The following is a 72,089-nucleotide window of genomic DNA, read 5'->3' as shown; positions in this document are numbered from 1 at the left end:
ATCTTCTCAGTAGCATTCCTATTTTAAGGGTAACCACATATATCATACATTGCCTTCCCTTATGAAAAAAATTAACTACATACTGTTCACAATACAAAAGATTTGTACTATACTGTAGCTGAATTGTTCTTTTAATTACTATATGAAGCGATTGGCTTTGACAGCAGAAGTAACCTTGTAGTAAAAGGCAAATAAACTGAATTCCATACTAAATACCTTACCTTTTATTCATTCTACTGTAACCTGCAGTCATGCTTTTTAAATTAAATAAATGATTTGTGATTTACATTGAATGAACAGTCAGGTTCAATATGATATATATACACACCTCCTCATGGTTTTTACTTCTGTTTTCATTATTATTGTTTTACTGCATTATAACATATTTTTTCTGTTTATATGAAATTCAGCTTTGAAAAGACATAATTCCACTGAGTTATAAATATTTAAGAAACTACTTGTTGAAGAGTCCATCAGAAAACAGCAGAGTAGCTGGTCTAATCTAACTGAAACATGTTTTTTGAAGTCTTTTTGGAAATTAGTATTTTTCCTCCTAAAGTCTTTTTGGTTGTTATTGTTTCCTTTTTGGTTTTTGTTTTAGACTACATATATTTAAAAAACAAAACCAAACCCCATGTGTTTGGTATTTTTCTTTTTCTTTTTTTTTTCAGAATGAGTCTATTGTAGCCTAAAATTAAAAATAAGCAATGTAGAAAAATATCAGGTGTCTTTAAACTCCAGAGTCTCAACAAATTGCAATGCTGTTTTGCCTTTTTCTCCTTTCATTTGTCTGCTGAGGAGGCAAGAATTCACTGTAATTGTCTGTTTTTATGTGGATGGCCTCATTCACAAGACACCAAAGTTACTGCTTCTCAGGTTGGTTTTGATTTGTTTGTATAACATGCACAATTAAAAAAAGCAATGGTTTGAAATTGAAAACGTCTGACTTGAAGTAAACTTTTAAGCTAAGCCAATGCTTTTGTATTGTAATACTATTTACACTGAATATATTTTTATATACTCAATATATTTTTATAGTTTTTTACAGTTTGCTTGAGAATGTACCATATCTAGTGAGAAAACATCTTCAGGCATTGGCAAGGGAAGACATCCCATCAAACTTCAAATGGATTTTAAACTTTTTTGTCTTCTTTTTCATCTTTGAATATCCAAGGTAAGATTCAGATCACCTAAGTTAGGAAAAACAATACCTAAGTATTGAGGTTCCATAACCATCAGTGCAAATACACTCTATTAAGTCAATGGGTTTCCTATAGAGTTAACGAGAGAGGTAGAAACTGCTGAATAATGGCTTATAAATTCTCTACACCATCAGACAGCTGTCTAGAGTTCCCTACAGGGAACTCTAGATACAAGGTAAAATTCTGAGCTTCTCTACAGGTCAAGTGCTGATTTGGGCTGTACATCTAACATTAGTCTGAAATTTGTATGGAGATCCATGCATAACTGAACTGGGCTCCTGAGATGACAATGTTCAGTTTAGGAGCTCTGAGACAGGGTATCTGCTGAGGAAGTGAGAAATGTGTCTTGCCCTAGCCCAAGGGAATATAATGCAACAACTCCCACATCCCGAAGAGGAGGTCTCAGTCACATCTCCTGATGAGGTACATGATACTCTATCTGTGCAAAAAAAGTTGTGCGTATATCAAAGATATAAAGGGGCTAAAAGGAAAATAGGCAGAAAGATTAAGGCACTTAGTGTGAGGGAGAAGGATCTTGGACAAATTATTGTTCTGATTGCCGAAAATAAAAAGAAATTCACTATGGTATTTTTGTCCCTGAGCCTATGTTTACTATAGTGTAGATAAACATCTTCAATTGCCTTGCCCTCAGTAAAAATAAAACCTGCTCATGCCTTGCAGGGTAATGTTTTAATTGTCTAACTACAAACGAATTAAGGGTTCCACTCCATAGATATCTTCAGTGTTTTATGCGATGAGGTCTAATGGAAAACAATGAACACTACTAAACCTTCTTTTTCCTTTTTAATTCTATTTGTTTTGATACTCAGAAATCAATTATCATTGAAGAATATTGACATCGGGTTTTTGAGAGTTAACATTTAAATAAGTGTATTTTGCTTGTCCATTTTGAGAAGAAGGAAGAATCAAGACAAAGTTAGACTCAAATGAGTTCAAACCCTTGATTTTGTGCCTCCAGAAACTGTATACGGAGGAGGAAAAAATAGAAAAGGAAAAAAAAATACAAAACAAAAAATCCCCAAGGATGTTGAGCAATTGCTGTTGTGAAGGCTAACCACAGGTTCTGCTTCCAGTGGTTTGCATGGAAGGGTACCCCACAACCAGATGCACAGTGTTTTCTGATGAAGACTGAACAGAATGTTATTGTCAACTCTTCATCACTGCATTCCCCAGGGTATTTTATCCTTCTGTAGTTAAAAGCTGAGTCAAAATATTGCCAAATTCTGACACTGTGTGAAATTCATCTCTTTCTGCACAATTAATTGAGCTGTGGAGTTGGAATGGCACTTCTTTAGCAGTTTTTATTTAGGAATAAAAGAAAGGGAAGCAATTCAAAATCATACAGAAGTAGGGTGAGGTATGATGAATGTAAGTGAAACACAAAAGCTGAATAGTAAGTTGGTTCCTGACATTTCTAAAATTATACTTTCAAAAATCAGTAGAATGGATTAAAAAATCCTTTTTAAGATTTGAACAATTCCTATATCTAGAGTCAACATCACTGTATCACACAGATAAGTATTCTGCAACACTATTTTTCCAGTGATTAAAATATGAAAAAGAAAATATGAAATTTCAGAATGGTGGCATCCCAGACTAGTTTCAGCAGAATTGCCATTCATATTCCTGTCCATACCTTTAGAGGGATATCTATTGTTCTTTCTGTCAGCTATGATATGAAATGTTTACTGTTGCTAGATTTACAGAAATTTCCTTTGAGGTCCAGAAATTCATTCAATAAGCAATGTAAAATCCAGCTCCATTGGTTCTGATGAAAGGGAAAGAGCTCAGGAATATAGCCTATACATAAAGAGTATATATTAAATATCTAACACAAAACAAAACCAAAGTAAATAACTCCTTCAGTTTCCTCTTGTCCAGCCAAGAGAATGAGAAGAAGTCATTTGATCCCTAAAACTGTTATATTTGTATCATAACCCTGTAGTATCCTTGGATGCCTTTCTACAATGGTCTGATTTTTTTGCTGTTGTTTTACATCTAACTATATATTGCTTGCTTACATGATATTCCTCCTTCCTCACCTTTTGAGCAAGATATCTAGCATGCTCCAGGTTAATCAGGGTATGGGGATCCAGTTTTAACTAGAATTATATGAACACAAGAATTTTGACTGAGAAAATAATACATATGAATATCTACTGAGTTGCAGTTTAAGAGCTGCAAGGTGTCACCTCCCAGAGCTGAATATGATTAAAACACCTGGGAAATTGCAGGTGCTGTTCTCTGCCATTAGGGAGAAGTAAGTTGTAGCAGGCTGATTTTGTCCCTTTGAATTTTCTCTCAGGCAATCTTTCTGAGGGAGAATTTAATGTATAGACTGAGTTCTAAAGATTATGTCTGAAAGATCCAACCTGGATTTATCCGTTACACGGAAAGAAGTCTTTAGACCTGCTAGGGGAGCCAATGTTGCCTGGTATTGTGGGGGAATGAAAGCAGCTGGTTAACCTTAGTAAGCTTTTGGCCTGCCATTTCAATCTGTGTGAATGAGGCTTGAAGGATATCATTTGCATGTCATTGCCCATGAATAGGCACCAAAGTGTTAAATTTTTCTTCTTCCTTAATAATCAGATTGCTACTATTACTTTTTTTGTGTTGCAATTTGTTAGATAAAAAGTAGAAAATACAACAAACAGTTTATCTGTAGTTTTGTGTGTGTGTGCTTTTTAAAGTATTTGATGGTTGGAGAAAAAAATGAAACACTATTAAACCATGACTTTGGTGCAATATGGCCTATTTCCTGGGAATAATTGATAGAAATATAGTAAAGTGTTAGTGGTAAATTGGAAGTGGCATGCACAGTATGTGTTTAGAATGTTTATATAGTCTCCAATTGATTCTCAGGGAGCTCAGACTAATTGGAAATAAGGTTTATGTGCGGCGAAGCAGTGAAGCAGTGATATGGTGATACTGCAGAAGTGATTCTTGCCTCTGGCAATATTTTTATATATATCTGCAGAGCTCAGGCATACTTTATAATTCTGAGTTACTTAAATAATAGAAATAAGTCATTTTGTAAATGTATCTGGGTTTAAAGTATTGCCAATACTCAGGTCTCCTATCAGAGAGAGAAGGAAGGATTAACACTCTGCCCTTTCTCCCCTTCAGTGCTATTGGAAGGAACTGTAAAACTGGCGTTCACAAGCCATGGTAATGGTAGTTGGGATGTGGATGCAGGGATTTTGAATACTGGCCATCCATCCCCCTCTTTGTCAGGAACAGGAAGTGATCAACAGATAACAGCTTGTTGTGCATGGGTAAACATGTTCAGAATTGTTCAACCTAATAATAACCTCAAGGTGTTATTCAATAGCTTCCGACCAGTAAAACTGTCCTGGCTTGCAAATTGACTTTAGTGGAAAAGACTGCAGCTGTGATGGCCAGAACTAGGGATACTAAGACCTTTGTTAGGGATGTTAGGACCACGGATGTTAGTACTGGTAGGAAACCTATACCTCAATAGCAGTATTTACTTCAGGATTGAAATATTAAGCATAGAGTTATGAAAGGCACCTGGAAGAATTTTTTTAATAAAAGAAGATTTCAAAAAGCTACATTTCTTCTTGTTAATTTTCTTTTTTAGCACTCCGGTTCTCTTCTCTTCTCTTCTCTTCTCTTCTCTTCTCTTCTCTTCTCTTCTCTTCTCTTCTCTTCTCTTCTCTTCTCTTCTCTTCTCTTCTCTTCTCTTCTCTTCTCTTCTCTTCTCTTCTCTTCTCTTCTCTTCTCTTCTCATTTTTGCTATGGATATACACCTTTTCCTCATGCTGTGCACTCATTTTTCATCCCTGACTCCTCATTCTAATGCATGTACATGCATTATAGCTTCACTTATAGAAGTCTGATAGGAATAGATCTCAACTCAATCTCTTTTTTTAAATCCTCACATTTAGCACTGCTTCCTGTCTCTTATCCAGAAAGAAATTTCTCTTCCTGTGTACCTGAAATCAAGGCTGTTTATTTCTTCAGGTATATGTGTGTAGGTACATAGACAGTTCGATAGCTAGGTCTGTCTTGCTTTCTAACCAGTCTTTTCTAACTCTCATCCACGGAAGATAGTTTGGTGTTTCCAAGACAGTTCTTCTCAACTGTAGCTGAAAGAACAGCATAATTTTCTTTTCCATTGCTAACTAAGTGGAACAGTGAAAAAAGGAGGCAAAAATTTTTCTGCCTTCATAAGTTCATTTCCAAGACTTGGAAAATTTCCTCCTCTCCGCTTCCTTTCTCTTTATTTCTTGCAAAGTTAGAAATAAGCAGACAGACTCTCATGATTTCAGGTGAGGAAGACGAGAAAACAATATAGCAATGAGGCATCTAGTCCCATGGGTTCTATTTAGCTAAGCATCCTTTGGCTGCACTGGAAAGGGAGCAACACAAGGAAATGAGAAGAGGAAAAGAAACAAAAAGACCAGCAATCTGGTCTATACTATTTCTAAAATAAATGTATTAAAACTATTTTTTTTCTGCAGAAAAGAAACATAGATATTCCAACATTAAGTTCTCTGATGTTTTAAATGAACAGTTTGAGAAACTGGGTAGCCTTTCTTCAAGTGTCTTGTGTTTTGATGTTACTTGTTTCTTAAGTGAGAAAGTAGCAGCGACATGTTGCTTTTAAGCAACATTGCAAATGCAGTTTCTATTTTTAACAGAAAAGCATCTTTGCATCTCTGACAATCTCTGAGTGGGTATATATCAGACAATATATACTTAATTCTAATTTTAGAGGCTTTTTTTCTATAGCATCTCCTACGTCAGTATTTAAACTATCTTGAGAGTATGGGTATTAAAATAATACTATCATTCCCAGATATTATATCCTATCTAATTTTATATACATTATAAATCTCATAACTATTACTGTTATGTCAGCAAAACCCCCACAACCATGTGTTTTGATCTGCCATTTTAAAGATTCCAAGCCCTGTTCTGAGTAGCTGTGACCTTCTAAGTAATGCAAACCACAAAATCCTACTAACACTGGCTTTATTGCAGGTCACATGAGCCAAGTCTTTCCTTGATGGATGCTTAAAAATGAATAAACAACAAGCACTAGGGTCCAAATGCCACACAGGTAAAAAGCCTGTGAAAATATCTTCCCCCCTATCCCTCCCCAGGGTTGCCCTAAAACTAAAGCAGTTTTACTACAGTGGGGTTTGTATTAATATTTTAAGCTTCAGTTCATATGAGCTGGCATCCTTGGAGTTTTACTTCAAGACTTCAGGTGAAACAAACCACAAAACTCTAAGCCAAATCACCAAGTTTTGCCTGATTAGAGATCAACCCCTGTGAAACCACAGTCTTTCCATCCAAAACCATTTATTAGCCTGGATCATTTAAAACTCAGCCCAGGTTTGTTGAAAGGTTTGTGAACCTTGGGAAAAAAGAAAATCTTCTTGTAAGTCTGTGTTTAATCAAAAGATTTTTGTGACAAAATTCCAAATAAGAAAGGTCTCACCTATGAATGAGTTTAACAAAAAAGTTGTTGAGCTCTACAGATGCTCTCCACATGAATTTACTCTTCCCATTCCTGTGTTCTAGGCTTGGTAGTTGTAAGAAAATACTAGCAAAGACAGTCTGTATGAGCCAAGATATTAATAAAATTAATATCATCATGATTATAGTAACAGACCTGACAATGGTGATGTGAACACAAAATGGACCTGTGAGATGCAACCCCTTCCACAAACAGTATAACAGCTTGTTCAGGCTAAAAAGTAGCCTTGGAAGAGTGTCACTCCAAATTAAAATGGACAAATTTGCAGCTCAGTTCAGATCTAGAAAGCTCTCTTGGTATCTAAGTCCCTTTGAGATAAGAGAACTGGAAAAATATTTACTTGAGAAAATTGTGGGTGTCTTTTAGTACATGTTAGAACTTCAGTAAGAAGAATTCAAAGCACTTTAAAGAACAGTTTCACACTTTTGGACACCAGTTAGAGACACCAGAACTGAGCTAGAGAAGCCCAAAACTGAATTCTTGCTCTCTTGTTTTGCCTGTGATGCTAAACAGTGTTTGTGAGTGTTCGGAAGCACCTTTGCTTTGCTACAAAGTGCATATGGGTCATTGTAACACATCTGCTAAAAGTCTCAGCTAAGGGAAAATACTACACTTATTTCTAACAGCTGTTTTTATTTACTTACTTGTGGTTTAATCTGTGCCTGCTGGAAGAACTTATTGTTCATTGGGCAGATCATTTGCTGGAAATGAAAAGGAGCACCAAAGCATTGGTTTTACTGTATCTAGGAAACTTACCATTTAACCTTCTCTGTCACTGTAATAAAGATAATTTTACTAAAATAATGCTTTACATGTCAAAGCAGAAGAATATTGCATTTCTGATTGGTTGGTTTCACAACTCCTTTGCAGACTCTATTAAAGCAGGAGAAAAGTGATTCCTTCCATACTTCTAGGTCTAGGATTCCCAAAGAAGAAAAAAAACCCACAAAACAACAACAACAAAAAACCCCCAAAAACCAGCAAAAGTTACAATCTGTTTTTTAGACTTATACATGCATACCATTTGATGCTGTCATTATTTAAATAAAGCACTTGATGTCTAGTACAGAGATGAAACAAAAGCTAACCCCATCACACTGATCTTTTCAAGTTTTTCTGATTCTAACAAAAGGTTAAGCTATCTCAGCCGGGCTCTGCATTTAGTATTTTGATACAAATTAAGTTCTTGGTCCCTGTTATGGGTTTATAACTCAGCTGTGAATGCAAACTGTGAAATCCATTGCTGAATTGGGGGGATCGGGGGAAGGATTGTAATAATATTCATCCTTTAGGGAGAAACACCTGAAAAAAACCTTGAAAAGTTTTTGATGGCTCTGATCTATTATTTGTGTTTTGAAATACAGCTTTGCAGAGGTAAGGCATACAAACTTGTTTTATATGACAGAAATAGAGATTCTCCCTTTCCCTTGCTGTATCTAGAGGTCTTTCAGTAAATGAAAGGAAAGTCACCTACTTTTGTATCTAACTGCTGCAATTCAAAATGAATGATTTTTTTTTCCTCAAACAGGTTATTGATTTGATGAGAAATACAAGTTTGAATCAGTAAAGTATTAGCTTTTGCTGAATGTGGAGAATTGTTCTAAGCAGGAAATGCTCACTTTATAATTAAAAATGTTTAATAAAATGAAACAAATACTTCTGTCACTCAAAAATAATGTTGTGTAGGAGGAGAGGCGGTCTTGAAATGAAAAACAGTTAGTCTGACAATACTGATTGTAACGTGGTGCTTAAACTACCAACAACAAAAATACAGAGTAAATTGCTGTCTGAAGGTACCTATTTCTCTTTATGTTCCATAAAGAGAATCTAGGTGACTTAGGGAAGACAACTAACTCTTAGATGGCTCAAAGTGACAGGATAAATACCTGCTTGGCTGTCTAGGCTGTTGCTGAGAATGTGTTGGACCTGTTTCTTTAAATATTCATTAATTCTCAAAATGGCTTCCTGTGGGAGATATTAATTTACTTCTTTCTGGATGTATACAATTAATGTGGAAAAGTGTTTGGTGAAAGGTTTTTTCCAGAGTATACTCTGACCAAAACCAGAAAAGTAAATTTCTTTATCTAGAAAGCTGGATATAAAAGGGGAAGGAGGGCAGTTTGTGTACAGGCCACCCAAGAATCCAAAGTGTCACCTGGCTCTCCAGCCACTGCCTACTTGCCTCTTATGCAATGAGTCTTGCTGTTTAACTGCTGTGCTCTGGTTTCCAAAGAAAGTTATCACTGGCCGTGGACCACACCAAAGGACTTTTAAGCCCAGTAGTAAATTTTGAAAAGGTAGACGAAGTTAAAGTCAGCTAAGCAAAAAGTAAATGCCTAGGTAACCTAAACTAGGTATGCCACTAGCTCTCCAACTGATGTATGTATGTGGAAATGGTAGATGAACTCTAAGAGAGAGAAACAGACAGACAGACAGATAGATTTCCTTATCCACCATATCTGCCATGCAAATATAATAAATTGATAAGCCTTCTCTCAGAAGTCCTAGAGGATGATGTGATCTGAAAGAGTTCATTAGGGCTTCCCCAAGGAAACTAATGATTAAGAATGGTTCTAGTGAAATAAGGAAGATTGGAAATAGATTTCTGAGGAATCTGAGATAGTTGTCAACATGATTTTTCAGTTGTGAAATGCAAAAGAAACTAAGAAAAAAGTTCTGCTAACAGTCTATTTCCATAATGGTATTGATAGAATGACTTCCTTTTTATGCACACAGTGACCTGTGAGAAGTAGCCTTGCTTTCTACTCCCCAATGATTATAGCTGCACAATGTAAATATCTGATCACAAGCAGCAAGTTATTTTATACTAACGCTTTATAAATTGTCTCATGTAATTAATACTCAGAAAGCTCGTTACCTGTTTGATATAATTTTCTGCAGTGATTCTGATATCAAATCTGTAGTGAACTGTAAACAAAGCATAACATCAGTGATTTTGCTTTTTTATGCAAGTTGTGTATTTTTCTACTTCCTGATGTTCTAAGCTGGGAAGAGGATTGCATTCTGCAACAATGTAGAGGTAATTTTATCACATAATTGACTGCTGACTTCTCTATTAACCTGATAAAAATGCTGCCATGCTGAAATGCCGTTCAAATGAACCTTTGCAGATTTGATTTTTCTATGAGACACCCACATTTTCTACCTGTTCTACTATATCCAACTACTTGTTAAAAGTATAACAAGCTTAACCCTGGGTAACCTTTAGGTGGTACAGGCTTAAATAAAACTAATCTCAAAGCTGTTAGCTAGAGGAAGGGAAGTCCTAACTTCAAACCCTGATTAATTCCAAAATTAGGATAATTACAGGATGAATTAGAGTAAATGCAGCATTCCAATTCTTTCCTCCACTGCTAGGTTATGGGTTCACGCTCCTTTTTTTTTTCTTTTCTTTTTTTTTTCTTTTCTGCTTTGGGAGGCTTAGAATATGTATTCTCGACTGTATAGCAGTACAGCTTCAGGTGAAAGATGAGAGCAGAACACATTTATTTAGAAGCCTTGCATTTAAGTGTAGTTTTTGAAGTAACTGGGCAAATGCTAATGTGTAATCCAGGTGGGACTTCCTCCATGTTCTTCTTCAATAGCCATGATGTGATCTGTTCAGATTCTTGGAACAGATTTCAGGAACTGAAATTTCAGGAATGGGTTTCTAAGTGGACAAAGGCATCCTTTCACAATCTTTGAGGCTCTGTTTCAGAGACCTAAACTCGAGAGATTAAAGATGTTAATTCTAGATTTAATTCAATGACTTTGCCCTCATGATGCGTATGAGTGGGGGGTGTATGTTTGTTTTTCTGGAGACACTTAGAATATGCCTTAACCGTACAAAGACATAGTAGCTACCAGGCTGGCATGCTCTCGACCATAGAAATAGCTGAAAGGGAGATCTCAGGTCAGTTCTGAAAGCAGTACAATGCTTTGTGCATGGGTCATAAAGTCTTGCCTATTAAAAGTGTCAGTAAGGTCCTTTATATATCAAACAACACAACTCACACCCAATTGCTGTATGTTCAGGTGGAGGTGGATTAAGAATCTTTCTGTGCCACAAGTGGCTGAAATGTTCCCTTCTGCCACAACTCTTCTCATGCTCTGAATAAAGATCTTGGGAACCTAATGCATGCACCAGAGCCTAGTCTCAGATTCAGCAGTACATCAGTTAGTCATTTTAGAACCTAATTGATAGGCATCCAAGTCATAAATTGGCCTTTGGTTGTTTTCAAATGAATGGCTATTTCTAAAAAGAAAGGCAGAATCCCCTAATTAAAAATGTCTGGTTGTTTTGGATGGTAAAAAATGTGACAAAATGTACTGCAAGACTTGCATTTTTTTCTTATGAAACTTCTAAATAACTGTGAGTTCTTCAAAATGCTGGAAAACTCTTTGTTAATACTTTAAAAATTTTAAATTATGTTTCTAAAAGTTTTTAACATTGCTTAGCATGTATGTATATTTTACTGCCTAAAGTAACTACAGTTACATTTAACTAACATTTGCAAAACAAAACAGGGAACTGTACAGTCTTGTAACTGCAGCATCTTAACACAATGTGGAAGTGCATAGAGTGCCAACTAGTGCAAAAGAGGGCTACCATTCTCTTAAAATTACTGGTAAATTAGAATATTTAGAAAAAAAGTATAAGAGCACAACAAAAAAAATCCATAGAAAGTACTCTAAGGATTTTTTTTTTAAGAGAAAAAAACCACTTTTCTTGTCTGTTCTCCCATCTCTCGCCCACCTTTTGATCCCCAAAGAGAATGTTACCTTTTGGCAGGTAACCATTTAAAAACTTTAATGTCAATTGGCCTGTTTCTTTGTAATCCTTTCAATGCAATTTCCTGACAAGTGGCTACTGAACTACTACTTTTTTTGATGGAAATTTTACGAATATTGGAATTACTATTTCTACTGAAAGAAAAGAATTCTCCTAAGTCAAAATTTGCTTTTCCCCCAGGTATGAATTCTTCATTTGTTTCACTTGTATTTGAATAAAAGGTACCTTTAGTTGTGTAATAGTCTGTCACTGAAGTGAAAGGTTGAAGCTAGCAGCAGTTTTCCACATATCAGTGTATACATTTTTTTTACAAGTGTATGATCAGTAATAGAGGTAAATTCAGGCATCTTTACAGTATAAAGAGAAACTGAATGTTGCTGTCCCTTGATATTTTCTTTGATTAGTTGAGGCAGCTCCCTCAAAGAGTGCTGTCATTTCCAAATCTCATTGCTAGCTGCATAATTCTACCTTGCTAAAAATTCCACTTGACGGCAGAAGATCCAAAACTTGAGTACTGCAATGATGAACTTGCAGAGTATATTGCAATGCATTCTATGGCCATATTGCCATATTTCCTATGAATAAAGTGATTCTGTGTATGCCAGTTTACTTTGTATTGAAGAGACAATTGAATACTGTTTATAAATTCAGGGTTATTCTCAAGAAGTTTCTGAAGGTCTCAAGGCTGATGCATGGATTCAGTCAAGGACTTAAGCATTTTATTTTGAAGGTCACGGTTACTGTCTGTCAGTGGGGAAAGAGAGTATGCAGTATACACATTTGCTAGAACTTCTTCACCCCACAACACTAAATAAGGCATTTAATTTTAAATTTTTACTAGTACAGAAGGAAAAGGAATCCTCAAGATTTCTTTTTTTTTTTCTTTTTGTTAGAGGAAGACTGTTTAGTTTTTACGGATAGCTTCTACTTTTTGGAGAAATAGATTGGAAATAAATAAAAAAGGTAACATGATTAGATACTGACATAAAAATAACATAATAATGCACTTAAGTAATTTGTATTTTAATTTCTGTAGATAATTGCAAAATAAATTGCTTTAAAATATTTTTCATCATATAAATTTTTATATATTTTCCTTGTGAGATTTTACTGAACAATGAGGGCTTAATGCTTTGCACAAAGTGTATTTTTCATAGTTCATTATTAGTGAATTTCTACAATGTATTACTTTCATCTTTTCCTTTACAAATTCATTATGATCAATCAGCTGCATTATGAACTGTAAACTTTATTTATGCCTGAGAATTTACAGATAATGAAGCAGTTATTTTATTAATAGTGTCCATATGTTTGATGAAATATGCTAAAATATGTAATTAGCAGAATGATACTTTACATTTTTCCAGCTTTTTGCAAAACAAAATCATACTGCTTTTTCAAGCAGATTCATCAGAAATAAACAAACTTACAAGATGTTATGCAGTTCAGGCCCATTGTTTTGCACTGTTTTTTAAAAACCTTTCATATTTTATTCTCAGAAGTAGCCTTTTCAGTAATTAGTTACTTTTAATGTCTTCATTTTCATTTAAATGCTCAATGATCAGGATAATTAGAATTAATTTGGCATTGTCATATTATGTTAATGAGAATCCTGCCACTTACCACTAGCATCCTGCAGGCACAATGTTATCAGAGAAATATGACTCGTCCACTTTATCACTTTAACCAAAGACTTTAAATTGATATAAAACAGTAGGAACTGGCATATTCCCAATACAAATTTATGCAATTTCTGATGAAGAATTGTCTCTGAAGTACTGGTATCTTTGTGTTTCAATTCATTTTTTTGAGTCCCTTCACAATACATGTAAAGGCTGACTTTGGCCAATTAATTTTGTTCATATAAATTTGTGGGCCAGATCTATGCCTTAATTCTATTTATGTAACTGCACCCAATTCTGTTCAAGCACTATTTACTTGAACGCGTAAGGTGACCATTTTTTCCTGTATTTTTTAAGCGCTAATGGTAAAAGAAATTGAAGCATATGAGGGAAGTATCTTGGTCAAGGAAAGTGGCATTCTCTCTTTAGATCTTCAGCACAACAGTCTACCATTACATGTAACTCACTCTCGGGAACCAGGATGTACTTTTTGCCTTAAGGCAGGTGCAACAGCTGCTCTTCAGAAACACATATTGCTTCTCTGGAGGTCAGAAATCTCAGCAAAACAAAATCTCATTCATCCATTTACACTGGCTCTCCTTATTAGCAGCATAGTAATACCACAGACACTAAAGAGCTTTTACTCTGAGTTCAGCTTTTGGCTAGAACCGATTCCATAAATCACAGTGAGCTGTCTCTGATGCTTGTCCTTGCAGTTTGCATTCATTAGGGTTATCATGGTCTTATCTCTTCAACTTTTGTGATTTCTTCCTTCAGCTTTTTTCAGTGCCATTCATACTTATGGTAAGATTGGCTTTTTCCAGGAAGCAGGAGAAAAATTCACAAATGATTCAAAACCATTTCTGTCTTGGAAATCCTGAATAAAAACTCATGTGCTTGTCACAGGGTGTGCCATAAATACAATGTGTTTGGAGCACACTAGGCTTGCTGTGTGTGTGCAGACCAACTGTATCACATATGCACAGTGTACTGATGTTTCCCAGAAGCAGCAGACTCACTATGCCTATGCTGCAAAGTTAATCTGTACGTGCACAGTGAACGTGTCTGGAAATCTTGGACACCTCAGCTGGGGGCACAAACTTCTCCAGTTCCCAGACAGAGAAAATTTCTCGGCAGAAAAGGGAGGACATGTCTGAGGAAATCCAGATGTATTCTGGCTCTAGTTAAGATTGAAATGAAAACTAAAATACCCAAACCTACCAGGGTCAGTGTTTAGCTACTTTTTCCTTCTTTGGGAGGAGAGAGAAAATGCACTGTATTTAAAAAATATTACAGTAAACTCTCTTTCCCAGATTATTTCCCTTTTTCTGACAAAAATTTTCTGAGTGTTCTTACACTTCTCTGTCCCTGCTATTTCCCAGTCACACTGTTCTCTTATTCTATGCCTTTTTAGACTCTTTATCAAGTGTCTTTGTCATAGTCTTTTTGAAAATATTTCAAGTTGTTCTTTTTTACCTGTTATTTAAATGACTCATTAAAAGAATTCTATTTTACACTCCTTTGCTTAAAAATTTTGTTCATTTCTTGTTCTGTTTCTTTCAGGCAAGTGTAAGGAGGATTTTACATGACTTCAGAATTATTAGTTAATCTAGCCTATCTTTAAGGATATTGCAACAGTTGATTTGTCGTAGTCTGAACTCACTTATATATTTGAAGAAACTCTCATTAACTTCAGTGGATTTAATCTGGGTTTCTAACTGATGCTGCTACATCATGTACTCCCCTATTCTCCTCTACCCTCTCACCAACTACGTCTGGTATAGTTTAACAACAAAATCACAGATTCCATACTCATTTAAGGGAATTAAAGGAGCAAATCTGGAATTTTTAATTTATTTTTTTTAATGGAAGAGTTACAAGTAAGAATACTGAGACTTAGTGCTGTTTGACAGTTATACAAACATTCATAACCTTATGACACTCTTGACAACTGCTTGACAATTACAAGTTTATGCCATTTTTCACCTTGACCATTCAGTTTGCCGCTTTGTAGTTTGCTGAATCTATTCAAAAGCAGAAATACTTCCTGCTTCTGAAGTCTGCTTTCTGACAATCTACTGCTTTTCATTAGAGTTGTATGAACTTACTCCCAATTCATTTTTTAGAAGTAGTGAGGTTATTTGTAAAAAGGATGAGGTCATATTGATTTTGCACTTGATCAAAAACTCAGTAATTTTTGAAGTCTGAGGTCTTTTTCCTCCAAAATTTTTACAAGATGGGGTTTTAAGATCTATTCCAACTTCACGTGTTTCTCTCCATCCACAGATAATTTTCAGTCATAAACAGATGGAAAACCTTAAGTTAGCCAATTAGATGTTATCTGTCAATAGGCAAATCTTTACAGAGATCATATTGTACTTAAATCAGCACATTTCATCTTCAAGTAAAGTATTCACTCTTTTCTCTCTGCTCCTGCAGAGCTCCTGAAAGGATAGCATAGGAAGGGGATAAGCTTTCTTTTTCTGGTGCTTATTCTTTTAGCTCTGTTGCTACTCTGTGTATTGGCATTTGGAGATCCCTTTGTTCCATTCTGTTTAGGGAAGGAACCTAGCATTACCGCTTCTGATTTCTTTCCAGTTACCTTTCTGTCAGATTTGACAGAGTGAAGCATCATCATGACAGGCTTGAGAAACTGGAAAACATCTTCTACATATTAAACTCCTCTAAAACCTACAAGGACACAAAAAGAAAAGCAGAACTCTCTTTTTGCATATATCCAGAAAATAGGAGACTTGTTTCCCCACACCTGATGAAGATGCTAAAAAGTACCATCTTCTTCTACTTTATCCTCATGCTAAGGTAGGCTCAATAATCTTTTCCGTCCACTCTTTTACTTTTTTAAGTGACTAATTCAGATCATCTAGTGATTACAGGGGATGTGGTTTAATATTCTTTAATGTATTTTGTATGTATGAAAAAGTATTATATTTTTGAATGCAACCAGAATCAAACAACAAACATATATATGCACTGTGAGTATTTTCTTAGTAAATTTGCATTATTCCTACAGCTATGATGCCTCTTGCCATCACAAAATGTTTTCATATTCTCAACTTTGGACATTTTGATTCCAAGAAGAAGAGTGTTCCATTATTTAAATATCCATTTAGGTTTTTTTTGGTTTTTTTTGTTTTTTTTTTTACTTCTTTATCTTTGCATCTGCAATACTCCAACTACTCAAAGTACTTATACAGATTTGTCTGTACGGTGATATAAAAACATTTGTGTTAGAAAATATTAGACATATCAACTGAAGTCTCTCTTGCATAAATCTCTTAACTGAGTCTATATCTTTCTATTCATATATAATATCTCTAAAGTCTACAGGGACATCTTAGTACATATTATGCAGATGACTGTTATTTATGGAATGGGATCACTTATTCCCCAGGTGGTTGTAAAACTGCAATCTCATTTTGACAAGAGACAAATTGGTTTAGAGAAAACAAATTATTCTGAAGTCTTTAGAAACCAAAGTGTTGTTGGAGCATAGTAACATGGTAACTAAATCTAGGAGATGATGATTTAATAATTCAAGACCAGAAAAACTTGTTTTGAATAATGCTTGCTGACTTCAAGTTACCACCTTTTTGATTTTGTCCCTGAACAGATTCAACCTCTGGACAGGAGAGTCCACCAGCTACCAGAAAAGGAATTGATATATTTCACTTGGTCTCACTTAAGCTTTCTGTTAAGAATGATAATTCTGCAGCAATTAATGACCTTCTCTAATGAAAAAAGCAGGACTAGCATGGATTATCTGGATGAGGGGAAAGAGCGAGCCAACAATATATTGCAGAGAATAAACACAAACCTTAAAATTATTATTTGATGTGCACGTGTGGAATGATAAACATTTCTTTACTGATATGATGTCTGTTAAGCATCACTAATGAATCCATATAATAACACTGATTTTTTTTCTCTTACTGCTTTAAAACTATGTAACATCTGTCACTGCCCAGAACTATGAAATTCTGGCAAATATATTTCAAAATTTTAAAAGAAGTCTTGACTGACTTTACATTTCTCATGAGAGAGACAGTGAGTAAATAAGGACTTTTATGAAAGTATCCCATGAATTATATACTTTCTTCTCTAAAAATAACAGACTGTGACAACTGCACAAGTTGGGTTAGTGACCTGGGGGGTTTCTACATCATACACTTCCTTGAGTATTTTTTTAAAAAAACAGTTTTTCTTATTGTAAGTTAATGTGGATTTAGGGCGTCTCTCACTAGTAAATTGCTTGTAATATTCTTTTTATTGCACCAAGGAATTCTGAAGTTTGAAGTTTGTTTTTCTTTCCTTTCACAAACACATTTCAAGATATCTGCTCCATGCTGTCTTCTACCCTAAAAGATTCTACTTTCTTTCCCTTATTTCTCCTTCAGCTATCTGGCATGTCCTGTATTCCAGTTTATCAATATTTGACAACTCAAAATACAGTACTTCATTTGGCAGAATTAAATCCTGTGTGCAATAGCCAGTATGATTATGAAATAATTCAGGTTGAATGATTCAGGTTGGAAGGGACTTCAGAAGGTCTCCAGTCCAACCTCCTACTCAAAGCAGGGTCAACTATGGGATCAGACCAGGTTTCACAAGGTATTGTCCAGTTGGGTCTTGAAAAGTTGGCTACAAGTATGGAGCCTGACCAGCCTCTCTGGGCAACCTGTTCCCACTTCTTTCCCATCCTCATTTCTCCTTATATCCAATAGAAATTTCTGTTGTTTCAATTTATGCTCATTTTCTCTCCTCTCACCATGTATCTCTGTGAAGAGTCTGACTCCATCTCTCAGTGACCTCCCCATAGGCACTAGGGTGGCTGTGAGATGCCTCCAAAGCCGTCTCTGCCCCAGGATGGACAAGTCCTGCTCCCCCAGCCTCTCCTCATGGGGCTACCTTCCACTTCAGCCCCAGACTTAGTGGCCTCTGCTGGACTCACTGAAGTTTGTCCTGTACTTCCAAAACCGGATGGACACAATACTCTAGGTGTGATCTATCACTGTCTTCAAACTACATGACAGGGCTCACTATTGGCTTATGTCCAGCTTTGCAGTCTGGCAAGACCACCAGCATCTTTCCCCGGAGCTGCTCCTCAGCCTGTCAATCCCAGTCTGTAATATTGCAAGACATTATTCCTTCTTGGATGTGGACTTCGCATTTGTCCTTGAGTAAGAAATGTAGGAGAGTTATATAAGAACTAACAGTGGCAATATACAATGGTGGTGGTGTGATTTGAATCAATCAATCATCATTTTACCAATTTTGAAAACATCATGCAATGTTAGGAATACTATGGCAGCTATACGGAAGACTCAGAATTTCTTCTCCCCCCCACTCCGTGTTGATACTAAGCCATCAAAAAATAATAAAATCCACTGTCCTTCCTGCCATTTAAAGTTCTTAACGAATTTATTGAAGTATTAAATCCAAGTAATAAGACCCTAATAGAGCTCATTCTTTTACAACCTGATTTCCTCCTCAACCTCTTGTTTTGCAGCTCAAAAATTCACACTTTTGCCCCTTCCAAAACGTCCATAGAGGTTTCAGCCATAGAGGAATAAGAGAAAAAGGTCTCCAATTCATGTTCCTTTAAAGGCAACATTTGTATATGTAAATTTGGCAGATTTTTTAAATGTTTTTGAATTCTGTAGCTACAGAGATTATTCATACATGACATCATACAGAGTTCATTCATCCAAATAGGAAAATTTCATATCAATCAGAAGATTTTTTTTTAATTTGGTAACACTTAAATTCTTCATCACAATCTTGTAAGTACAGAGATTATATCCACTGAGCTTTATACAGCACTAGACCACCCAAGAATTTTCTATAATATCTCCTATAGATATGGTCCAATATGATAAAAGTCAGTTTTCAGTACTTGGTCAGAGTGCAGAGTATGCCAGGCAACATTATAAAATTAAGAACATTGTAACATTAAGAACAAATATTCTCCCTTTGTCTACAAAAGTCATTTAGGTATTGATGGATCCCAGTTACTGTATTTCCTGTCACATTAAGCTATGATACATACAGTTGAAAATTTATGGCTAGAATTTAAACAATTTGTTTTGAGCAGCTAAGTAACCACTATCACTTTTTGGCTTCATTTCAATGACAATGATGTATAAATACAGAGTTGAAACTTGTGTTTTGTTAGCAGATCAGTCAGGCTAGTTAGTTTTACCGGACCAGTGTTTTGCAAGCTTCCCAAACTATCATTTAAAAAAGTTCAAGATTTGAAGAAGAAAAGTTTACAACCTTTTAAATTTTCTTTTGCTTTGTGTCTATCTGTCTTATAAGGTTCAAGGAAAACAAACCTTTGTCATATTACCTCAGGGAGAAGAAAGCTGGGGAGAAGAAAACAGGCATTCTTGTAGTACGTCTTACTTTGTCTATTTAATAACAGATATACTGACTATAACTCCCTTCCAAAAAGAGGATGCAGTAGGAAGGAAATGTGATTTATTTGAACCATCTGTGCCTCATACACAGTAAGATTGGGAGAATTAGAAAGAGAGCCCAAAGTTACTCAGAAGACAACCATGTCCTAATAGTCTGTTCAGCAGTTCCCTTGAAGCTAAGAGGCATCGCTGTGGTCCAGCAGGGATGAACATCTGTATACTTGCAGACTGTGAGCTGAGCCGACTGAAACTCAAGGGCAGATAATATTATAAATATATGCTGGAATTATTTTTGGCTGTTTGGAAGCAGCTGATTAGGATAGAATAGCAAATTTTGAGAATCTATAGCACAGTGTGGGTTCTTGCTACAATTTCTTATCTGAGCATAAGCTAAGGAAACAAGGCATCTGAAAACTGAAAGAGTGAATGCAGCTAGCGAGAAGCAGCCACTGGGTTTCTGTTTGCTGATAAAAGACAAGCATTTGGATTTTTTACTAAAAAAATATGCATTTTTCTTTGCATGCTTTAAAGAAATTCAGGAGAGACGTGATATGTTTTAGGCCATGTAACCAGTTAAATAAGTTCTGAAAGATCAAAGGAGAAAGTGTGATCTTAAATACGTGGACTGAAATAAAGAAGTATAAATACTATGCCAACCTGTATTATTGTCCAAAGTTTAATTTCACAAAGTTAGGTGATAATAATACTGCATTCCTAGATTTCTGGTTAGGGAGAAAGGAGAGGAGACAAAAAAAAAAAAAAAGAAAAAAAGAAAAAGAAAATAATTGTTTTTTTTTTTAAATTATTAATTACTTTTAACATTTGTTTTAGGTTATTTCAAGAGACAGTAGAAGTACTCCACGTTATTATTATTATCATTATTAAATTTTATTTTTAGTAAACATCTGTGTGCTGTTTATCTAATGCTGGTCAGAATGTATTGTTAATAGCCCTGTTTTGGTGATACTTTTTGAAGCCTGTAACAACCATTTCCTAGAAAGTCCTTTAAAAGCAGAATTTTGTTCTTTTTTTAACTGACTTTAAATGACTATAAAAAGTAGAATAGTTTCATCATCTTATGGTTAGCAGCAATCCTATGAGGCTGTTAAAAGAAAAAGAATCTGCTTATGGACATAAAAGGACATTAGCAATAAAACTTGTTCCAATACTAGAATTGGAATTTTGACTAATATCAGGACTTGACCTTGGGTCTCCTCAGTGTGGCGTCTATTCCTAAGTCAGGGCCACATCTTTGTAAAAGAAAATATTGTCTAGACCAGGAGCGGTGGAAAATTCTTCAGTTTTCCTGTTAACTATGTCTAGAAGAAGTAATCCCTGACAACTACTTAAGGTGCTTGGCACTGGTAGCCAAAATAATTTATATTTTATTAAAGTCGTCCATGTATCAGTGAAATAAAGTTTGCCAATAATTTATTTAGTTGAAACGTTCTTTTGGGATACAGACTTTCCCTGTTTGCCTATGTCTCATGTAATGTCTGAGGAATAAGCAAACAGTATATTATGAAGCCTGCTGTTTCAGCATTGAAAATTGCTTTACACACACAAAAAAACTCATCCTAAAACCAGAGAAAGGAACATGCAGACTTGAGAAGAGAAATCAGAAAAAAGTCAATCAACTGGACAAAATGGTGCCAAATTCAGAGAAGGGCTATTCTTATACAAAGCTAAGACAAGCAAGACATCAGAAATTCCTGCCTGAAGAAACAAGTCAGTGTATTTAATTGTTTTTTTTGTTAAGTGTTCAATACTTTGAGCTCCTATGACAGAATATTCTTTATCTGTACTGTTTTTTTTAAGATATTTTTAAAGTTTTCTTCATATTGAAGGATATGATTCAAGGAAAAAAAAACCCATCAATTTAATTTAAAAAATTATGACTGTACAGTAAAATTAAAGACAGACAGATATGGAGAACTGAAATTCCTGTCTGCCCTTAATAATGAATATGATCAAGAAACATTTTATATCTGAAGTTTATTGAAATTAATGCTATATGAAATACAGTGATTGGAGGGATATAAGGAATACACATTGTGAAAACTCACATAGGGTTGGTGTTTTTATGAAGGTGAACAAACGTCTCTTCATTCTTTTTACACTATTTGGAAAAGTATGCAGATTTCTTAATCCACATAAAAAGATGAAATTCATGCCCACAGCATAAAGCTTCTAAAACTTTTTACATTATTTATATTTGTACTTATGAATCACTAAACACAGCTGCCAGAAAAATCATACAAAAAGACAGTCATTTTTAGTAAGCTATCAGTTAATCTATATTTTCTTAGCTAGTGGATAGAACACCTTGATCTCCTGGGAGAAGAAAACTTAAAACTACTATTTAACAAACAAAACAAAACTTGGCTCCAAGGATAGGCATGAATGCAATACTCACTACATGAATTGCTTATGCTGCAGAGGGAGTGGTCAAAATGTCTGCAGCTTACTAAATTTCATGTCCTCTTATGTAAGAAAGCATGCAGTAGCCATTAAAACTGACATTGTTGAGATCAATTTGAAGTCAATTGTACATTTAAAAAAAAAAAGGTTGGAAAAGTTGGTAGAAGACGACAGAGGAATAAGATAAGGAAGACACAGTGCTACAGTCTGCCTAAGAAGGTATATTGTAGGGGATTTTGTTTTCTTATAATGAACAGTAAAAAGAAGGGACGATAATGGGTAGAGAATCCTGTTGTGATGAAAGTGTCCTAGATTTGCTTTAGGTCTTTCAAAGATTTATTTATTTGCTTATAAACAGAATTAATTCTGATAAATCTGCCTTTGTTATTCAGAATGAAGACTTTGAATAACATTCAAAGCCATTAGGTCAAGTTAGGAATTTATATTAGTTCTTCTATTCTTTTCAGACTTTTTAATGAAATATCTTGAGAACTGCTGAGGCTTCTGAAGTAATTGCCATTAAAAATGCATGCATGGAGAGACGGTGTTGATTGGATCATTAGATATATTTATAAAAGATATTTGCCAATTGTTGGTCTTTCAACTATTACCTCAGCCGGAAAGTTGACATCACCACCCTCCCAACAAAGACACATCCTGCCTTTTGTAATTTTGGAAGAGCATCTGATCTGCAATTAACTTAGCTGATTTTGAAAAATCAAGTGTTATTCAATGATGAAACTTTCTACCATGACCTAAGGCTGAAAGATTACCCACTGTGAGAGAATTACATATGCTGGCTATCCAGAACAGTTTGAATTGGTTAATTGGTTCCAAAGTCATATACTTTTTGAATAATCTCCTTCCTAGTTACCTCTCTGAGACCCACAGAATTTCAGAGAAATTAAAATAAACAGACACACTTTAAGCAGAAAGGGAAATCCAGCTTTTATTTATACTGTCAGAATTATCATTTGCTGTTTCCTAAGTTACTCTGAAAATTATTCATCAAAATACTACTAAATTATATTATAACAATTTAGGATAGCTCAAAGTATACTACTTACGAAGGTTTAGCTGTCCTTTTCCTCCAATTGCTCAGCTACACAAAGAGAAAGATGCTTTCAGCCCCCTCTGCTTTGCCACTTTATAACAAGCATAAAACTGTTTGTTCAGGAAAAGGGAGTGGGAGAACCAGGAAAAGCAGACAAGAACATGGCTTAGATGCTTAATGCAAACAACACTCTCCTGAGAGGTGGCAGATGTGAATTTTGAATTCTCTGGGCTTTATAGGATTTTAAACACCAGACTGCTCTTTTAAAATAAAGTCCTCCTTTTCTTCCATTTTAAAAGAAAGTAATTAAGTTATGTACTATCTGAGAATCCAAATCTAGTCTTTGTAAATTGAGTTTGCTATAAAATTTTTCATTGAGTCAAGCCGCCCTTCTCATCCCTCTTTAAGAAAGTCAGGAAGAACACTTAGGAAGAAGGACTTAAGAAGCTTGAACTATTGTACCTGGTGTCAGCTTAGGTGGCCTGGGCTGGCAGGGCTGGCCAATGTGACACAAAACTCATGCTCTTCTGGAGCAGCAATTAGAGTGCCAGCAGGATACTGCACAGCGTCAGAAATATCATCGGATGCTTACAGCCAGGCATATGAATCCTACACCTGGGCTTAACCAGGTGTAATGAACTGGAGAAGGATGCTTAGCCAAGTTTAAGACTGTATAATTAGAAATGTTTGATGAGGTAGTGTTTTGACTTGGCTAAGTAGAAAGATGCAATATGTTAAATTAGTAGTTAAAAACTAATTTTTGGAGCCATAGTCATAAAAGTCTATCTGGTAGTACATACCCTGAACTGCCTGTTTCTGAATATATTACAGCCAGTTTGGTGTCAGATGTGTCTACTTCATAGACCAATGCTGCACAAAGAAAGAAAGACCACAACTTAATTTTGCATGGTTCTTTGTGGTTCTAGGAGTGCACATCCACATTGTGTTTTCACAAGCAATGAAGTTAATGACAGCTGCGGGTTCTAGGCATAAATTGCACATGTATAGAGTGCTAACTGCTGGAGGATCTTGCATTCAATTTGCAAGGAGAGATATACAGATGGCTCCCTGTTGGATGTCTTCAAATGTTGTTCCACCAGGAGGGAAACTACTTTGAGAAAACCAGCAGCATGCTCAAGTGTGTATTGTAAGATTTCAAGTGCAAACTAAATTTGCACTGAAAAGTAACCCTTCAAAGAAACCCTGCAGCACACTAAGAAACTAATGCATCCTCTGTGTGAGTCCACAAATGAGCAAGTAAATGTGCCCTCTTAGCCTCTGTACTTTGTATGTCCCAGTGCTTAGACACTCACTTTAGAATATGGTCTCTGCTCTTGCTCTTTATTCAGACAGCTCTTGAGTACCAAAGCATACTAAACTTCTGGTTCCTAAATAAGTGAGACAGTTATTAGTTCAGGTAATCTCAGTTCTTCTTGTGCGCTCTTTCTTACACTTCATGGATTTTAAGTTTTGGGGTATTTTGGATTACATTTCAACAGAAGGAATAGAGACTGCCCTCCTTCTTCCATAGACAAATACTATTTGCTGTTGAAATGCGCACATGCTGCCACACCTGAAAGGAAAAAGCAAGCCTTCTGCAGTCCTCAAAAAAAGTATTGATTCCTTAGTCCTTCAGCGATGGGTTTGTTCTAAATCCTTTATGGATATAATAAAATGCCCTGCAGGCCTCCATGCCTCAGCTGTGTAGAAATATTGCATTTCATATGCACCCTGAAGACAGTATTTCTTGCTGGCTATCTATTTGCAGGTTCTTGTCCATCCTAAAGTTTTCTTCGTTTAGTTTGCACTGTCATTTGGAGACACTTAAGTCTCTTTTTTTCATTTTAGGAAGAATAATCTCTAACAGATTGGAAAGCATGTGAAAATAAGCACCATTTCCTTTATAGGTTATGGCTTTTCTTCATGCTCATTTTGAATCTATAGAGCTAGATGGTTCCCTGTGTTACTTAAAATTCAGTGACCTTTAGATCTCATGATAACATCATTCAAAACAAGAGTAAAAGAGGAAGGATCTATATTTAAGAAGGATCTTATTCTTAGCAGTCAGTTTATTATCTTAAAAAGAAAATAATTGTTTTCTAGCTTGTCAGAGGTGTTAATTACAAACTGTATATTTAAATTATTATTGGCACACATTAGTATGGTACATCTGCTAGAAAAAAGATGATATCATTCTTAGCCATTTCTGTAGCACAATTTTTTCCTAATTACTCTGTCATTAATCTGAATAGCTAAAGAGATGGTGTTCATACCAATAAAAAGGAATCTTGGTTGCTACCCTGGGGAAGTTGTTTTTTCCTTTACATGATCCTTTTTATTTAATATCAACACTAGCACCAAATTTAGTTGCATGCCACTTAAATATGTGTAACCAGCTGTGAATGTATTTTTTTAGTATGGTGCAAAGTTTTTCCTTTTCTTGAGCTATAGGTGTTAATTGGTATCTTTGTATCTTGCTAATTAAGTTCTAGCAACACCTTTTCCTTCTTCCTTGCTCTGAATTTAATGAGCTCCCTTGTTGTATTAATTTATTAGATAATTAGATAAAACATACCAAAAAAAAGTTTTTTAGAGGAGCTTTGAACAAGGAGGTTTAACAGACTTTAGAGAGACAATATACAGTACACAAATAATCAATATCATATGCTGTTCATGAAGAAATTTATTATATTAACATACAAATGTTTCTAATTGTGCAAGTGTATATTTCACTGTCAGACAATGTCAGACTGATGTGTTAAGCTATCCATTGGTTCTGTGAAGTAGAGCAGGAGCATATAACTAACATTGCCTTAAAAAGAACAAGCAGGTCTTTTAGACTTGTAGGAATATAGGATTGGAAGGGCTTGGTATGTTGTCTAGTCCATTCCCTGACCTAGGGTAGGATCAACTATACTGTGTCACCCAAGAGAAATTTTTGCAAGTCACTTTTAAAGAGCTCCAGTTATAAAGATATCACAACCTCCGTAGGCAATTTACCTTAGTGCTTCACTATCCCTAAAGTTAGTTTTTTCTGGAGTCAAACCCAATCTCTTTATTAATTTAAGTTAATTACTACTTGCCCTGTCCAATATGAAATAGAGAACTCATTATTTCCTTTCTTCTTTCAACAAAGTTTTACATACCTAAACTGTGCTTCATACCCTTCTCTAGTTTTCCTTTTTTATGTTAAACCATACATTTACTTCAATCTTCTGATAGATCACCTTTTCTAAACCTCTGATCATTCTCCTCTAGTTTGTCCAAAATTAATCTCTCTTGATGTATATATAAAATATCAGAGCAAATTTATTTATTCTTAGTAAATGGCTTCCCGTGTGTTCCTCGCACATAATTTGCTCTTCTAACAACAGTATTATTCCCTTGTTCCTGCTCATACTGCTGGCCATTTTCTTCTTTTGTACAAAACCACTTCCTAATGAGCTGTTCCCCATAGAGCATTCAAAACTGTAATGTTCTCACAAAGTGTGCTTGTCTATACTGAGCTTCACCTTTTTTTTCTTTTTCAGTCTAAGTCATTCCTCCAGTTTATCAAGACCATTCTGAGATCAAATCCAGCCTTTGAATACGTATGCAGTCCCTCTTAGCTCTATACCATCTGCAAGTTTAATAAAGATATTCACTGATCCATCACTTAGGAGAAACTACTTGTAGTTCCCCTCTTTGCGCCATTCTTCCATTTTGGTAGCAAACTGTATTGAGACACTTATGGTTAGACTCGATGCTCTTAAGGGTCTTTCCAACCTAATTGACTCCATGAAATGATTCTAAGACAGTAGTTAGAAATAATGACCATACAAGTTTTTATCCACGTCAAAAGACTTCCATCAATATTATGTTACTATTCCCTCCCAGCCTTGCTGTGGAAATCTCATGTAAGATGTTATCAAACAAAGATATGATGGATCTATTACTTTTTCTTCATTGAAAAGGACTACTTATCTGCTGTAGAATAAAAATATGCTGGTTTAGCATGATTTTTTTCTTTTAGGAAATTGTGTTTGCCACACTGCTTATTATTTTCTAGAGCTTTACAAAAAGTTGAGTTATTGATTATTGGTAATATTGAATTGATGATGACTGATTTATAATTCTTTGCCTTTATATCTTTCATTTTGAAGATAATAATTGTGTTTGCCCTTTTCCAAGATGTCTTGACCATTTTTCACAAAGAAAAGATTGTTTCAAACATTTTTAAGAATGGCAACAATCAAGTTTAGGAGTACCAGCCAACTGTAAAACTTCCACTTCATTTCAGCAAACTCTAGCTTGTAAGATCAGAACCTCATAGTGGTATGAATTGTGTTAACTGTCTGCAATACATTAAGGTCTTCTAATGAAGAATGATGGAAATGAAAATTAAACACTCTGTCTTTTGTCTATCAGAAATAAAATATATCAGCAATTCATCTTTCAATTAATAGTTATATATTGACAAAAAGCTGCTTTTATCTCTTAAATGTTAGTTGCACATGTTGTTTCATGTCTTGAACTTTTTATTGTTTTTTTTCCCCCCTGCTTCTCTGCACTGTTTCTTTAGACCCTTTAGTAATCTGAATTTGTTTCTGCCCTATGTATATTTCCTTGTTCTTTTTCAGATCAATGAAGAGTTCATTATTTAATCAACAAGTACGTGAATATTATTTCTTTTGGGGGAATATATGTGTTTTTGCTGCTACTAATGTATTTTTGAGGTCTCTTAATGTCTGTTTTCCTGCAATTCTCTGGTGCTCTGTAAAACTATCTTCTCAGATTTTTTTTTTTAATTCTGATGTTCAAATTTCTTCATTTTTTGAGTATCATATAATGTATTCTTATTTCTTTTTCATTCTCTTAACATTTCTTATTCTCATTGAGGTATTCAGCAAGATAGAATTTTTCCTTTCTAATTGCTTTTAATGTTCTGTATATAAAAAAAACCCAGAAACATATCTTATCACGAAGTCAGTCATTCAAAGAATTTGCTGGGTCAAGAACCATCTGCATTTGCTACATTCAGAGATCCCTCAGGAATGAGTAGTTACAATCCCTTGCAAGTTTTATGCTTTTGATGATTTTGTTAGTTATTCACAATGATAGTAACTGCTCTTATGGTGAGGTTGCCTATATTCTTTCCACATTAATCATTACCTATGAATCTCTAAGAGGCCTGTCTTCCTCTGTATTCAGAACATCGATGCAGAAGCATATTGTACCTTTCATAGATCTTCTCCTGTTATCTCTCTGTGTTCTTTCTGAAAATGTTGTACTATATTTTTATTACAATCCTCTTATTTATCCCATCAATGTATTTTAATGTCAGGAAAAAAAAAATGTTTTTACCTTAAGATTTTACCTCCAGACTTAGCTCCACAGCCTTTTCTTCTGGTTTTCACTCATCTGAGTCATTGATCGTTCTGTGAATATAAACAGACATCCTGATGAATGCATTGATTTGAAAGGCAATTTTCAACCAAAATTTAAAATTGGACAAATCTATCAAACCATGTTATTGGTGCAAATTCATGAGATGCAAGATGAAGCAGAATCTACTGTATAGTTCAGTCCTTTGGAAGTGATGCCTAATAGACTTTCTGAGCGTATCTGTGAGTCTTAGATAAGTACCTCAGGCATGGGTTTTATGAGCTTATAGTTAACATACTCATGTTTTGGCTCACCTCACTTTAAAATAAAATGTATGACTACATTCACTAGCTTTTGGCTGATTCAGATTGCTTCTCTTTAGGACTGAGTATCAGATACTCTTCAAGTCATACTCTTCATGCATAAAGTTATCTACTGTTCAGCCTCAGTGACAGATTCCCAGGCACTGCTCTCCCTCTTTTCCATTTCTTCCCATACTCTCTAAGCATGAACATGCATTATCCAAGTCTTGATTCAAAAAACAGCTTGTCTTTGTAGAACTCATATTCAGCCTCAAGACAGGAGGGTGATTATGAACCAAAATTGAGGGAGTTTTATAGAGTGTGTAGTTCGTATGTCTTCTGTCCACTCAGGATGTTCCTCCTCTGCATACCTTGTCCAAGTGGATTAATTTTATGAACGATGATCTATCATAATATTGGTTGGCCATACTTGGCAGCCTTGCTGTGGGCAAATAAATCCTCTTTTCTTTTCCACTTATTGGCCTAACCTTCGAGTCCATTCAAAACAAAACAAAATCAACAACAACAAAAAAGAAAAATAAATAACTTTGTTTCTGTTTCAGTGAGAATTCTTTCAGACTCCAAAAAGAAAAAAAAGTGCATAAAACAGACCAATAAAATATAGTGTCTGAATGTTAAACAAATAAATGTAGTATTATAGTTTACTCTCTATCAGATATAATTGATATATAATGTGTCTACATGTTACAAGGAGTTTTAGAAAATATTTGAAATAGTATGTCTAGCTTCCAAAGGTTCAAAGAAATTAAATAATGCATACGTATAGCAGCATATTTAACATTAATTATTTTCTTATACCATTAAACATCATGATTTCTCACCAGGCCTTATTTGTGATGGCACATTTAAAAAAGAAAAAAGAAAATTAAAAGCTTATCAAGCTTGCATTAATTACAAATCCAAAAATTGTAATAAGGCCTCTTGGGGAAAAAACTACGCATAACATTGCTATTTTCCCAGTCATTTAAAAAAAAAAAAAAAAGTTACAACTGGCTATCTTATAAAGTCTGGTTTCCTATGGCTTTGTGTCGTGATTTGACCCCAGCCGGCAATTAAGCACCACACAACAGCTCGCTCACTCCCCCCCCGCCCACAGTGGAATGCAGGAGAGAATTGGAAAAAAAAAAAAGTAAAACTCATGGGTTGAGATAAAGACAGTTTAATAGGACAGAAAAGGAAGGGAAAATAATAATAATAATAGAAAATACAAAACAAGTGATGCACAGTACAATTGGTCACCACCCACTGACCGGTGCCCAGCCAATCCCTGAGCCACGGTGCCCCCCAGTTTATATACTGGGCATGACATCATATGGTATGGACCATCCCTTTGGCTCGTTTGGCTCAGCTGTCCTGGCTGTGTCCCCTCCCAGCTTCTTGTGCACTCCCAGCCTCCCCTGGCAGGGCAGTATGAGAAGTTGAAAAATCCTTGACTTAGTATAAACACTGCTTAGCAACAACTAAAACATCAGTGTGTTATCAACATTATTCTCATCCTAAACCCAAAACACAGCACTATACCAGCTACTAGGAAGAAAATTAACTTTATTCCAGCCAAAACCAGGACACCTTGCAACTATTTCTCAGTACTCTGTACCATTACAGAGTATCTTATTCTTCCTCTCTAGTCTCTGAGGAAAGGCAGCATACAAGAGACCGAAGTCTACTGCAGAGTTCAAATTTGCAAATATGCTAAGTGGCCAGCTGCACTAAACAGAAGCTTATAAGGGCTGGGTTCTGCTTGACTTGCCTTCAGTGAGCCACTCATTTAGGTTTTTCCTTCTATAATCAAAAAATGTGTAAAAATTGAATTAGTTCTGAGGCCTCATCAGGTATGTTCAAAATGGGTAAGTGAATCAAAAAGTTACTGAAGTGAGTCTGTAGATAGCATGACCACATAGTTCTCCTTTCCTTAGGAAACCAGTCAAAAAGAGTAGATGTTGCTTTCTTCTCCCACTCCTTAAAAACCATTTTAGAAATTTATGCAGTGAAAAGGAACTGTGAAATAGTCTTTAAAGCATCAAGTTTATTACTTTCCTCTATCTGTTACTGCTCATTAGTTTTGCTTTTATTTGTTGATTTATTTATTTATTTATTTATTTATAAACAAGCTTTTAGGGAGCAATGTTAGGTTCTAGACATCTTTGGTTGCTGTCTGGGTTTGTATCTTAACATAGAATTAAAAGATCCAATCCTATACAGGTCCAGAGTAACATTTGGACTCCTTCGTTATCCTCTAGGTTGGACTACTTCCTAGCATTTTCCTAAAGCTTATTTGATTCAGGCTCTCCTTTTATAAACATTTGCAATGCCTCTAAATACTGTCTCTTAACTGACTCTTTCACATATGTTCCATATTATGGGGTACACACTGGCAAAAGATTGTCCACTTTTCTTCTTGTATGGGCTTTTCTGTCTCAGACTTTCTCAATTTTCCGAATTTCTTTGAATGTTACTTTTTTAGTGTTTTTACAGTCTATGTGGACAGTAGTGGAACAATTTAACCTGCTCTAGATGATTTCTTGAATGTGGGAATTAGTCTACCTATTCTCTGGGTATTGGTCTATGTTGCAATTGACATATCAGTAAGTTAAGTATAAAATTTCCTCACATGTTTAGTTGCAATTTCTTTCTCCAGCCTTCATGACTGATATGTGTTTGGTTTTAGTTTCAGGTTTTTAATGCAAATTTCTTTAGCAGGAACTGGCAGAAAAGTTTTGGTTTAGTGCTCAGGCTAGAAGTGCTACTGCTTTCTTATATATGACTTCCTCAGTATTAGCACATTCTGAATCACAATTTAAATGCAAAAACAATTTGAAAGTTAAGATTCAGATTCTTTTCACTCAACTTTACTAAATTAACAGTAGGTAACTAACTCAAGATTTAAACCAATCTACTCTACCCCAGCTCACTGGAGATGGATAGAAACTTAGTAATTTGTGGATGGGTTGAACTAAGAAATGTCTTTCAGTCCTATTTTCTGTGTCATTTGTTTATTTGTTTGCTTGTATATGGTTTCACCTTTGCAAAAAGGTTTGTATGCTTTTCCTGGATCTGACAACTGCACCTACAGCTATTCCCTCCTGTGTATTTGCCTTCTACAGACAGAGAAGATCATGATGCAGAGCTGAAACTCTTGTTTGCAGAGTTTCCACAACTTTATTCTCCTTCCTACTCTCTTTTCCTTCCTACACTCTTAGTTTTTATGTTCTGATTAAGTCTCTGATTTATTCTAATCTCCTTTTTCTTAATGTTTTAGTTAACTTGCAGATCATTTCTTTTCCTTTGGTGTTCATGACTCATATTTACCAACTTCAGAAGGATCCTTCAGAGAACTCAGTTTCCATTTTCTGCTGAAATTCTACAGGACACTGTTCTTGGTTCATTTTCCCTTTCTTTATGGTAAATACAAATTTAACTACTGCGGCTGTATGCTAGCTTGTCTACCTTCTCCAAATGGTAAAACTGCAGCCTTTCTGACATCCTGGTTGGTCAAGCTCAGCATGGATAAGGTTTATTTCCCTACCATCCCACTGCTGTCCATTCTAGACAGCCAATTGCCTACTCTGCAGGAGACTGCCAATAGTAGAAAATGATCATATCATCTCTTAGGAAGATGCTAGAGATGCCAAAGCCATCAGGCCTGACAAAGTGATACTGGGATGCTTAACTCACCCATCTCATGGTATCTTTGTCCACACCTTCACCCATCCTCCTGACTGCGGAAGTTTGACACATATAATATGCTGAAAGAAACAGGTTTGATTTATTGTTCTACTTCAGCTGCTGCAATCATGCACAGAGCTACCCTATAGATATTTACCTCCAGATGATTTTGGTTACACTATTTTCTTACTTTGTTTTACTTCTTACTCTTTATTTACCCTCCTTTCATTGCCCTTGTATCTCCCTTTCTCTGCCCCAGTCCTGCCTCTAATTACTTTTATTTTTTTTAACCTCATGAAGTTCAACAAGGCCAAGCGCAAGGCCCTGCACCTGAGTCGGGGCAATCCTCAGTATCTATACAGATTGAGGGATGAACAGATTGAGAGCAAGCCTGCGGAGAAGGACTGGGAGGTACTGATGGATGAAAAACTGTACATGAGCTGGCAATGTGTGCTTGCAGCCCAGAAAACTAGCCATATCCTGGGCTGCATAAAAAGAAGTGTGACCACCATATCGAGGGAGGTAATTCTGCCCCTCTAGTCTGCTCTGGTGAGTCTCCACCTCAAGTACTGCATCCAGCTCTGGGGTCCCCAGTGCAAGAAAGATCTGGACCTGTTAGAGTGAGTCCCAAGGAGGGCCACGAAAATGATCAGAGGACTGGAACACCTCTCCTGTGAAGAAAGGCTGAATGAGCTGGGGTTGTTCAGCCTGGAGAAGAGAAAGCTCTGAGGACACCTTATTGCAGCCTTTTAATATATAAAGGGGGCTTATAAGAAAGATGGAGAGAGACATTTTTCCAGGACTGGTAGTGATAGGACAAGGAGTAATGGTTTTAAACTGAAAGAGGATAGGTTTAGATGAGATATAAGGAAGAAATGTTTTATGATGAGGGTGATGAGGCACTGGAACGTGTTGCCCAGAGAAGTTGTGGATGCCCTGTCACTGGAATTGTTCAACGTCAGGTTGGATGAGGCTTTGAGCAACCTGATCAAGTGATAGATGTCCCTGCCCACGGCAGAGGGGGCGGAACTAGTTGATCTTTGAAGGTTCCTCCCAACCCAAAGTGTTCTACGATGACTGTGATTCTACGTTGGTCCTGGTTTTGCATATCTGTAGTAAAATTAGGTATTTTTGGTACTGTTACATTGGCAATCTCAGCCTTGTGTGTTATTACTGATATGGTTGCCTAGGTTACTGCTGGCCTTAAAAGATTTTGCTCTCCAGAAGGTTTCCCAGTGCTACCCCCCCAACTATGTGCAAAGCTCAAGTAACTCCCCCTTACCCACCCATGATACCCAGCTTTTCGTCATGATGCTATCAGTTACCTCTGGCAGCTTTTTAGAATCATAGAATCATTTAGGTTGGAAAAGACCTTTAAGATCATCAAGTCCAACTGTAAACCTAACACTGCCAAGTCCCACTAAACCATGTGACACGTCCACCAATTCATGTTCAGTAGTTCCTCACATCCTGCTCCACAGTGTAACCTAAGGCCAGAGGTGAGACAGCAGCCTAGTCATTTGTCTGCAACCCCAATATCCTTGTGGCTTACATTTGCTAGGGCAGAAGCCTCAAAAAACCAGCCTCATGACCACTACTCCTTCTGAGGTATCTCTTCCCACAAACACTGTCATCTTTACCTTTCCCATTCCCTCAACAGTAGAAGGTGCAAACCCCCCTCAACGTAAGTCAGGCCCTAGTTGTGTGTCATATCCAACTCTGCCTGCATGTAAAGTCACAGAGGGATTGTGTAGATACTTGTAGCATCAGTGTTCTTTGATCTAGCCACAAATCTGAACCTTCTTGCCCATTTGTTTTGGTTTTTGATTTTTGACTGGAGAGCTAATCTCTAACCTTCTAATTTTCCTAGGTTATGCGAAAAAGTTAAGTTCTTTCAATCCTGGTTCAAAAATCCCACTTTTTCTCTGCTTGAAAACTGATAAGTTTATGAAAGCCCTGAAGCATCATCAGCTTGACATGGTCAGTGCCGTATTCAAGGCTTACAAATGCTTCATAAATCTATACTACTTTATTTGTTTGATTCAGAAAGCTGGCCTTTGACTCATCAAACACAAAGACTGAGCTTTATTCTCCATGTTTGCTAAAGCATTGTCATGTACTTTAGATTTATGATGCTTTCTATTGACTTCTAGCTTCTCAAATACGGCCAAACTATTTGATTTCAAAGTTATATGTCTCCCAAAGTGGCAGTCCATATGAAGTATTATGTTTATAGAAAGATCCCTTTGGAGTCAGTCATTTATTAATAAAATGCTAATAAGATACCTAAACCTTTTGTGGCAGATAAACTATAATTTGAAAATAGAAAAACGTATTTCTAAAAAATACCACCCCCCCACCAGTTCCCCTCAACAAAAAAAAAACCACCACCAAAACCCAACAAAACCCCACAAAACCACAGTTTCAGTCTACCCTCAAGAACAGCCTATTGAAATAAAAAGTAAGGTTAGAACCTTACCAATAGGGGCTTAAAGTCTTATAATTTGTCTTTTTCATGCCTTTTTTTTTATTCTCATTGTCATCTTTTTCATAGAACTACAGAAATTTTGTTCCATTTTCAGTTTTCATTAAAGTACAAAGATTGCCTTGAGAATAGTTTAATTTTGCACAATTTTTCTCATTTAAGTCTTTTTTTCATGAAAATGGATTTATTCTGAGACACTTTTTGAAGATACTTTTCCACTATTTTGTGGGGAATTAGAACGTGATAGATTAGGCTTCAGAAATGCAAAATCTTATTCTAACGACAAAGATTGTGACAAGAACAAATACTGGTACCTGAATGAATTCACTAGCAGCACAATTGTAAGAGAATCGTGAGAATAGAAAGGTGCATCATACTTATGTAGTAGATACCAATTATACTGAGAAATGTCCTAAATTATTTTCTTACTATTATATCTTAGGACAGTTTGAATGTGTACTTAGTTTTCTACAGGTTTTGGGTTGGGTTGTTTTTTTTTTTTTTTACAATATAAGAATAAGTCCTGATTCTGCAATCATGTACAATTGCAGGTGGTCTTGTAAACCTCCACAGGATTAGCCATGTGAATACATGCTGTTTGGTCTGGATCTGTATAATAAGGTAAGGACAGGTTCTAGTGAGATTTTCACCTAGGTAATATGTTCATAGAAGCAGTATTACACCTAAGTCACAGAATTTAAGTGTCTTTGCATATGCTTTATATGTATGCTTGTTATGTTACTGGACAGTGTGAATCATGAGAGGAATGCTATTTTGGAGCAGAAAATTCTTGTTATCTTTATAGTTCTGTAACTGTTTAGATAACTGCAGTTACTATTTAGAATTCAGTGATTTTTATGCTTCATATTTCCAATAATTAGCACTACATAACACAATGAAAGTGTTACTTCTACTAAGATTTATTTGCTTTATTACTTACTGTGATAGCTTAAGACCCTCCATGCACTTTACAAATTCTGTTTGATACCGAAAACTTAGCATATTTTTCTGTGCTAGATTGCAAACTTCATTTTGAATCCTTATTTTTGTTCATTCTTTACCTGAATATTGGACTAAAACAAATAAATATATACATAAGTAAATAAGACAGAAAAATCTTACAGTAGGAGCAAGTGAATAAAGAAAGAATTATGGGCTCTGACCTAAGGATTTTGCTTGACTAAAGCAAAAAAGAAATTCAGGCAGAAGCATAATTACAAGGCCATATTATTGCACTGCTTCAAATTCAAGCTTAAACATACAAATAAAATTCCATGATTAAAGTTATAGAAATGAAAATTTATTATTTAGTGTGGGAATTTGTTTATTTTCCCTGTCTCTTACTGGGGGTGGGGGTTATGGTATTTATAAAGGCTCATGGCATGATATTATCTGAGCTGCAAGGTCATTGATATCATGGCTGGGTACCCAGTATGCTTCACAGCCATCTTATCAAGCATCACTTGCTCTTTAGATTTGTTACTACTTCATTACTTCAGTTTCTCTCACAGGCTTCTGTCCCATCGAGTGTTTATTTTTCTTCCTCACAAGATGTTTCCCTTCATTCTGTCTCTTGCTCATCACATTTCTTTCTGCTTTCTTAATTTCTCTTGTTGATAAAAACAAGTCATTCTGCCCCTAAATTCTCATTTCCTCTAGATTTCCTTCCCCCGAGATCTTTAGAGGATCTTTAAAGTCTTATCTTTCTCCTTATATCAGCTCCAGCCATGGTGAAAAATTAGAAAGTAGTAGTTTTACTCTGTTCCTTTTCTGTTTACAGTGGCTGAAGAACATTTTGCTAGATGAAGACTAATTTCAGTCCTATGGCCAGGGCTAATAGATGATAGTAGTAATTCTGATTAAGGATAAGAGACTGTGAACTTTGAGAGGGGAAGGCTTTACTAAGAGACTTGTAAAAATCTGTAAGCATCAAGAATAAACAAATACTGCCTGTTAGGACCCAGATCGGGCAGACCAGAGGGTTGTAGAGGTACTGGGATCCCCCTGGGCTAAATTAAAGTGAAACAACACCAAACGATCACTTTGAACGCTTTATTTGAACAATCCAAACTCTGGAAGGCGTAACGGTAGGCAGTGTGGGTTCTAGCAAAACAATCACAAGAAGAGAGGAAAGAGAGGAAAAAGAGGGGAAAAAGAAAAGAGACAGTCACCACCTTTGGATCCCACGGTGTCGACGATGAGTGTGGCAATTCTCCAGCGATGGGCGTGCAATCTGGCTCTTTGCAATTGTATCTTTTATAGTCTAATCTCCGCCCTCGGTCACACTTCTTGAAGACATATATGGGCTCATTCTAGACAGTTCTCAACATATATGGTGGTATTCCAGATGGTTCTTTATCTACTGAGCATGTGCGGCTTACTGGGGTGGTGGTCTTAGGGACTTTCCAAGGAGCTGCAAGCCCCTTCCTCAAATAAACTTTGTGTGACCCCCGGCCACGTTGCCATGCAGGGTCTGCCAGAACATGGGACTGTGCACCCGCCGGCACGCCCCCTGTGTCCATGCCCGCTGACTCCTCACTGAAGTCCCTAGTTGCTACGCAGACCATGCCTTGGTTTGCTACAATGTTTGAGACATTGACAGGCGTTAGCTCTTTCAGTCCCTCACACTGCCACAATACTTGTTAGTGTTTTGTGATTTTTTTATTTCCATCCTCAACTAGAACACTGATCCCTTACCATGCAAATCTATCAAGGCATCTTATATGATGGATAAAATTTGCATGGTTTTGTGACCAATTAATACTCAACAAAATAACAATAACAATAACAATAACAATAATAATTCATCCAAATAATATTTTGTCATATTAGAAATACTTCATGGAAATATTTCTTTTTGTCAAATATTTGACAGATTTTGAAAAGTAAGAAATTAAAGGGTTTTTTGGTCTAAATTTTTTCCTTTTTAGAAGATTTTAGGTTGTACTTGGATTACATACAGTCTGAAAGATCTTGGTTTTTTACTTGCATTTATCATTAAATATTTAAGAATTTCTGCTACATAAATATTTTTAGTTTTGTTTTTTTTCTAATTTTGTCCTTTTGGGAGAAGGAAAAGAATTAATGAACTTGAATTTTGCAGATTTCAAGCAACTGTACAAATTACAAACCTAGAAACACTGATTTGGCTCAGTCTAGCAGTATATTTAATTTCCCTCCCCTTTTTTCTTTTTGTAATTCTACTTTGATATGGACATTTTAAAAAAGGTTAACAAAGTTCTTACATAGTCCTTAATTATCATGAATGTTTCTATTTCTATCACTTCATTTGTCTCCCTATGTAGAGACTGATCCTCAGCTGAAATGTTGCCATATACTGTTTATTCCCCCTCTCCCCCCAATTCAATAGTCAATAAATTACAAGGGAATAATGACACTTTTGTATTTAAATCATTAATAACCATTACATATTTTCTGATATTTGTACAGTAGGTATTACTCTTCTACATCTGTATATTGGAAATTTTATGGTTTAAGTTTTACATATCCTTTGCACAACATATTATTATTACAACAGTAATAAGTACTCCATTCTAAAGACCACTTATTATATTGGGTAGGTAGTCACGGCTTGTCAGACTTTTTCATCCTCTAGTGTAGGCGATGTTACAGCCAAAGAGTAGATGATACTATACTGTTAGATCAAACATCTGATACTTATTTCAGAAGACACTTTCAGCCTAAACAGACATGACAAATATTTGAACATGAGTTATTATTTGTGGCTGTGAAAAAAAGAAATATGGTGTCTTACTTATTACTAAATTATTTTTTAATAATTCTGTCTCTTCTGTTCTCCTGGTGACACGAAAAAAAAAAAGTCTTTTTTTAAAATCAAAAATTTTATATTATCTGTCTGCATATTCTCCCTACAGAATGCTACTAGAAATTAACTTATTACACTGTGTCTGGCCTCTGGGGGCAGCCAGCAGGCAATTATGCCTTAACTTTTTTTACTGTGTGGAGATACACCTCTCAGTTTCTCATAGGATCATGTGGAATTTTTATTGTCCCTAGGAAGATACTGCACATCAAAAAATCCAGCCCTGGATTTGCCCAGGAGGAGAAGCTTTCCTCCCACAGGCATGCATTAGCCTGGTTTGGTGCAGTGAACCTGTGTCTTACGATCGGAAAGCAGCAGTGCTGGTATGAGCCTGCAACATTACCAATAACCTGCACAGTGCCCCCCCATCCAGCTCCACCCCTGAATCTAAATGAGTGTTCAGACCATCAGTGACTGTCATGACTAAATGCTTTTGAAGATGTTACTTTGAGATGGATAGCCTCTATGCTATTGCAATGTTCATGATATACTTTTACATTATTACAGTTGTCCTTGAATAGCTGCTGATAGAAATGAAATCAGAAATAGTGTCCTTTTCACTGGTGGTGTATTTTGATTCCCTGATGATTTGTACTGGGAAGTTCCATGAACTGTGGTACACAAAGCAAGCTATTGAAATTCTGGTTACTAAATCCTTCTTTTCTTCTTCACATTGTGCACCAGGATTGCGTACCTTAGAAGAGAAAATATTACTGAAAGTTTACCAGGTTAAATGAAGGGAATTTGTCCTGAACTGAACAGTTCTACAGACTTTGGGGAACCATATCTTTGCTCATGCATATATGAAGGTGTAGAAGTTTTAGAGCAAAGGCCAATCAAAAGCTTCTTGTTTGTTTGTTTTCTTTTTTTTTTTCCTTTACCCAAGAGGAGGTTCTGACAAAATAATGTTCTTTTCTTTCCTTTTCCCCCAGCTTCTTGGGGCTCAGAGACTATAAATTCTTTTCTAAATGGCTTCAAGGGCAACAGTAGAAATTCTTTCCTTTTTACTTGCATGATGTTTAACAAAAATATTCAGGTATGATGGTTTTGCCTTCAAACACTAAAACATGTCTACTAATTATTATCCTACTTGATCAGCAGTCCCCACAGTTAGATAGTCCAGCGCTTCCTTGGGTGATCTGGAATCATGAAGAACCTCTCATGTTGGTTTTTTTTTCTTGAACAAGTTCAGAAAAGTCTGTCTCTCTGAAGAATAACAAGTGAAGAAGTAGAAACTTACTGCTTTAGCTGGATGTATACTGTATTAAATAACTTATTAGCCACTCACCTGGTGAACCATGTGACTTTATGTGAATACCTGCCGAATAGATATCAGGCCATGAGCTGCAGCCATTTAAGCACCGAACCCAATAAGGAAAAGAATTAAATAATATTTTCCCTAGTTACCCCCAATATCCCATTTTACTTTTGGGTAATTTTACCTCTTTTTTTTTAAATGTCAGAGTGGCTGTACAAACAACATTTGTGCCAATTAAGGAAAGATTTAGTCCTACCCCATCTGGTACTTCATCATCTAGCATCTCAAACTCTATCTTGGGAGAGGTGAGATATGGCTGGGAGGGATCAGAGATGATCCTGGGTCTAGCACTTGCTAGATAGATAATTTTAATTCCTATTTTACTGCAGGCAATAGAGAAGGCACAATTATTTCTGAATAAACAGGAAATAAAATAGTATCTGGAAAACAAAACCAAAACCAAAACTATACCAAAAACCAGCTTTATTTTTTGTTGCTGTTCATTGGTTTGTTTGAGAGAGTGCATATATTTACCTTCAGCATAAAAACTTGTTGCATAGTTGCCAAAGGGAATTTATTTATTGCTGACTAAATTTCACTCCTCTAAAAGTTTTAAGACACACTTTGTCTTTGGTGTTTCTTTTTACTGGCGAACTCTCTTCTGTGAAAGTCTTGTAGCTTTGAATCTCATATAGCCATATATAATCTATTTCACATCCTGTACAGGAAATTTCTCTAAAAACATGTGAAATGAAGAAATTTTAATTGGTACTTTGCTCTATACCTGCAAAAAGAGGAAGAAAATGGATTTGGGGAAAGGCATGCCATTTTACCTTGAAGGGATCTCAGGCATGGGAGAATTAGAACAGGGTCAGGTAGCGGAACCTCAGCAGATAGAATGTCTCCAGCAGGTGGACTTGCTGTGTACAGTCGGCATGGACGCAGGTATTCCTGGGAGTCCCTGATGGCCTAAGGATCATGAAAGAAGATGGATCATAGTATTGGGGGTATTAGTACAGAATTGCTTGTTAAAAAAGGTGGGAGTTCATGTTAGGGAAGCAGACACAAACCAAGGTAAGTTCCCTAAAAGCACTGTAATCACTGAATCACTTCAGAAGCAGAGTTCCCTGGTAAGAACCAAGAATTTCCCCCTGCCCCACACACGCTTTTTCCTTGGTCTCACAGGGAACAAGAGCAGAAACAGCAATAAAAACCTTCTACTGGCATATACATTCAGAGTTTTATTGCTACTGCTGCTCATGCTCTGTGAGTGAAGAGAATGAAATAAGGAACTACATACTGAAACAGCATGGGATAAGCAGGCTATACTGCTGGGTAGGTTTACCCTCACCTTCAGACATGGCAAATTAGAGTACTGGATTTAAAAGTATTTGCACCACATGATCCCTAAATAATAATGATAAGCTAAAGCTCTGTTATTTAATGTTGTATATAACCTTATCCTTTCCAATGTATTCGTTAGTGTATAAACATACCGATTATATCCCAAACATTTGCTGTGATGTTTGATGCTTTAATTTTAAATTGGACACTATTCTTATGTGAATCAATCCCCAGATTCTTCTGCTCTCTATAAATATTTTAGTAACGTTGAAAGACTAATAGTATATAGAAATTGTCCCCCGTTAGGATAAAAGTAATTATGAATGTTATCAAAAAAATATGTTCATTCTGCAGGGATAAGTTGTTATTAGTTACTAGAGGAAAATTTGCAATAAATGCAGATACATTGGTTTTCTACCTGACACTAACACCTGTGCAATGAAGGCTTCCCACTACATTACCGGGGTTGTTTTTTGTTAACAGCTGGGGCTTTTTCAATTTTTTCTATTACGTACTTTGCATTTTGGGACTTGTTTTTATTTTCTGCTCGTTCACAACTTAGAGCTTGCATGAAAATCAAGTTGACAATTATTATTTTTCAATTTTATTCAGACACTTTCCTGGGCTTCTTATCACACTTAGGTCAAACAAAGGAAAGGATGTTCTCAGTATGCATTTAAATGGTCTGAATTACACTTCTGAAAGCTATTAGATTTTCTTTTTAAAAAATAGATTTTACTTGTAACTTTTGAACTTAACGCAAATTATGGTGTTTCACATTTATCTAGAAGCAGTGTTTATCTGAAAACAGGAAGAAGTAATTTTTCCATAGGTCTGAGTTGGAGGTGATAAATTCATGGTTGCTTCTTCAGGTTAAAATGTTATGAAGAGTATACAGGAAAAAAAACCAAAACTGGCACATGATAACTGATGAAGATCCCTTCACTTTTACTTGAAATGACTCAAACTAAGGAAGGTTTTATCGTTATGGAACATGGTTTAGTATCCATAGATTTCTGGGACTGATTGTGTTTGGTATGGGAATTTCCAATGAAGAGCGGAAAGCATTCTTTCGAAAAGACTGGAAACTGAGGATGAGGAATAAGTACTTACAATGGGGACATCATATTTCCTGCTTTCACTTTCCCGCAACTCCTTGAGTTTATTTATAGTACTTCTATTTAGACTTCAGTTAAAATTTGTATATCTGGATAAAGTAGAGTTTTAAAGTTTGACAATCATTAATAGAGCTGTTTGAATGTGTTCTCAGCAGCAGACCTGTGTGGAGTTTGACTGTTTTCCATGCTTTCAAAACATATTGGCAAAGAAGTTTGAACTGGCAATCTTGTATATTCTATTTTTGTGGAATCTGGCAGAAATATGAATTTTGGTGTTCTTCAGAGTGGTATGAATAACTCTGCACATCTCTGGAAGGTAATTTAGCATGAATGAATTCTTTGCCTTGATATTTATGAGTGCAGCTGTAGGCCATAACCTAAAGTCTGGAATAAATTTTCTGTGAAAGTGAAATACAAGAGTTTTATGAGCCCCAGATCATATAAAGTGTTTGCAAAATTAGAATGATTAAAGGATGATAAAGCACCAGGCTCAGATAAATTGTTCTGTGGCATGTGTGGGGAAATAGAAAAGTCAGTGGCAGATATTTTTGATAACTCACTGAAGCTAATGAAGTAACAGAGGTGGCTAAATGTGTTTCTCTCTAAAAGTCTAAGAAAAGATCTATGAAAGATTCAAAACTACTGACCTGAAAAACATAAAATAGTTAGAAGAATTGTTTGAATGGAACACATGAGATAGGATTATAAGCCATTTAAAAGAATGGCATATAACTCATAAGGGACATGACTAATTTGCTTGATTTCTTTTAATACTATACATTTACTAAATTTGTGAACAAAGAGGTAGTTGTGGAAATAATTAATGTGGATTTCAGAAACATTTTTATATGTCATTATACAGAAGTGCATTTCTATGCTGGCACTCTCAGTGTTTTGGCATGAGAACTACAGGAAAGGGATTTTATGCATTAGCTAAAAACTGGGCCAGGGTTACTAATCAGCTCTCCTTTTTATATGGAAACATAGGAACTTGGCACCTGAAGTAGGATGAAAGGTGGCTCCCCAAATACTTCTGAGCTTGCACGTTCATTTAGAAGTTCCAGTCACAATTTCTCAGCTTTGCTATACAGTACGGTGTAACATTAGAGAAAGTTTTTAATTAAACTTTATTTTATTCTTGAATAGGGGATTCTATATGAGTGTCCTGATTGGAGTCTTTTGCTACATCTATATTAATAAATTAAAAAGGTTAAGGGCTCATTCTCTTGCCTTGATTGCAAGTGATGCAGCACATCTCCTCTCCATTCACATAAACTGTCTCCTTCCCCCAGGCAAAATGGCCACCATAAATCTACCCAGGAATAGATTCCACAATTTCCATGGAATTTCAATATATGGATTAATAAATTATGGGTGCCCATTAGATGAGGATATATATGTGAATGAAAGACAGGGAAGAAGGGACAACTGGATGGGGATTACTATTTATTATATCAGAATGTTCTATAAGAGACATTAGTAATATTGTCTGCGAGGTTACGTTCTCAGAAACCAAGATTACTAGTACAGAATTCCTCGCAACTGGGTATGTCAATCTTAATGTGCTTAGATTTCTAGAAATATCTGATTCATGCTAAAAATTCTAAAAAGCTTATTAAAAGCCTAAACATAATTTTAAAACAAGGTATTATATAATTGAACTAATACTGTTGTTCCTCTACAGACAGTATGTGGTACTTGTTAAGCTGTTTGAGTGCATTCTATTGACTGTAGCATGATAGAAATACAAATATTTTTATATGTGTCAGTTCTTGTTTCCATGACAGTTAAAATACGGCAGAAAATAATAATAAAAGAGTATATCAGGTAGCATTCCAGTGACTGGAGAGCATGTATTGTCTAATGATTAGAAAAATCCAGTCTAACCTTGATGACTGGGGAAGAAGTAGGAGGATTGGGAATTCAATGAGGTATGTCAAATCCTATTAGTCTACATAATTTCCCCTTGCTGAATTCTGACAAGGCAGGACTGTTATTGGAACTGAGCAAATATTCATGATAAATAATTCATTCAATTAATTTTTTATAACTCTGTCAGCAAACAATTATTTTCTTTCACAAATTTATTTTATTTTCCTTAAAAATCTATAGCTTATTACTCAATATTCAAGTGGTGTTGCTTAGCAATGATTAGTCAAATAAAAAATAATGTGTCAGTCTTGTTACTTCATTGGGTAATTGTAATTCAATTTTATGACAAGAATATTAAAAACCCAAATGTCTTATTTAGTTTTCTGTTGACTTCCTACAAATAACATGCCAATGAATCATAAGAAATGCCTATGGGAGATAATAAACAGAGTTTTATTCAAATAAGTAAAATTATATCACTAAAATCCATATCTTACAATAATTAATTTTCTTCTTTATTTAAACATGATCATTTTAGTTTTTAACTGCAGTTTACTGTGGTCTTTATACAAAGGAAGCATTTCAGTACATTCTGTCCTTTTTTCAAAGCATTTCCCTACAGTTTTATTGTACTTCCCATGTATTCACTTGGAAAGGAGAAGAGAATTTCCTACCGTTTCAGTGTAGTGACAGGTTAGGTTTAAAATTCCATTTTTTGCTTATGCCATATTCCTACAGCAAACAGATATGTTGTGGTGGTAGGTTATATTTGACACCTCTTACTCACAGCTGAAATTTGTCTCTTGAAATTTAAGAACTCTGTCATTTGACCCCACAGTGATCTGTTATTCACATATTAGCTGACAATCAGTGAATAAACATTATCTGTTCTTAAATCATCTCTAAAGAGGTGGGGGGATTTGCATTACATTTTTGTTACCTGCTACAGTTTCATTTCATATAAGTTTGGGGTTTTCTTCCCTTCGCAGGGTACTGAAAGATGTTTGCCAGTGAGGGCACGATAAGAAATCAAAAGCCCAGATGACTGATCTTGAATGAAGTGGAAATAAATTGATACCAGCAAGCAGCAGAGATAGTAACTAGCTGCAAAACAAGAGGTCATGGTCTGAGGTTAAAGGGGGTAGTAGCTGAGAGGCAACTCAAACAGATTGTCTTTATGCAAAGAAAAATTCAAATATAGAGCAAAGCAGTGAGAAACTGTAAAAAAGCAACTGCAGTCATGAATTGGGGAGAAGAAAAAAGGCATGTTTGATAAATTGAATCATAATTATGTTCAAGAGGAAAGCCAGTAGCTAATCAAACTTGACTTTTTGTTCAGATCAGAGTTAAGGCTCAGAATCATAAGGGGGAGAAAAACCAAAATTAACTACCAAAAAATTATTCTAGCCCACTGTTTCGGGTGTAATCCGGATGACTCATACGATTTACTTTTAATCTTAATATTTTTGGGGTTTTTTGGTTTTTTAAGACAAGAATTTCTCCTACAGAGTTTAGATTCATTTTTAGACTACACTGCATTTCAGATTGAATTTTAGCTTCTGCCTGTTCATATGTGTTATAAGTTTGATTTTAGGAACAGTCTTCCATCTGCACAATCTGTTTCGAGAATAGTTTCTCGGTTTTATTGCAAGGTTCTATGCTCTAGCTGGAGATCTTATACCTCATCAGATAGTCTGTGGACGGGCAGTGATGCTCAGAAGACAAGAAACATTGAATCACATGGAAATGTTAGATGTAGTAGGTGGGATATTAGCTTTTCGCATTTTCTGTTGATTTTCTTTATGTCAATGGAAGCATACTTCTATGCAATCTGAAGGTAGCTACGACTTCTCTTCATTGATTTCATATGGAATTTGGGAACCATTCTAGACAAACTGAAATCTTCTCTGACTTCCCAGCACTTGTTGACTAGTATTTCTATAAAATAAAGCCTAGACTGTGTACTGAGATGAGATGGAATTTGACCCCTGTTTCCCCAGAAAAGTTTTTACATATTGGACATAAATTAATGATCATATGACTTTTCTCAAACATTCTTTAACAATTTACTAGAATCAGTATGACCAAGAGACGAGATGGGTTGAATCATGTGTGAACCATAGCTGCAAATGAAGGAAGTATGAAAAAATGTGTAAACTGAAATATGTGATACAGCAACTAAATTATTATCATATGAACAGTTATGATACAAGAATAAAAGTAGGAGAGATAAATCAGATAAGTTTATATTTAATATTTCTTTTCAATTTTGTGACACACTGGCCAAAAATCAGCAAGAAAATTCTCATTTTATCTTCTGTTGTATTCATAACACATAATGAATAATGTTGTCCAGACTACCAGGGCTAACATAATGTTACTTGAGTGCTATCAGTGCTACCAGTGTTAACATAATGCTACTGGAGTTCTTTTGTAAGAAGAGTTAGTTTTAAAGCTAATATGTGACATGTTAACAGATCCATATAGTAGACTACAAATTCACTCATCTGTCTGGCTTGTGTCTCTTGTTCTGCATGATTACAGGATATTGAGTACTGAATCAGAGTGCAATATAGGATTTGTTTTTTCCTTCCACCTGAACTATCTTCCTCTCAGGAAATCAGTAAAAGAAAATAGAATAGACGTTTGTGGTATTTGAGATGTATTTAACTAGAAGTGGAGATAAAATGTTTAAAAATCTTTGGACAGTCATTTGCAGTGAATGCAAATATAGTGGTTATGTTATTTTAATGCCTATCTGTTCTCATCAGAGCTTGAGGGTCCAAGTAAGAAGAAAAAGGAGAATCTTTCTCCTAAATAACTAGAAATCTTCATTTGAACAAAGACTAGACAAAAGGGGTTGAAGAAAACACAAAAATTGATGTGAGAAGAGGTAGCGCTAAAAAAAATCCCTAGTTTTCACTTAGAATAATTACCTTCAAGTAATTACATTCATGTAATGTAGCTATGATTAAGAGCTGAGAGAGGCTCACATTTGATATGTGGAAAAAGCATTTCCATGTCAAACCATGAACAGTTTATGTATCTCTGTATTTTTCTTAGATTTGTCAGATGGAAACGGTAGAGAAATCTCCAGCTGAGAAAAAGATCAAACCAATTATTAGAAATCTTCATTATAGTTTTCATTAGTGAAGTCAGGGTATTTGATTTACTCTGTTCAGTGATTTGTTGTTTTTTTCTTATTTGTCTGTATATAAAATTTCATAATGTTTGTATTTAGAATGCATGTCCTTACTCATACTAGAAGTATTTCAGTCAAGAAAAAAATTTCAAAATTCATTTTCCCATTTGAAAAGTTTTAGTTATCCAATCATAGACAAAAATAACATTGTATAATTCAGAGGACCAATCAAATGCAGAGAATGGTGAATCAATAATATTCTGTGAAAAGAGTGACTACTTCAATATCAACACAAAAATTGAATTGGTTAGCATAATACGTTAAGTGATTTTTTTTTTTTTTAATGAATAAAAACATTGGTATGATTCAGGGTGCTTTGAGAAGAATAAAGAACTAAATTTACGGCAAACATTAGTCAGCATATTGTTCTACTTTTAATTTTTATGTTTGAGTTGAAGGAATTATCATGTGTCTCATTTCTGATGTTTTGTTTCAGAAGAGTGTGACTAACTATATGAACATGATTGTGGAATGACAGTATTACAGTACTTATTACTCAGGCAAAATGAATTTGCATTGAAGTAAAGACAGTAAGATTGTAAGGGAGTTTCCATAAGTGTCTCAGCTCTGGGCTTCCATTAAATATGCTCTCCTACTTTCATCGTGTTTTTTTCTTTGTTTTTCTGTGAATTAATTTTATTGCTCTGAAGTGTCTATATTCATCCAGCTCTTCCTTCTTTTTGATGCCTACTCAGTCCTTCTCTTAATAAAAGACCTTGGAGAAAGAATATTTGTGAAAGAAAAAAAATCATTTCAGCTCTTACTGAGTAATTTATGAGAAATTCTCCTCATGGCACAATTAGACTTCTGGTATGTGGAACTCTCATAAAGACACAATGACCAAATATTACATTTCTTACGTTTTTAAGCAAGAACTTAATATGGACTTGATATAGACTGAATGTTTTGCATTTGGATTATGCTAACAATAAGTAAGTAAAAAATCCCTGTTGCTGTCTGTCAAGTAGTTATATAGACTACAGAGTGTCTACACATAAGGTAGTGCTATGCATAATTAATAGTACATGTAAAGGAACGCTGTAGGTACTTTTGAGAGTGAAACAGGTTATAAGAAACAAATTTTTAATTTAACTTTTGACTTTAATCTCTTCAGTGATTAAAAACAAATCTCTGCATATTTCTGCACATGAGGATATTAAGCTAAATAAATGAACTATAAAGTGTGTTAGCAAAAAACTTCGTTCATTAATTTGAATGGGTAAAATAAATCTACTGTACATTAAAAAATGATGGCTTTATGGCTCATTTTCTAATGTCTGAATTAGAAAGTGAAGCAACCGTGAATTGCCTGCCCCTCTGGTGAACAAGATCCACAGAACTTGTACAATTAATGCCTGGCAGGCTTACCCTTCATCATGACCCAGAATGTGTCCTGAAGTCCCAGAATGAAAGCTGAGATGTCTCTGCCCTTGACCCCTAGCCCCCAACACTTCATATTCAAAAAGCTGAGTATCATTCAACAGAGTTGGTGGGAAACATAAGCTTTCCGTGTGAGGGAGCTGACAGTGCTGCTGAACCGAACGTAACGTTCAGCATGAGATCAATAACTCATGGTCTCCTTCTGAATGGGATTGCTTTTCTTTTGTGCATGTAAGGGGAGCCTGGGGCTGAGCTAGTTACTGCGTTGGAGTGATTGAATGCAGAGGAATGAATGAGCGGTAAAACAGAGCCTGCCTGCCTCCCCCCTTGCCCACTCCCCCTTCTCTTCTCCTTTCTTTTCTTTGCTTTTCCTTTTGTTTCAGGCTCAGTGTCAGGAGAGGGGGAGAGGGACAGGTTCAGCTTGGACTGTCGATGTGCCCTGGTGTGCTCTTGGTTGACGCAGCGAATGTTGTTAAGTGGGGTCGGTGTGCCCTGGGCGCCTGCCCCACAGCATGGCTTGCCCACCACCACGGTGACCCGCTACCCCGGGGAGGTCAGCACTCAAACCCAGAGGCAGCCTGAGGAGACAAGTTAGAGTTTCTAACCTTTCTTCAGGGCACTCACTCAGCATGCGACACTGACCTAAACACCTCCTTAACCTAGAAATTAGTATCTTATACTAGGGAGGCAAAATGTTGGCCAGTGTAGAACTTAAAATTTCCTACAGCAACTTCTATACAGGCTTTTGATGTCTGAGTAAGCTTAACTTATGTGACAAAGGAGACACAATAAAAGCAAGTTTAGTAGGACAGGGTTAATGTATGCTTCCTAATACTGTCTCCTAGTTTCTCATTTGTTAATATATGTCCTCTTTAATTTACATTGATGATAAGCATACAATGGGTGCAAGTAGCCAGGAGTACCTATGCTTCTCCTTCATCTTAAAGATGCCAAGGCAAATAAAGATATTTCTGAACTTCACACAGGATATCACTGATATAGTGAAGCACAATCTTTTGGAGAGAACACAGTATTTCTGTAACAGGGATGCTAGTGTGTTTCAGTTTGGTCATAAGTGTTGAATGCAGAATGTCCATGACTTTGAAGTGGGATTTTGCATTTTTCTCAGCTTTATGTGATTTTAATTTGACTAAACTATTGATTAAAAAGAAAAATACATTTGAGTATAGTCTGGGATTATAAACATTGCTGATAACACCTTTTATTTTATCACCACTTGGAGTGTTCGTTGTTAGCAATTTTTTTAAATGTCCATTCTGACATTACCACCTAATTGCACTATAAACAGATTGACCTCCGCTGTAGAGGAAAGGTTTTGGTTTTCTTCTTTCTTTGCCATCGATTTTACTAATTCTGACTCTGCCTAATAGAAGTGGCAAAGGAAGAGAGCTTTTTGACATCATACATCCTTGCTCAGCAGGCTTTCTTAAGCTTGCCCAACTAGTTAATTAAAAACATTTGACATTGGTCACAGAGTAATGGTCACCTAAACGTATTGCTTGGTTACAAGTTTATACACTTGAAGTTTAAAGTACAAGGACTTTCAAGATGAAAAACAACCTCTTGGTATCACTATCTGCAAGTCTCAAGTGTTGATTATTTTTTGTTCGTGGTCTTTAATTGTTACATTTTTAAAAAGAGTTGTATTATACACTGATAGGTGGTGAAAGGTGATTGGTCTTGCATTCTGGTTTCAGAGCAAATTTGGAACAACAGCGATTTTGATACAGTTTTATTTTTATTAATTTAGAGGTAAAAATCCTCCAAATACATCTTTTCAGAAGGAAAAAAAAAGAAGTAAAATACAATTATATGAGTTATAAAGACTACTCTTAAAATAAATAAATAACACTGATGTTTGAAAAGAGTTGAATGCCTTTTTTGCCCTCTTTTTCTTCTTTATGTACAGTGAAGGAGGGTAGCATTGAAAAATGACCTGAATTAGCAAAGTTATTTCTTTTTATGTCAAAAATATATGAAGTTACACATGGAAGAAGGTGAGAAATCAGTATATTGATTGGTCAGGATCTGGAAAAAGGGCTTTTACAGAATCCCAACCTCAACTTCACTCTTTTAGGGGAGAAGGAGAAATAACATAGTGAGAAAGATTTGAGAACAACTAAAACTTTTTTTTGGATACATTATGTTAATAGAATTATCTTTGCATGATTAATTACTCCCTTCTGTTCCCTCTTCCTACCAAATCCTTACCATAGAAAACCCCAAACAAACAAGCAAAAAAACCCCAACCCACAATGCATTTCACTCTTGCAATGACCAAAATTTAACTAATGGGAAAAATACCTTAGTAGACTGTCTGCAGAACAGATACAGGATATTTATTTTATTATAACTGAGGGAAGGGTTCCCAGTTCTTCAGGGAGGGATGGGGAAAATCTCGTTAATGAAAAATGTATATTCCAAAACAGTCTATAAGAGACAGATGTAAAGTTACTTAATATGGATATCCAGATTCTTCCACAAAACACACCTGAACACTAGCATGATTTCATTTATTTACTTTAGTCATTCCCTTTATAGAGCTTCCAAGGATGAACAAATCATTGGTAACAGCCAGTCAGCAGAGACTACATCTTCTATTCTTAACCTGAGTAGAATATCACAGCTGGTATGTGGCAGCTAGAGCAGAGCGGGAGAGACTGCTGAAATGACCAGGTCACTTCATCTACTGCACATTCACACTGAGGGCAACAAAAGTTACAAATGTGCAATCCATAATCTGATTAATACTAAGGAATCTAGAAAGAAGATGATGAGAGGGCAGAACTCATTCAACTTAATTTTAAAAAGGACCTCTTACCCATTTGGGTGGTTCTAATCATGTTTAGCAACAAAGCTGAGGTCTGGACTTCAGCAGTGCCTCCCAAAATAATGATGACATCTTCACAGTCCTCATTTTTCCTATCATCCTCTTTATCAAACCAGGGTTTTTTTTGTTTGTTTGTTGTTTGTTTGTTTGTTTGTTTTTTTAAAAGAGGGTAAAAAATACAGACCTATTGCTGTTAAATGACAAAAACAAATTAGGTTTTCATTGCACTTAATCAATCTCCTTATCAACAAACCCAGACTAAGCAATTTTACCGAACGAATTTAGCATAAATGATATGAAGCAAGTAAACAAAAACCCCGCAGAATATCAGTGGGTAGAATTGCCCCTGGGAAACACAAGAGGTTTGATTTTTTTGATGAAGTTTCATGTATTTTTTGTTTCTGGTATCTTATCCCAATATTCTGGGAAGGAAAAGGTTATTAAGAAGGTATCATTTTGGAAAATCCACCTAAACATGTTCAGATCAATGTTTCCCTTACAGAACAAACCCTGGGGAGAGAATTAACAGGAATTACTGTATGGGTTGGTCTGCTACTTTTTTTGTATGCTTGACTGCTTGTCAGTTGGCAGAAATCAATGGTTCCCTTTTCACACTGAGGAGAGAAGGAAATGGGGGTCAAAACTTTTTCTTATGGGTAGTTGGAGTATAGATTAAGTATTGTACCTCTGTGTCTCCAGTGTATCCCCTAAAAATACCATTTGCCATAGCATTTCAAAAATATGCATTTATACATACATTCACAATAGATTAATTTATGTAACATTTCTCTTCCTGAATTTGTTGTAAAAGTTATTGTAGCGTATAATAAATACCTATTAGGGCTAAAAGAATCATTGAATCATAGAATGGTTTGGGTTGGAAGGGACCTTAAAGATCATCTAGTTCCAACCCCCCTGCCATGGGCAGGGACACCTGCCACTACACCAGGTTACTCAAAGACCCATCCAAACTGGCCTTGAACACTTCCAGGGAGGGGGCATCCACAACTTCTCTGGGCAGCCTGTTCCAGTGCCTCACCATCCTCACAGTAAAGAACTTATTCCTTACATCTAACCTAAATCTACCCTCTTTCAGTTTAAAGCCATTACCCCTTGTCCTATCACTACACACCCTTGTAAAAAGTCCCTCTCCAGCTTTATGTAGGCCCTCTTTAGGTACTGAAAGACTGTTATAAGGTCTCCCCTGAGCTTTCTCATCTCCAAGCTGAACAACCCCAACCTTCTCAACCTGTCTTCATAGGAGAGGTGCTCCAGTCCTCTGATCATCTTTGTGGCCCTCCGCTGGACTCGCTCCAACAGGTCCATGTCCTTCTTATGCTGGGGGCCCCAGAGCTGAACACAATACTCCAGGTGGGGTCTCACAAGAGCAGAGTAGAGGGGGAGACTCACCTCCCTCGACCTGCTGGTCACACTTCTTTTTGATGCAGCCCAGGACAGTTGGCTTTCCGGGCTGCAAGCATACATTGCCAGGTCATGTTGAGCTTCTCATCAACCAACACCCCCAAGTCCTTCTCCTCAGGGCTGCCCTCGATCCACTCATTGCCCAGCCTGTACTTGTGCTTGGGATTGCCCCGACCCATGTGCAGGACCTTGCACTTGGCCTTGTTGAACTTCATGAGGTTCGCACGGGCCCACCTCTCAAGCCTGTCAAGGTCCCTCTGGATGGCATCCCTTCCTTCCATTGTGTTGACTGCACCACACAGCTTGGTGTCATCAGCAAACTTGCTGAGGGTGCACTCAATCCTACTGTCCATGTTGCCAACAAAGATGTTAAACAGTGCCGGTCCCAATACCAACCCCTGAGGAACACCACTCGTCACTGGTCTCCACTTGGACATCAAGATGTTGACTGCAGCTCTTTGAGTGCGACCATCCAGCCTATTCCTTATCCATGGGTTAAATCCATGGATCCGTTAAATACATGTCTCTCCAATTTAGAGACAAAGAAGTCATGCAGGACAGCGTCAAATGCTTTGCACAAGTCCAGGTAGATGATGTCAGTTGCTCTTCCCTTATCCACCAAGGCTGTAACCCCATCATAAAAATGCCACCAAATTTGTCAGGTACGATTTGCCCTTAGTGAAGCCATGTTGGCTGTCACCAATCACCTCCTTATTTTCCATGTGCCTTAGCATAATTTCCAGGAGGATCTGCTGCATGATCTTGCCAGGCACAGAGGTGAGACTGACTGGTCTGTAGTTCCCCAGGTCTTCCTTTTCTCCCTTTTTAAAAATGTGTCCTGGTGTCAGCTGGGATAAAGTTAATTTTCTTCTTAGTAGCTGGTACAGTGCTGTGTTTTGGATTTTGTCTGAGAATAATGTTGATAACATGCTGATGTTTTAGTTGTTGCTAAGTAGCACTTATCTTAAGCCAAGGACTTTTCAGTTTCCCATGCTCTGCCAGCAAGCAGGCGTGCAAGGAGCTGGGAGGGAGCACAGCCAGGACAGCTGACCCGAACTAGCCAAAGGGATATTCCATACCATAGAAAGTCATGCCCAGTATATAAACAGGGGGGAGTTGGCCAGGAGGTGGGGATCGCTGCTTGGGCATCGGTTGGCAGGTGGTGAGCAATTGCATTGTCCATCACTTGTCTTTTCTTGGGTTTTATTTCTCTTTTTTTCTTGTTATATTCCTTTTCATTACTATTGTTATTATTATTATTATTATTATTATTATTATTATATTATTATTATTAGTTAGTAGTATATTTTATTTTACTTTAGTTATTAAACTGTTCTTATCTCAACCCACGAGTTTTACCTTTTTTTCCCCTCCTCCCAACCCCACTGGGAGGGGGGAGGGAAAGCGCCTGCATGGTGCTTAGTTGCCAGCTGGGGTTAAACTACAACAAAATGGGGCTTATTTTTCCCCTTTTGTAGTCAGTGGGAACTTCCCTGGACTGCCACGACTTCTCAAATACAATGGATAGTGGCTTAACCAATTCACCTGCCAGTTCCCTCAGGACCCACGGATGTATCTCATCAGGTCCCGTGGACTTGTGCACCTTCAGGTTCCTTAGATGGTCTCAAACCTTATCTTCTCCTATGGTGGGCGGTTCTTCATTCTCCCACTCCCTGCCTTTGCCTTCTGTACCTTGGGCAGTGTGGCTGCAGTGCTTGCTGGTGAAGACTGAGGCAAAAAAGTCATTGAGTACCTCAGCCTTCTCCATATCCTGTGTAACCAGGTCTCCCATTTCCTTCTGGAGAGGGCCCACATTCTCCCTAGTCTTCCTTTTATCACTGAGCTACCTATAGAAGCTTTTCTTGTTGCCCTTGACGTTCCTGGCCAGATTTAATTCTATTAGGGCTTTAGCTTTCCTAACCTGATCCCTGGCTGCTGGGACAATTTCTCTGTATTCCTCCCAGGCTACCTGTCCTTGCTTCCACCCTCTGTAGGCTTCCTGTTTGTGTTTGAGTTTCTCCAGGAGCTCCTTGTTCATCCATGCAGCCCTCCTGCCGTTTTTGCCTGACTTCCTCTTTGCTGGGATGCGTCGCTCCTGAGCTTGGAGGAGGTGATCTTTGAATATTAACCAGCTTTCTTGGGCCCCTCTTCCCTCCAGGGCTTTATCCCATGGTACTCTACCAAGCAGATCCCTGAAGAGGCCAAAATCTGCTCTCCTGAAGTCCAGGGTAGCGAGCTTGCTGTGCGCCCTCCTTACTGCCCTAAGGATCTTGAACTCCACCATTTCATGGTCCCTGCAGCCCAGGCTGCCCTTGAGCTTCACATTCTCCACCAGCCCCTCCTTGTTGGTGAGAACAAGGTCCAGCATAGCACCTCTCCTCATCGGCTCCTCTATCACTTGTAGAAGCAAGTTGTCATCAATACATTCCAGGAACCTCCGGGATTGCTTGTGCCCTGCTGTGTTGTCCCTCCAACAGATATCGGGGTGGTTGAAGTCCCCCATGAGGACCAGGGCTTGTGAACATGAGGCTGCTCCTATCTGTCTACAGAGGGCCTCATCCACTTGGTCTTCCTGGTTAGGTGGCCTGTAGCAGAACCCCACTATAATGTCACCTGTCCCTCCCCTCCCTTTAATCCAGACCCATAGGCTCTCGGTCAGCTCCTCATCCATCCCCAGGCAGAGCTCCATGCACCTCAGCTGGTCATTGACATAGAGGGTGACACCCCGCTCCTTGTCTCCCCTGCCTGTGCCTTCTAAAGAACCTGCATCCTTCCATTCCAACACTCCAGTCATAGGAGCCATCCCACCATGTCTCCACGATTCCAATAAGATCATAGCCCTGCAGGCGTGCATGCGTACATCTCTAACTCCTCTTGTTTATTCGCCATGCTACGTGCATTTGCATAGAGGCATTTAAGTTGGGCCCCTGATGAAGCTGATGTACTGGTTGGAGTGGCTGGAATTCCTTTGTGCTGCTCTTCAGGTGCTCTCCTGCTGACCCGTGATCCCTCTCCAGGCTCTGGGCATCTATTGCTGGCACTGGCATCAAACTGATAGGAGCGGGATGGATGGAGGTTCCCCTCCCCTGGCAACTTTAGTTTAGAAAGTAATTTAGTATAGAAAGCAATTTATGCTTTATATTTAATTTTATTTAATACTCTTTTTTTCTAGCATCACGTTGACTATATCCAAAACCCAGACAGTCTGGTTTCCTTTGTCTAGAGTGCCTTTCTTTTGACCTCAGTAAAGATACAGCAGATATGAAGAAATACTACCCGTCCAACAGCTAAAAGAAATGTCCCAAAAGAGAGTCCATATAGTGTAGTCATTGTGTCATGTAGCAGTAACCCGTTGTGTTCATTGAAAATACTAGTTTAGTAAAGAATGTTTAAAAGTCACTCTGTATGTCAAACAAAGGAACCAAATGGGGTACTGCTGAAATTGCTAGAATGACAAATTAAATGCTTTTTGGAGATGTATTAATTTTTGGCACTAGATTATGTAAGTTTTTTAACATTATTTTCCTGTGACTTTTGCGTGAAATAATCAGGTGACCACATTGTTAGCTATTTTAACTATTCCTCTTTTATTCATGAATACCCTGATTTTAAATAGTTGTTCACCTTGAGATCAAAGCTACAAAATCCATTTTGGTTGGACATTTATTTGTCTGTCAGGTATTGTGAGGTGGACAGCTGCATTTCCCACTATGGTGTATTCATTGCAGTATGATCACAGCATCTGAATTATGTTGTTGGCTCACAGGCATTCTTCAGTATGGTATATATTTTGAAGATAATGATCTGTGTTTAACCACTGTTTAGAACACGCTACTCTGTATCCATTACATTATATCAGATGTCAGGGAAACTATTTTTACAGAATGAACACTTGTACGGTTGGCAAGGATGGCTGCATTGCAAAGATTTCAGCAGAGCCTGTTGAAGTCTGTGCTTGGGGCTGAGGTTATGGCCTTCACAGTGCTGTAAGAGGACGTATTCTGTTGCTGAAGACGACTGCTCTGAAGTATCTTACTCCGTAAGAGAAAAGAATGCTTTGACAGTAGCACTGAGAGAATGGGACCATGTGAAATAACATGTCTCTCAGTTCTATTTTAGTGCTAAAGTGAGAGATGTGGATGGCAAGTGTAGGGAACTAACTTCAAGTCATATTCAGTTTTATGCCTCTGAAACTTCAATCATTTCAGTGATGTACTAATGTTAAAACCATAATTTAACCTCAAGTTATGAATGTTTTCTTTCTTATATTCTAATCTGTAGTTTTATCCACACAGGAGTTTGAAATGCAGTTGTCACAATCACATTTCAAATTTTCTTTCTAGTTGTATTTTGCTCCATAGCACTTTCTTAATATCACTTTTGTTATTAAGGTTTTTGCTATGCAGTGAGCAAGTCTTTCGAAAACTATGCAAACTGTTTTCACTGCAGTCCTCACTAATTATAATTAGAAAGCATTTTGGGAGCCTGTTCCTTAAAAAACATAATAAATTATAATTACCCTCCTGATACAAATTCTTGATCTGTTCTACTGAAATGAATGCAAGAACTAAACTGCTTAAGTTGCACTTCTGGTTTACACGGATGCAGTGAAAGCAGTTTTAGGTGTTTTTAACACGTGTGCACACACACATACTTATCTATACACATACATATATAAGTAGTTTCTCTAAATTCCAGATGAAACTAATTCTGAACCTAAATTGAGGAAATCCACTAAGACCAATAAGAATAAAAAGGAAAACATAATGAATAAGTGACAAAAAGAAGTCAAATTTGCCTTGTGTAAAATGTTTTTTTCCATCCTCTGCTAGTCACCAAAGCTAAGTGTCTCTTTCACTCCTTTTCCTGAAAAGTTTCCTGAAAAGTAAATGGTACATATTGGGCTCTCATTTGAAGATGGGCTATTAGTATTACATAGAACACTTCTTTCTTAAAGAATTATAATTTTCCAGAATGTGTGTGTATATATATATATATGGTAATTTAAACCCCCAAAAGTAACTGTATTTTCTGAGATATATTCATGCTAGTAGATGCTATGCTAAATATAAACACCAGTAATAGTGTCTTAATGTTTATACTGTGAGGTATTCTGTTGTTCACCAAATTGCATCGTAAAAGGGATTAAGGAGAATTTTTTATGGAGACTTGCCCAGTCAACAATGGCGGTTCATTTTCTCATGATCAGGTGGACTTCTACCTATATTTATTTTTCTCTACTTTTGCATTTATGAAAGACCCAGGCCTAAGGACTTTAACAAAGCCTGTAAGGAGCTCAGAAGGGAGGCAATTCCAGAGGAAGTTAAATGCAGCCATGCTGGAAGATCAGTTGAATACCTTTGACAAAATGAGAGGGTATCAATCTAAATAGTTTAAGAATTATAGAGTATTTTCCAGAAATGTTACATATTTTCAGTGTCCTTTGTGGATACTATTTTATGCCTTGAGTTTGAAAGAGCAGCATTGTCTTTTATCCACATAATATTTATCCAATATTACGTATCTATTTAAGAGTGCAGGTTATTCTGCTAAAATACATGAAGGTCGTCTCCAATGTAGCACAGATGTAAGAAAGAAGGATAAAAAACAAATGAAAACAACTGAGTAGTGTGGCCCTTGAACAGGAAGTGTCCATGCATCGTTTTGAAACTTTCCAACTATATGTGGACATATTTACAATGAATAAGTTAGTTGGGCTTTTTTTTAAGATTCACATTTCTGTTATTGTTTTTACTTTTTAAAAACATAACATTCTTCTTTTTGTTTACTATTATTAAAAATTTAAATCCATTTTATTTTAAATCCAAGATCTGTGATTACACAACACTCATGAGCTCTCACACACATATAAATTGCAATTCAGAAATTTAAGATTAAAAAAATGTAACCTATTTTCTGTTTCCAAGGCATTGTTCAAACTTCCTCGGATTTAGTGGACTTCATATGCAAGCTAATGGATTTTATGTCAAGATACAGCATTTTTACTTTTTTTTTTTAATAGAAATTTGGTGTATTGATCCATTCTATGTTTATGTCACCAAATCAAAGGCATTATACTTACATTTATTCTTCATTTGATCTTTTATGAAATGTAAAAAACCATGACAAACTGTCAGTTGTGCAGGATGTAAGCCTTATCCAATAAGACATTTTTTGTCTCTATTTTCATGGCCGTTATGTTGCCTTTGAATAGGTTAAAGAAACACTGTCGTTAATATTCATAGGATATTTTTCCCCTATCATGTGATCCAGACCAGCACAGAAAATCATGTTCACCCAATTCTTACAGCTGGAATTACTCCAGGCTTCTTCAAACCTGAAATGATTTACCAACCAAGAATGACTGTCTCCAGAATTTTGTCAGGTAAATCATTCCCCAGGCTCTTTGATTCTTCACTGTAAGCTGATCCTGTTTAGAAATAGTTGAAGTCTTAGTCTGATTTATGTAACATTATTGGTGGTGCGTGCCAGTTCCTCTTCACATTTTACAGACCCATCTTTGGCAAAATTGAGTGTTTGCAAAAATGTATTTGACAAAATCAGTTACGGCAAACATCATGATCTGACAAAGAGCTAGCCTACTTTGAAAGCTTTAGAGCCTCCAGATAGATACAAATAAGATAAGAAAAAGCAGACACATGTTAAATCATCCAACAGCAAAGAGGATACTTTATGGAAATGAACTCGCAAGATAATAATTTGAATTTGACAAGGTGATAATTAAAGTCCCTAGATAGACTCTTTCCACATCTGTATGCCTTTCAGTGAAGTTGGTTAGCATATTAACTACTGTTGGAGAATACTAAAAAATATTCATGGGATGTTAAACTGCATATTGTTATTCATTTCAATTTGTATAATAAATGTAACAAAATGCAATGCGTACAGTATTACACAAGAGGTACTAATCTCTATTATAGACTTATTTTAAAGCACACTGAAACCATACTAGGCTCTCAGATGCCAGCTTTATCCAGTGAAATTCAAAAGATTTAATATTAATTAGTCTTTCTGGCAAGAACAACAAGGTGATAAATTTCTTTTGAATGTGAAATACTGAGGCCAAGACATTTTCAGTGCAGTAGCCGGAACTATTTTATATTGTAGTTACTGAATAATGACTATCAATAGGTACTTTTACTGGAAATACTTTAATAGCAACTGGCTTTGTGGAAAAGCTTTGAAGCTTACATCTGTAATAAAAGGTTTGTTGTTAACTGATGATAGTTTTTTGGACCAACTTTAAACAAATAGCCCCAAAAACCTATTGGTGGATTGTTGAAAAGCCAGTACTCTCTCCCATGGAATTACTGTGTCAATGGGAAGGCATTCATATACTTCTATAAATGATATAATTTTTTTCAGAAAAAAAAAGTAGCAGTTTTCAATGTAAACACTACACATCTATGTTCCTTAGCAGATTCGAGTGTCATTTACATTTTAACTTGTGTTAAAAGTACATTTTTTAAGTAACTCTCCTGCTTGTCCACACTTCCGTGGAGTCATGTCATGGGGTGTTCTCAGGGTGCTGAAACTGGATTCACTGCAGCTGAAACATTAGAGGAATACGTGTTGGGGAGCTCACCTAGTGCACTCCAGCTGCAGATGGGCATTTGGACCCTTGGGGACAGATGAGGGCTGCTCTGAAGTAAAAACACTCCATGTTACCTACGCTGTGGTCGTCAGCGTCACTCCATGTTACCAACTGCTCTGCTCTGCAAATCCACTTCTAATGGTCCACATTAATTGTTTCTGTACACATAGTCTCAGTGTGATAGGTAAGAGGAGAGTGCATGCACATTAAAAAAACAACTGCAAAAAGCACTGTGGGAGCCTTCAAGTCTGGGAAATGACTGGCAGCACCACCTGGAGAGAGATGGAAACTTTACCACTTAAGGTAAAGATTTAGTGTAAAGAGCTCAAAACACTGGGAGAGCAAAGGATTATCGAGTCTGCCATAGGAGTGATTTTCGTCTCTGAGTCAATGGAATGAAAGACATAAAAAACACTGTGATATGAAAGTGCTGTAAATGCCTATATGACCAAGACATGTGTTTCATTTTCTTTTTTTTTTTTTTTTTTATATTCTGTGTCCCTAAATGAAGGAAAACTTTGCTTTGGCATAGTTTTTCTCTTAAGTTGACATTAGTCTGTCATTTTTGTCCAGTAGCACCATAATTATCATATAGCCAAGAATTTATGAATCATTTTGCAACGCTACATGTTTTTGTTAGCATTTAATGCTGTAACTTAGCACATGGTATTCATATTCTGTGTAGTGATTTCCATGCATCATGATTCTCTCATGTAACTGTGCCAAAACTTATTTACAACTTGGAATATTTCTTCCTGACATTTTTATTCTTCTTTTCCAGTCTTCATATCATCACATCGCTATCTGTAGAGAACATGGATGTCACAATTAGAAAAAAGGCCAATTTTTTTGCAACTTGATAGATTTTCCCCCATCTCTCTTTTCCTTTTTGCTCCCAATCCTTCATTTAAAATAAAACAATACAAAACATCAAGTTCTGTAGCATGCTAAGTCAGTAGCCGGTGAAGTACTAAACGTCATTTAGGTTTGGGTTTGTTATAGTTTCCAAAAACATACAACACATGCAGTACGTGTTGATCTTGACAGATTTAATTCCATGCAGTTTAAGAGCACATTTAAAATCTCCATGACTGAGAAAACATCAATCTGATAATGGCTTTTTTTCCTGGTTAGCTACTACACAATTGTCCCCACAGGAGGGTACAAGATGCAGGTTATAAAGGGTTAAAATTCACAGGAAATAAATACTTTCTATTACATTAGCATCACAAAATGTGCATTCATACATGTATTCATAAGTTCATATTTTTAAGGGAAATATATATGCATCAGGTCTAGTTGCCATCAGTAAAAGAACTTTAGTATTGTATGTTAACTCGGTATTAAGTTAATATACGTACCCCTTTTGCATTGAATTTCCTTGGTTTCAATTACAAAAATGTGAAAAGGGGAACGAGGTTTCCTGCTTTATCTCAATTCAGCAATCACCACTCTACTTCCTAACTCCAAAATAATATTATACTTTGCATTTCCAGCTGCTTTTGACCTAGTTGTGAACAGCTGAATTAAGTCTCTAATGCAGAGTCCCACCTGGTGATAGAACATGCTATTTCTCTTTTAGATGTACAATGCTTCTTTAATTTTTTTTTTGGGGGGGGGATGCCATATCCTGGTTTTAAATCATGTTACCATCATACAGTATTTAATACAAAGGCATAATCATCAGGGAAAAAATATCTCTATTAATTACAACAAATGCATTTGCTAGAAATTCAGAACAATGTAACTGGTTCTCAGAGAATTTTGCTTTCTGAGTTTTATGTTAACACTAAATAAGGGAGAAAAATACTTTTTGCAAATATCCCAAAGTAGAGAATTTAATTTCCTGATGCTGAAAATGACTAAAACAGGATCGTTGGACAGTGACCTACATGGTAGGTCACAGAGGGGAAAAATGTCTTTTGAAACGTGTATATATATATACACTGGTATATTTTAGTGATAGATGCCATGCAGAATATCATCTGGTGTAGTGTGACAAATTTGTCATTTCTAGTTTTATTGTTGTTGCTACTGTTTTAATGAGACAGCTCTCATTGAAATTGCAAAACTTAACACTTTTTTATCTTATTTCAAAACTTATTCAACACTGACAGGCAAGAGATTCCTTTCAAATTTAAAATACTTTGCAAAATATTAACCTTTTCAAGGAAGGAGTAAACAACTTGATAGGATTGAAATCTAGTACCTGTGAAAAATGTTAAAGGAAGAGAGAGACACCTTGAAATCATCCTTTATGGAAAACGCCTTTAGGCCACACACTTTCAACCAGACTCAGTTTAGGACCTTCTTGATTCATCTAGCATTTTGAATGATTCTCAATATATATTCTCGGGTTTGTATTTTTGTTTGAGCACAGCAGATGGTTAAAAGCGGCCTTAAAATTACAGGGGTAAAAATAGTCCACAACCTCTTAACACTGTGTCTTGCAACCAGGAAGTCTTGTTTGATAGTTTTGGGAAACCTTAAATGCATATAAAGTTCACCTAATGGTGGGAAAGACGATAAGACCCAGGCCTAAAAGCGAAGGCTAGTCTGAGCTGTCTTAGTGGCCATTAATTACTGTATACTTCAATTAGAGTTCACAAATAAGTGAAAGTGACTAATATTTTCCTTAATCTGAACCTCAGCTTGTAATGTTTGCAGTGCTGCCTGTCAGACACATTTAGATTAATGGGTTCAACAGTAAAGGTCAGTAATAAGCCTGAGGGTACACTGAAAATCCTGACAGTAACGATTGCCAGGTGTGACTTCTGGAGACGGCCTGCTATCACTTACTGACCAGTAGCCCATAGATAACAGGAACAGTAAGCCTTTCGCCACAAAACCCAGCTTATTTGATAAGAAAATTGACATTCCAGCCCTTCCGGACAGCATGATGTGCTCAGTGATTTCTGGGCATACCTTGAAAATGTATGGGACTGCTCTTATTTATATAGAGATCTGTGTGTGTGTGCATGTGTGTGCGTGTGTATGTGTGTCTGTCTGTCTCCCCATCTTTTCTCCCCAGCACGACGTCTAGCTAGTCTCAGTGGGACTATTGTTGCGCTAAAGCATCCATTCAGCAGGAGTGAAACAGCTTGCATCTGTCCTTTGGGGGTTTGACTTAAAACAAGGGGGAAAAAAAGAAGCTTGACTTCACATCCAGTGATATTCTGAGGAAGAGAAAAATAGGTGTAGGTGTTGTGTGGAAAAAAGCAAAAACTTGGGATTTTTTGGAGAGTGAAAGTGGGAAGAGTATAAGCTGATAATGATGCTTCAGGAAACATTTCCATTAAAAGAACAGAAACAATTCTATGCTGTTTATCTACCTTTTAATTTGTATTTTTTTTTCCTGTGAAAAAACAAACTCATGTTTTTCTCAATGTATTTTTCTCTTCTGACTTATTTTCCCTGTGGTTCATCTGTAACACATCTTGCTTAGAGCACTGGCTTTGAGTGGAGGGTGGTAGCACCTCAGGTTGCCCTGAGGGAAAAAAAAAACCAACAAAGTACAGTAACAGCATGCAGAGCACTCCTGGCTGCTCTGAACATATCTAGGACTTTAAGAGGCAGAATTCAGAAGCAGGGAACCGTTGGTGAGAAAAGCAGTTGGATGTAGTCAACTTGAGCTTCAAAGATAAATCATTCAAGAGCAAGGTCATTACAGCCATGCTGTGAATTTGGGGCCTCCCAGCCCCTCCCTCGCCACCCCCCAGGAAGATTTTAAGAGAGATTAGAAGTTTACAGCAGGATGAGAAGACAAAAAGCCACCCTATTCAGGGCAGCTCTGTGCAAGCCGGACGCAGACTCATTGTCTTTTTCGCAGTTGCATGGGGCGGCGAGATGGCAACCCTGATGTCTGCTTTCTCCTCCTCCGGCTTCCCGTCAGTGACGGATCACTTTCAGCTGCAGCATTCAGGAATTCACTCATTTCTAGTGATGAAAAGGTTCGCTTTCTTCCGTAATCACCTAGGCAGGCTCAGCTGCCTGCTTCTGCGTTCACGTGAATATTAACTCGCCTGGAAAGCCTTTCTCTGGAGTTGGTTATGTGTTGTAATTAAAGAGTGTGTTAAGAGAGAGCTAGTGTTGTGTCTATGATGCTGAAGGTAGCCATAAGGATGTAGCAAAAGAAAATAGATGAGTTCATAAGATTAAAACTGCATTCAGCTAGAAGCGAACGATCCACTTCAGAGCGCTAAGTTACGACAGCCACAGGCAAAAAGTAGTGGGAGAGGGCTGTAAATTAGGACCCTGCTTTATAAAACTCACTCCAGCAAGGAAACTGAGGATCTACAGAGACAGAGCGTAGTCCAGGGAGTGCAGACAGGGAAATAACACTGTATTTTTTCTGAAAATGGGATAAAGCAAGCCTTTTTTAGCTGAGGTAAATAAAAGTTTTGTAAATGCCAATAAAGGTAATATACTGACAAATACTTGCCGGTTAATTAATTTGGATATGTAATCCTGACCGCTTCAATTTAAAACCTTGCACTGAATTTGCCAATGTTAAGTGACTTTAAAGCAAGAAGAAATTACAAGCCTCTGAGCAGTTATTTTTGCCTCAGAAGGTTCTGGAAAGTGTAGATGTTTCTGTAGATGACAATCAAGCCTTACAAAACCAGATAAAGGATCTCACCAACTGAGTTTTATAGCACACAGAGATAATAAATCATTGAATATTAGGGAGTCTGAGATTTTTTTCATCATATATTTGTCACTGACAATGCTGATTTGCCAAAACTATTTTTCATTATTTGTGTCAATTTTGAACATTAGGGAAATAAGCTTTGAAAATTATCAGAATGCCTTATTTTGACATTTTTATTGAAAATGTCAAGTTTTATAGTTCAAAATTATTTTGTTTGAAAATTAAACTAATTGTGGCTGTAAAAGGTTGACATTTATTGAATCTTACATTTTAGGCTTTTCGTTTTAAAGCTTTTTTTTTTTTCCCCTGAATCTTAAAATGTTTTGTCTGAAGTCTGGTTTGAGAAAGTTCTCAATATCTTGAGCATAATCAAGGAGGTTAAAAATAATCCATCTCATTCTCCAAGCCATGATAACTTTAACCTCTTTTAATATTTGTGTATAATACCTAAATAAGATCAGATGCCAAATGAAAAAGTAAACAACTTGGGTAATAACAATTACAGAAATAGATCAGAGTTCCCTATTTACTTCATTCATGTAAATCCTGTGGAAAGAGCAGTCAAAGTATTGCTTATGTAAAGCAATATGGTATCAGATTCGTTATGATGTAAAATATGCAGACCTTCAAACACATTCATGAACCTTGACCTAGTTGAACAATAATAGATTAGCTGTGCAAAAAATGTGTAAATATAATTGGATTCTTTGGTTCAGATCCTAAGATTTCATTCAATTTTGTTCAGTTGTTATTGAAACAACCTCCTATTGAATGAAAAACCATTTTATCATAGTTAAAAACTAAACTAGGACCTCTGAATTTGACCTACCTGTAGTAGTCTATGATGCATTTCATGCAGTGCGTAAAGAATTTTATGTAATAATCAATGCTGACAAGAGTACTATGAGACCAAAAGAGTCTGACCAAAAACTGATCACAGTTATCAGTGTCTGAAAAAATACCTATTGACTTTTTTTCTGTTTGCGAAAGTACCTCTATTTGCTTCCCAAAATACAGTTGTTTTCTATGATTGATAAGTTCACTAGCTTTTAAGCTCATTCACATCACATTAGTTCTGCCTTTTTCCCCTCCCTGTTGAAAATCAGCAGCTGTCAGACTGAAATGTTCTTGCCAGACACAAATAGTGTCCCCAGAGGTGGCAGAAACCACTCTGAATTGGTAAGAAATAGATTTTTAGTGTGGCTTGTTGACACTGGTCACTCTGCTTGCTTTACAGAAAATGTTGAAATAGAGGACAGAATTATATAAATACTGTTTTTAACATATCTTCCTAAAAATGTTTAATTTTTTTAGGCAAAGCAATAATACATGTGAGATGTTTCAAATAAAATTAGTGGTACAACAATGAAATCTATATGTTGATCCTTAACAGAACCAGAAATATTTCAGATGGCGTCTGCTGTCAGGCCTGATGCAAAGCCCATTAAGGCCAGCAACACTAATCTTTTTTACTTCAATGAGCTTTGGGTCATATCTAGTATGTGAGCAACAGTCATCTGTATGCTCTTTAAACTTGCAGATGCATGATCCCGTGTTACAGAACCAAGATCAGTTCTGGCTCTGCTGAAGCTGATGGGAGTTGTGAAGTTTTCCAGACCAGGATTTCCACCTTTATCTGGGATATAAGAACAGGGGCTTCAAGCAAGCAGAGTTTTGGAGGAAAGGAAAACTAAAGTTACAACAGAATCACTGTTTATTTGACTGTCTTATGTATGGCTAGCCCCACAGTATTTTTCTATTTCCATATGTCTTCTACGTAAAAGAATGACTACTCACATGTCGGAGTATGCATAGTTCATTTAGAAAACAGTTGCATCTTTTTTTAGACATAGATTGAAAAGTAACCTATTAAAAAATTATTTCCTGAAGCATTTCAGTATTAGTTTTTTTAATGCTAGTGTATGTGTTATTGGTGAGAATATTGCAATGGGAGAAATTACAATACAAAGTGTGAAAATTTTTATCTTGCAATAAAGGAATTCTTGTGATGAAGAATTATTTTCTGTTTTCTATTTTCTCTTACCACATGGATATAGACTGGTGATAATGAAGAAGTCCTGAGATATAAGTAGTTTATGAAAAGTGACAAGTGTGCCCATTGCCTTATATATTCCAGCAATCTATTTTATTCCTGCCCCATCCCCTGCCTACGCAGCTGAGTTGCACTCTGAAAGGTTAGTTGCTTGTTTCACATGTTTCCCAGGCTCAGCTGCTCTGGCTCAGCGGTGGCTTGGGGGAAACAGTGACTGCAGAGATGTGGGCTGCTGGCCAAAAGGGATTTCCAGATATTGTTGTGCCATTGGTGATCTCCAATGCTAATTGGGCTGCTGCTTCCTGATGCCATACGTGGTGGTTACCTACACCACGGGAGACAGCAGACCTGACTGGAATGAAACTGTGAAAGATTAGGGGACAGTAAACGCTGCAGGAATTGTTCTTTATTGTTAACTGGCTGATGGATCGTAAATAGTGTGTTGGAAACAATCACTCAGGTACTTTACAGACATACAGAAGATAAAAATATGTGCCAAAGGCTGACTTCTGTATAAAGAAAATTAATGTTGAAGACTCTAAATGAGGAAGAGCTAGTCTGACTTCTCCCATATATTTTTGTAAACTGAATGTTAAAACCACATAACTGTGATCAATTAGTACTTGATATACATTAACTGCCATCACCTTTATTAATATTGTTTTTGCTGTCTTTGTTGCTGTCATCATTATCATTGTCACTATTTTACAAAATGGAATTGCTGTTTTCTGGCAATTGGATTGGCAGACTAGGCTGCATGTGGTCACATTTTTATTCTTCAGTTTGTGTGTGGTGGGGGAGAAAGGGAAGCAAAAAGCAAGTTAAAAAAAAATAAAATTTGTATTATTGGATATGTTATGTTTTTTAAAGTGTCCTCTCAGCGTTTGACACCATTCAGAGGGAAGACTTCAGAACAGATGGATTTTTGGGTCACTTGCAGGATGCGAAGTTCTATAGTATGCATCTACATAACAAATTAGTATGAAAAACACACTGAGGTTTAAGCAGTATCTGAAAAAAATATGAAGATTAGTCATATAATAGTTAAACCTCCAATAAATATGTTTTTAATAATCACATGGTATTTTAAATAACGATTATCTAAAATCTTAATGTTAATACATGTTTAGGAACTTTAATATAAAGCATTACTTAACAGCTTACACTAATTTTTATTTTCATTTCCTTACATTTGTTACATGAAGTGGTCCCTTATTGTAAGAGTATAGTCACCTTTCCTAACACTGTTGGCACTGCAGATTTTCTCACCAACCTCTGCTTTTGTTGGTTTGTTGTTATTGCTAAACTAGAAGGCTAGCAAAGTGCCAGGAAATTAAAAATACCTCTTGACATATTTATTAGGTATTAAACATCTTTAGGGAGTGATTAAATAACACTGAACATTACATTTCTTATAAAATCCTTATTCTTAGGCTAAATTCTAGGAGTACACTTGAGTTAAAGAGATAGTGGGTTAGGAATCATGTGACAGCAATTTACTCTAGTTCAGTAAACTACAATATGTGATATATTTTTACTGATAAAAACAGTGTAGATCTACCTTTATTTGAAATCCCTCTCCTATTTCTCATCCTTATTTCAGAATATTGTATGTTAATTGCTGTTTGAGATAGTTAAACCTCTTCTGAGACTTTTACCTGCCCATCTGGATGAGATCACATTCCTTCACTTATTTTTAACAACATGTTTTCAATCTTTTTTCCCTCCTTCTCCCATTTAATTAACTTTTCTTCTTCTTTTTCTGCAAAGCCAATGGTTTTATTTGATAAAATTTATGTAAGTTTATTTAATATGGGAATTCTCCCTTGCATGTGAACTGATGAGTTTGATAAAGAATATTGTATAAGACTTACTATTTGTCTGCAGGTGTGTCATAACTAAAATTGTTTTGTGCTACTAGCAGTGGAATAGTTAAAGCTACCATTTCATATATCATTTCTATAGTTCTTCAGTACTGGAATAATCTATACATTTTAATAAGTACTTTCATTAAGCTTTTTTTCTTATAGTTAAGGCCAGAATAAAATCTTACCCCAGAAACAGTTCTGATGAATAGCATTGTTCATAACAATTAAAAAAGTCAGAATCTGGATGTAAAATCTAAAGAACTAATATTCCCCTGAAATACATTTATATTACTTATCACGAGAGATCTTTTAAAAATGTAAATAATTCTAAAAACTACATAAGGAAAAATCAGGTAATTTAAAATCCTACAGAGAAAATGTTCTCAGAATAAACTTTGTGGGTTCAAATTTATCAAATGTCATCCATTTCAAGTGACTCAGAATCTCATATACATCTCAAATTAAATATCACATATTAATAGTGTAAATGTTCATATAAGATGAAGTGTTTCAGGTCCAGAAGCTGCACACAATACTATTCTGTGCCTTATCTAAGATGTTCTTACAATGTGTAGGGTGTATTGCCAGCCGTTGGGGCAGCTATATAGTTATGAGATACAATTACCCTGAAAATAGCCAAAGTGGCACATGAGCAGAGGAATAGCTGAAAAGTTAATAATATCTGTAAGAAACCAAACCTGTGCTTGATTTTCTAGCTATTGCTGCACTCTTATAATCTCCGAGTAGAGACAGGAAACCAGAAATCCTTGTATCAGGCATTCAAGTGATGCATAGTAACTACTTGTTGAAATCTCTGCCAATACATTTATTTATTTATTTATTTATTATGTATATGTATATCACATATAATTATTCAATTTTACTCAAGTTGAAAAATATATTCTCTGTGTCTGAAGGATCTGGACTGAAGTCTTCCTGCCTTATCTAGTATGGCAAAAAAAGGTCTCAAATCATGTGTTAAAGACATCTCACTTGATCACCTTCTGATGACTAGGTTGAGGGTTTTTTGCTTGTATTTATACATTAATTTAGAACCTTTAATATTTCTTACATTGTTACATTTTCATTGTTTTAATTTGAAAGAGGTTTTGGTTGGTTGATTGGTTGGTTTTCCTTCTAAGATCACTTCACTGCTGAGGCAACTTGCCAATGACAGACCTACTGATCTGATCTACCAAAGACTAGACTTCCACACTGCCCTAGGCTATCCCATTCTGGAATGGACTTCCCACATCCCACTGCAAAGCTCTTGGAGCAACTCTTAGTGTGTATCCCACAACAATTTTGTCTACTTACCTGCATGTCCTATAGGATGCCATGCGTATGCACCTCTATGAGAAGTGCTCAATAAAGGATGCATCCTGTCAATAAGTAGTCCCTCCATAAAAGGTACTGTTGACCTACACATCAGGACCACTTAGTGAAATAACACACATCTCACCACTGCTATCAGTTCATAGTTACCTGAGTTTCATACAGTTTTACAGACATCTCATGACTGTCAGGGACCATCATCTGTTAGAGACACTTATCAGAAGTTATTTAAATCAAAGTTCTGTCAGAGATGTAAATGACCACTTCAGACTATTGCCATTTCCCTTGGCTACACTCCATACTGGTCACCTTGTGTTGGAAAGATTTTAGCACCAAGAAATCATTTCCTACAACTTGAAATTGGTTTTGTTATGCACCTGGGAAGATCTTGTGAATGCACAAAATTTGCAGAAGGTGAACAATTCACGCTGTTATTTTCCCAAGGTGCCCAACCTTCAGCAGTACCATCAGTACTCCCCCGTCTCTCACTCCCTTTCTCCTCAGCTGATTCCTACTTTGGACTTTTGCAAGGTCTGCCATCTCCCCAGCACTAGCAGGGAAGGAGGGTGGAAGGGATAAGGTGGGCAATGGGACTAAAAATTTTTACTCTTATAATCATTTAACACACCTTGTTTACTTCCAAAAAATTTTCAAAAGCCTTACCAGCAGCAAATAAATAATAATTAAAAAAATCTTAATCATGAGCCTATTTTGAGGGATACTGTGCTGTTGGAGTGGACTTTTTTTCAGCTAGTTGCTATTCTCCAGCTGGAGCTGCAAATATACGTCTACTGCCGGAGAGCTGAGATGTACCTCAAATGGAAGCTGATACTGCATTAGAAGTGTCAGCCTCATTGACGTTGTAGGGGCAAAAAGAATCAGGAATAGGAGGAGGTCTCCATGACTTGATTCCATGGATCACAACTTCATCTGAAACAAAATGTTCTTCTACTCCTGGGTAAAGAGGGTACCTGGATAGCTTCTTCTATGGTGAGGATGCACAGAAAATTTTCCTGCCTTTCCAGCTGGCTTCAGCAAGCATGACCACTGTCCTCTGTCCTCCTGCTCTCTTCTGCAGCATCCTGGGGCTGGGAGTGCAGCATGGTTTGGACAGGTACAGAGCTTTTACCTTCAGATGTGTTTCTAAAGTTCAGAAGAGGAGGCACCTTAGTACCTATTAAAGGGTAGCTACACAATATGATATGTTTTTTTCCACATCTATCTACTTCATCTGTTGCCCAGGGCCCAAATCTGTTTTGCATCTCTGAGTGAGAAAAAGCTACATTAATGTATTGGGTTTGCATGGCAAGGTTTTGGTAGCGGAGGGGCTACAGGGGTGACTTCTGTGAGAAGCTGCTAGAAGCTTCCCCCATGTCTGAT

This window comes from Gymnogyps californianus, chromosome 1 (genome assembly GCF_018139145.2).
Source record: "Gymnogyps californianus isolate 813 chromosome 1, ASM1813914v2, whole genome shotgun sequence".
NCBI classification, from domain to species: Eukaryota; Metazoa; Chordata; class Aves; order Accipitriformes; family Cathartidae; genus Gymnogyps; species Gymnogyps californianus.
This window is presented reverse-complemented; position numbering follows the sequence as displayed.